Raw genomic sequence first — 56,171 nt, 5'->3', positions numbered from 1 at the left:
GTCGCTGGGTCAAAATCCTGGAACTCCCTCCCTAACAGCACTGTGGGTGTACCTACACCACATGGACTGCAGCGGTTCAAGAAAGCAGCTCACCACCACCTTCTCAAGGGCAATTAGAGATGGGCAATAAATTCTGGCCCAGCCAGCGAAGCCCACATCCCGTGAATGAATAAAAAAAAGTCATACAGACCCAAAACATTAACTCAGTTTCTCTTCCCACAGATGCTGTCAGACATGCTGAGTTTTTCCATCATTTTCTGTTTTTATTTCAAACTTTCAACATCCGCAGTATTTTGCTAGAAAGGGTAATTCAGAATCCTGCCAGCCACAGAGAATGGGTTTGTGATTTTGTTCAGAGCTGTAAAACCCAAATTTGAATGGGGACTTGAAGGAATGCTGGTCATGAATTTGGGAGAAACTGGCATGTTCAAGCGGGGGGGAAAGGACATTAGAATTGGAATGGAGGCTTGAAAGAAGAAGGTGAATTTTTTGAGAGAATGCTGCAAGGAAAAGGGATCATTAAATATGTCCTTTTCTGGGTTTTTGGGAGGGCGGGGGACAACCAGGAAGGCAAGTTGGTGGTCAGGGGTTAGTGAGTTTGGCATAGGTGGAGCAGGAAGTGTGCCACTGATGACCTGAATGTAGAGAGGCATCGGGGGAGGGGGGGGGGGGGGGTGTTGGTGGAGGTGGGTGGGGGAAGAGAAGTTGGAGAAACAGAAGGATGAAGGTTCTGGAATACTGAGCGGGGAGTTTAGGAGAAGTTTGTGTGTTGACCAGGAGGAAAATATAAAGATGGTTTCTGTCTTAATGACAATGGAGTCTGTTGATTACTTGTACTGGTTGGATTTGAAAAGAAAAACTTGCATTTTTTTTAGCACCTTTCATGACGTCAGGACATATTAATAGGCTTTACAGCCCAATCAAGTACTTGTGAAGTGTAGTCCCTGTTATAATGTAGGAAACACAGCAGTCAATTTGCACACAGCAAGTTCCCACCAATAATAATATGATAATGAGCAGGCAACCTGGTGATTTACAGAGACTACAGAGTGATATAGAAATGAAAGTATTTATTTACTTGTAACTAACTGGCACTGTACCTGTCCTGGGAGTGTTTGATGGGACAATGTAGAGGGAGCTTTACTCTGTATCCAACCCCGTGCTGTACCTGTACTGGGAGTGTTTGATGGGGACGGTGTAGAGAGAGATTTACTCTGTATCTAACCCCGTGCTGTACCTGTCCTGGGAGTGTTTGATGGGGACAGTGTAGAGGGAGCTCTACTCTGTATCTAACCCCGTGCTGTACCTGTCCTGGGAGTGTTTGATGGGGACAGTGTAGAGGGAGCTCTACTCTGTATCTAACCCCGTGCTGTACCTGTCCTGGGAGTGTTTGATGGGGACAGTGTAGAGGGAGCTTTACTCTGTATCTAACCCCGTGCTGTACCTGTCCTGGGAGTGTTTGATGGGGACAGTGTAGAGGGAGTTTTACTCTGTATCTAACCCCGTGCTGTTCCTGACCTGGGAGTGTTTGATGGGGACAGTGTCGAGGGAGCTTTACTCTGTATCTAACCCCGTGCTGTACCTGCCCGGGGAAGGTTTGATGGGGACAGGGCAGTTTTACTCTGTTTAAAGTTGACCTGCGGGGAACACAAAACCTTCGAAACCACCTTTGAACAAATTACCTGAGGTTGTAATTTAAAAACCTGGAGTTGGAATGATTCGAGGGGCGGGCTCTAAGACCCTGCCGTCTCCATGCCTGCCTCCTCCTTGGATGTGCTACAGGGCCTGTCTCTGTGAGCTGCCCGGCTACGTGCAGGCAGTCAGTAGTGGGGAGGGGAATGGAGCGGGGCGGGCGATGCGGGGTGACCGGGACTGCGCTCCTCCTGAGCGCTTTGCTGCTGCTGGCAGGAGCCCAGTACGAGAAGTACAGTTTCCGAAGTTTCCCGGAGAGTGAGCTGATACCCCTGGACTCTGCTTACCGCTACTCCGTGGGACAGTACGTGGCTGAGAACTGGAGAGAGAGTATCAGGTACCTGGAGCTCAGCCTCCGTGTCCACCGGCTGCTGAGGGAAAGTCAGCTTCACTGTAACAGTAACTGCAGCCTGACTCAGGCCGAGCGGCAAACTCAACTTCCCGGGAACTTGACGGAGCTCAAAACGTTTTCCCAGATCCTGCATCGCGCCGCCTGTATCAGGAGATGTAAACAGTCCCTTCCCGTGTTCAGACTCGCCTCCCCCCAAAGAGAGACCCTTCAACAGTTCGAAACCCGGATTCCCTACAAATACTTGGAGAATGCTTACTTCCAGGTAGGAATCCTATGGAATAGCCAATGGCAACGTCAGATCAGGAATATCATTCTTAAATTAGTTACGTTAAGATTGTATTAATTGAATAAAATACAAACTAATAATATCATGTTTTATATTTCACACAATTTTCCACTTTGAGCCATTTGTTGCTGGTCTGTGTGTGTTTGGCGTTTGGGGGGGGGTTAGAGTGGGGGGCGGGGGGGGGTAGAGTGGGGGGGCGGGGGGGGGGGTAGAGTGGGGGGCGGGGGGGGTAGAGTGGGGGGGCGGGGGGGTAGAGTGGGGGGCGGGGGGTGTGGGGTAGAGTGGGGGTTCATGTATTCATTGATCGACTTGAAAGTCGGAGTGAAGTTACAATAAGCTTTGAAATCGTCAGATCCTCTTTTTACTTTGACAAAGGCTCCAATCTGATCTTTCATCTTAACTTAAAAACAGGAAATATTCCATTGGAAGTATTACTGTTTCTGTGAAACTTTCATAACCGAGAATGTTCGGATAATTTGAATCCTCGTCCCGAATCTTTGAGAATGACTTGGTACAAATTCCAACCAGTAAAATACGGGCCAGCGAGTGATACTGAATCCCGTTTAATAAGTTAATTCCAGTTTGTTAACTTTCTCCATCCCTCCAGCTCTCCTCCCATTCCCCCCTCCTCCCCTCCACCCCCAACTCTCCTCCCCTCCACCCCCAACTCTCCTCCCCTCCACCCCCAACTCTCCTCCCCTCCACCCCCAACTCTCCTCCCCTCCACCCCCCTCCTTCCCTCCCCTCCACCCCCCTCCTTCCCTCCCCCTCCTTCCCTCCCCTCCACCCCCCTCCTTCCCTCCCCTCCACCCCCCTCCTTCCCTCCCCTCCACCCCCTCCTTCCCTCCCCTCCACCCCCCTCCTTCCCTCCATCCCCAGCTCTCCTCCCGTTCCTCTCTCCTTCCCTCCATTCCCCCAGCTCTCCTCCCGTTCCTCTCTCCCTCCCTCCATTCCTCCAGCTCTCCTCCCGTTCCTCTCTCCCTCCCTCCATTCCCCCAGCTCTCCTCCCGTTCCTCTCTCCTTCCCTCCATCACCCAGCTCTCCTCCCGTTCCTCTCTCCTTCCCTCCATCACCCAGCTCTCCCAATCATTTCCGTTCAGTCTGTCCGTTGAACTCTCTGGTTTGAGATGTTAGTTTCCTTGTGTCGAATTAGTTTCTCCCTGGGAATAACCTGGGGCCAGGGCTGTTCAATTCCCTCTCCCACATATTCTAGTCTGATTTAAGGAGTTGCTTTGGGCTGGGTGGAAAATGCCACGTCTCCACGTCCGCAGCTCGGCTCCTCCCGCCTGTGGCGGTGGGGGGGTGGGGGGTGCTTGTGACTGACAGCTCGCTCCATTCACACAAGACCTGGAGTATTCGGCATTCTCCTCACACCCGGCCAGGCACTTGGATCAGAGAACCCGACAGAGCGGGGAGATTTTTGACTAAAAACAGCCCAACACCCGAGGAGCTTGTGCCTTCAGCGTCTTGAAACGGTCCCTCGAGATTCCCAGGAGCCTGGTCAAACTACACAGAATTACACAGGATATAGGGCAAAGAAACAGGCCATTCGGCCCTACCAGTCCGTGCTGGCATTTACGCTCCACTTGAGCCTCCTCCCATGTTTTCTCATCAAAACTATCAGCATACCCCTCTCTCTATTCCTTTCACCCAGCTTCACCTTGAATGTATCTACACTATTCACCTCAACCCCTCCCTGTGGGAGCGAGTTCTACCTTCTCACCACTCCCTGGGTAAAGGAGGTTCTTCTGATTTGGATCTCTTGGTGACTATTGATGGTCTCTGGCTATGCTCTTCCCCACAAGAGGAAACATTGGCTGGAATTTTACAACACTGCCCGGGCAGGAACGTGACTGTGAAAAGCGGGTGAGCCATTCTAAACTCCATTGACTTCGACAGGACCGTAAAATCCCACCCAATCTCTCCGTATCCACTCTATCAAAACCTTTCGTCATTTTAAAGACATTTATTAAGTCACCACACCCAACAATAGTTGACACTCAGCCGCAAGATGAGATATAAAGGCAGCTGGGAGGCAATGGCCCAGTGATGATATCAGCGGACTAGTAATCCAGAAGTAATCCAGCGGACTAGTAATCCAGAAGTAATCCAGCGGGCTAGTAATCCAGAAGTAATCCAGCGGACCAGTAATCCAGAAGCCCAGGCTAATGATCTTGGGATAGGGGTTCAAATCCCACCCACCCAACAGCGGGTGGAATTTCAGTCTGGGATATAAAACTCTTCTCAGTAATGGGGGACAATATCCAGGCTTGGGCAAACAAGTGGCAAGTAACATTCATGCCACACAAGTGCCAGGCAATGACCATCTCCAACAAGAGAGAATCCAGCCATCGCCCCTTGATGTTCAATGGCATTACCATCACTGAATCCCCCACTATCAACATCCTGGGGGTTACCATTGACCAGAAACTGAACTGGACTAGCCACATAAAAAACTGTGGCTACAGGAGCAGGTCCAAGGCTAGAAATCATGCAACAAGTAACTCACCTCCTGACTCCCCAAAGCTTGTCCACCATCTACAAAGCACAAGTCAGGAGTGTGATGGAATACTCTCCATTTGACTGGATGAGTGCAGTTCCCACAACACTGAAGAAGCTTGACACCGTCCAGGACAAAGCAGCTCACTTGATTGGCACCCCATCCACAAACATTCACTCCCTCCACCACCGACACACAGTAGCAGCAGTATGTACCATCTACAAGATGCATTGTAGGAATTCACCAAGTCTCCTTAGGCAGTATCTTCCAAACCCACAACCACTACCATCTAGAAGGACAAGGGTAGCAGACACATAGGAACATCACCACCTGGAAGTTCCCCTCCAAGTCACTCACCATCCCGACTTGGAAATATATTGTCGTTCCTTCACTGTCACTGGGTCAAAATCCTGGAACTCCCTCCCTAACAGCACTGTGGGTGTACCCACACCACATGGACTGCAGCGGTTCAAGAAGGCAGCTCACCACCACCTTCTCAAGGGCAACTAGGGATGGGCATTAAATGCTGACCCAGCCAGTGAAGCCCACGTCCCGTGAATGAATTTTTAAAAATCGATTGTTATTAAATAACATCTGGTTCACTAAGCGCACAACAATGTGATTGACTCTTAAACAGCCTCTGAATTGGCCTCACATGCCATCGAATTGTATTAAATTGGACGGACCAACCGGCATTGACCTAGGCACCAGAAACAACAACAGCAACAGCAAACCCAGCTCTGTCGACACTGAAAAGTGCTTTTGTTTTAAAATTGGGAGAGCTTTGCCACAGACTAGTAAAACAACAGCCTGATATAGGCATACTCACAGAACCACACAGTGCAGAAGAGGCCCTTTGGCCCATCGAGCCTGCACTGACACATGAGAAACACCTGACCTACCTACCTAATCCCATTTACCAGCACTTGGCCCATAGCCTTGAATGTTATGACGTGCCAAGTGCTCATCCAGGTATTTTTTAAAGGATGTGAGGCAACCTGCCTCCACCACCCTCCCAGGCAGTGCATTCCAGACCATCACCACCCTCTGAGTAAAAGAGTTTTTCCTCACATCCCCCCTAAACCTCCTATCCCTCACTTTGAACTTGTGTCCCCTCGTGACTGACCTTTCAACTAAGGGGAACAGCTGCTCCTTAGCCACCCTGTCCATGCCCCTCATAATCTTGTACACCTCGATCAGTTCGCCCCTCAGTGTTCTCTGCTCCAATGAAAACAACCCAAGTCTATCCAACCTCTCTTCATAACTTAAATGTTTCATCCCAGGCATCATCCTGGTGAATCTCCTCTGCACCCCCTCCAGTGCAATCACATCCTTCCTATAATGTGATGACCAGAACTGCACACAGTACTCCAGCTGTGGCCTCACCAAGGTTCTATACAACTCCAACATGACCTCCCTACTTTTGTAACCTATGCCTCGATTGATAAAGGCAAGCGTTCCATATGCCTTTTTCACCACCCCACTAACATGCCCTTCTGCCTTCAGAGATCTATGGACACACATGTCAAGGTTCCTTTGTTCCTCAGAACTTCCTAGTGTCATGCCATTCATTGAATACTTCCTTGTCAAATTACTCCTTCCAAAGTGTATCACCTCACACTTTTCAGGTTAAATTCCATCTGCCACTTATCTGCCCATTTGACCATCCCGTCTACATCTTCCTGTAGCCCAAGACACTCAACTTCACTGTTAACCACCCGGCCAATCTTTGCGTCATCCGCAAACTTACTAATCCTACCCCCCACATAGTCATCTATGTCGTTTATATAAATGACGAATAATAGGGGACCCAGCACAGATCCCTGTGGTATGCCACTGGACACTGGCTTCCAATCACTAAAGCATCCTTCTGTCATCACCCTCTGCTTCCTACAACTATGCCAATTTTGAATCCACCTCTTCAAATTACCCTGTATCCCATCTGCATTTGCCTTCTTTATAAGTCTCCCATGTGGGACCTTGTCAAAGGCTTTGCTGAAATCCATATAAACTACATCAACTGCACTACCCTCATCTACACACCTGGTCACCTCCTCAAAGCATTCAATCACATTTGTTAGACATGACCTCCCTCTGACAAAACCATGCTGACTATCCCTGATCAAACCTTGCCTCTCCATGTGGAGATAGATTCTCTCCTTCAGAATTTTCTCCAATAGTTTCCCTACAGCTGACGTAAGACTCACTGGCCTGTAGTTCCCTGGCTTCTCTCTACATCCCATCTTAAATAGTAGAACCACATTGGCTGTTCTCCAGTCTTCTGGCACCTCCCCTGTGGCCTGAAAGGAATTAAAAATTTGGGTCAGATCCCCTGCGATCTCCTCCCTTGCCTCCCGCAACAGTCTGAGACACAAATCATCCGGACCTGGAGATTTGTCCACTTTTAAGCCTGCCAACACCTCTAATGCTCACCGAATCATACCTCACAGAAAATGTCCCAGACACAATACCCATCCCTGGGTATGTCCTGTCCCACCAGCAGGATGGACCTATCAGAGATGGTGGCACAGTTGTTTCCATTTGGGAGGGAGTTGCCCTGGGAGTCCCTAACAACACTGTGGGTGTACCTACACCACATGGACTACAGCTCACCACCACCTTCTCGAGGGCAATTAGGGATGGGCAATCAATGCTGGCCCAGCAATGAAGCCCACATCCTGTGAATGAATAAATAAAAAAACAGGGACTTAGGTTTTAAACAGCTATTAAAGGATGAGGGAGAAACATAAACATTTAGGGAGAGAATTCCAGAGTTTAGGGCCCCGGCAGTTGAAGGCATGGTCACCAGTGGTGGAGCGATTAAAATCAGGGATGCTCAAGAGGTCAGAACTAGTGGAGTGCAGAGATCTCAGAGAGTTGTAAGGTCGGAGGAGGTTGCAGAAATAAGGCGGGGGGGTGCAGTGGTGTGGTGAAGCTATGGAGGGATTTGTAAAGAAGAATGAGAATTTTAAAATGGAAATATTTGTAGGCCTGAAGCCAGTCTAGGTCATTGGGATGATGGGTGAACAGGACTTAGTAGGTAGAAGGAAGCCATTCAATTCATCCTGCCTGTGCTAGCTCTCTGAAAGAGCTGTCCCCTTAAACCCACCCACCCCCGGCACCCTTTTAACTGATTAAAAATGTTTTCATTTAGCAGTATTTATCCATTTTCCAATTGAAAAGCTTTTATGGAACTTGCTTCACCACTAATGAGGCTGAACATCCCTGGATCTAATCGTGTTTTTAATGAAAAAGCTCTTCATCTCTTCAGGTCATCAGTAAAAGAACTGAGGAAATTTTTTAACACTCTCTTCCCAAATCCCAAATTCCCCAAGAGCCCAATCTCTGCCATCTGCACCTTCCTAAACTTTGTGAATTTTCTGTGCTTTCTGATACTGCTCCCATTGTCTTGTTTTGTCTCCCATTGGGGTTTCCATAGGGAGATTCTTACAGTGGACATAATCCTGATTGTCAGATCAGCTACTGTGTGAGATGTCATTAGCCTCTAGAGATTCTCAATTATTTCCTGACCTTTTATTCATGGAATAAAGCCATTTTTGTCCTTGCAGATTCTCCAGGAAAGGGTTTAGAACAGCTGTAGCTGGATCAGAAAACATAGAGTAATAGTAGAGTCCATTTGGCCCATCATGTCTGTACCAGCTCTTTGAAAATGGGATCCAATGGAACTATTCCTCTGCTCATTCCTCATAACCCAGACAAATCTTCCCCTTCAACTATTTATCCAATTCTCTTTAAAAGTTATTATTGAATCTGCTTCCACTGCTCTTTCGGGCAGCGTGTTCCCAATCACAGCTCACTGTGTGAAGAAAATAGTTCAACACCAACCTCAACACCTGTGTTCTTTTGTTCTTTTGTCTGTGACATCTTTTGATGATCTGCTCCTATCACTGCTTGCTTGTCCCTACAACCATACCACCCCCCTCCACTTCTCTACCCCCCCACCACACACACACACATACACACACACACACACACACACACCTTAAACCAGCTTATATTTCACCCCTCTCCTTGGATTCACCCAATTCTGTTGAAGGGTCATGAGGACTCGAAACGTCAACTCTTTTCTTCTCCACCGATGCTGCCAGACCTGCTGAGTTTTTCCAGGTAATTCTGTTTTTGTGAAGAAAATAGTTCTTTGGCTACTTCTCATGTGTCCTCTGGTTGCTGATGCATCTGTTAAATGACTCCCATTGAAAAGCTGGTTTCATTTTTCTTTCTGCTGTCCTAAAGGCTCAGGCCCTTCTCCTCAGCCTCCAGGGACAGGCTATGTGCCGTGACTGTACAGATGTCCTGTTTACTGGGTCTTGGTGGATAGCACAGAGACTCTAAAGGTCTATCAGCGGTTGTATAGAAACCGGTTCAACATTTTGAATTGGTCCCTTCTTCAGAACTGGGCTCTCCCTTTCCCTTGTTCAGGCATTGACGGTTGCTGGGGCTTGATTCTGAGGGTGATAATTTTCCCCATGTATCTCAGCCCATGGCTATTCTTCATCTGCTTCACATTGAGGTACAACAACAACTTATACTCATATTACACCTTTAACCTTCTTCTGTTACCCTATGTGTAGTGAAATGTCCCAAGTCACTTCACAGGAGCAGTTATAAAGCAATGTTGACACCAGGTCACATAAAGAGCCATTGGGTCAGACGACCAAAAGCTTGGTCGAAGAAGTAGGTTTTAAGCAGTGTTTGAAATGAGGAAAGTGAGGTAGACAGGCCGAGAGGTTTAGGGAGGGAATTCCAGGAGTTAGGGCCCAAGCAACTGACGGCATGGCTGTCAATGGTGGAGCAATTAAAATTGGGAACGCACAGGGACCAGAATTAGAGGAGTACAGATATATTGGGACTGGAGGAGGTTACAGAGATAGGGAGGAGCAAGGTCATGAAGAGATTTAAAAACAAGGATGACAATTTTAAAATCAAGACATTGTTTGATGGGAAGCCATTGTAGATCAACAAGCACTGTGGATGATAGGCGAACAGGACTTGGTATGAGCTGAGACGTGGGCAGTTGAGCTTTGGATGACTTCAAGTTTATGGGGGATGGAATGTGGGACATCAGCTGGAAGGACATTGGAATAGTTGAGGATAGAGCTAACGAAGGCATGGATGAGGGTTTCATCAGCAAATGAGCTGACACGGGCAAAGTCAGGTGATGTTACAGAGGTGGAAATAGGTGGTCCAAGTGATGGCATGAATTTGAGATCAGAGGCTCACAGCAGGACAAGTACTCTGGCAATGCAGTGTATAATGTAGGAGCAACAGCAATTTAACAGTGTCTTTCACAAAGGTACATCTTCAACCCAGATGCTGCTTTGTCTGGAGCTCTGGGTTCTGTGTCTGTGTCTGAGGCTGGGTCTGGGTCTATAGGCTCCTGTCTGCTCCCATGTCTGGTGCTGATGCTGACTTTGTGTACTCCTGTCTGCTTCTGTGTCTGGGCCTTGGAATTTCTCTGCCTCTCTCTATCACTCATGCTTTTTGATCGCAGGTTAATAACCTGGAGAAATCAATTACTGCCGCTCACACATTCCTGCAAAGGAATCCCAAAGATGCTGCAATGCAGAAGAAGATGGCTTATTATAAAACCATCCCCGACATCGAGACTTACCTTGTTGATGTGGAAGCTCGAGAACATGAGGTAAATTATGGCAAAGTTGGAAATGGCAGCTCAAGGTCTAACCTGGTCGAATAGCAGTGTATGACATATCCAGTCAGAATGAGAAATAAAGAAAACATTATGATGTAGAAAATGTCCACTCGGCCCATGGTGCATGTGCTGGCTGACAGAGTTATCCAGGCTACTTTCCAACTCTTGGTCCATAGCCCTGTAGGTTACGGCACTTCAAGTGCATAGCCAAATGTTTTTCAATACCACAAGGGTTTGTGTCTTTACCACCCTTTGAGGATTCAAAGGAGCAGTGCTGCCCATAAAGATTACCCTGCCTCTGGGCACCTGTATCGGGTGCCAGGTTACAGGCTGGCACCCTTCTGATTCTGGGCTCTCTTCTGTTGATTCCCTCTGCTGCCCCTAACCCTGGATACCCTTCAGCGATGTGGAATCTCAGCATTCCTCTCATGGAACACTGCATCCCAGCATTAACTGGATCATGGAATGCTGTGCCCTAAGGCTCCCACAACCCCAGTCCCTATCCTGCCTTGCTGTGCCCCATTAGGAAGTTTAGGTGCAGGTTCCTTTCACACTATCACGGGCAGAGAGTGATGTGTGAGGATGTGGAGAAGAGGAGGGAAGGGGAATGGAAACGTGATTCCTAACTTGCGTTATGCTTTAACTCCGGATAGACACTGTTCCTGAAGGCTGTGAAGGCTTATAACATTGGGAACTTCCGCAAGAGTATAACTGACATGGAACATGCACTACCTGAATATTACAAAGTGTATCAGGAATGTATCAGCGGCTGTGAAGAATTATGCGATGTGACCGAGTTCAAGGACTTTTACCTAGCAGTGGCAGGTGAGTTGCATCTTGAAGGAGGATCACGATCTGAATCACAGCCTTACCTGACCTGGCTCCACACAAGAAGAATAGAGCCCACTGCTCTTGTAGCCTTAGTGTTTGATTCCGTTTAAACACTTTGAGTGCAAGCATTTCATTCACTGTCCTGTATTCTGTTGTGTGCCAGATTTGCCCTGTTGATTCTATGGGCTACCTTTGGCAAAACTGTGGGGAATCTGTACATTTTCCTCTTGGTCATGTACACATTTTCCATCCTAATTGGGTAGGTCCAATTCTGATTGGACGTATCCCTGGAGTTTTCATTGTATGACCTCTGGTCTCCCAACTGCCCCACCTGGTCAAACAGCTTTTCTTGCCATCTCTAATACTTCCATAACTAAAAGTTTTCAAAGAAAACAAAAGAAATTTGTTTTATTTTAAAGCCCCTGTAATTTCTTTCCTGGTTTTGCACTCAGCAGTGCACTGGAAAGTAATTTTCAATTCCTGGACTCTCCAGGGAAATCCTGCTGGGGCCCCTAAATGGTGGAATCAGTTACATTCGCCAGCCTGGATGGGCAGCCGTGAGTGTCACTGGGCTGCGTAAGGATATAACAGGACGTGAGAAAAACCATGATCAACAAGAGAGGTTATAACAAGTATTTTAAAGAACAAGAGAGAGATAATGAGGTGGAGAGATTCAGGGAGGGAATTCCAGAGCTTAGGGCCCAGGCAGCTAAAGGCACAGCCACCAATAGTGGAGTGACTAATATTGGGGGTGCTGAAGAGACCAGAATTAGAGGATCACAGATTGTAATGACCCACCCATGTGCTGGGAAAGGGTTGTGGCTGGGATTTCTAGTCCTGCCCACGATGATGCCCACCACTGGCAGGGCTGGAAAATCCTGCCCTGTATTTTCTTTTGTGCTATAACCCTTCAAGAACAAAGTGGGTTGCGGAGTATTTTAAAAACGGTTAATTGGTTTCCTGATTATGACAGCATTGGGTTCCAAGAAATGCCCATCTGACCTGGGGTTGCCATGAGAATGAATAGCTAAGAAGCAAAGGGTAGATGAAAAGTGAATTGCAGTTGAGTTGGGTCAGTTTGTTTCTTTCTGTTTAGCAGTTCAGAACACTGAGAATTCGTGCAAAGAGAAAACAAGCAAGGCTCTCTCCAAAGGGAACAGTTTTCTGTTTGGCAGCCTTGAAGCAAGTCTCTGAGAATAGAGCAGAGACTGTGTTACTGTGCATATTATACAGTTGGAAAGATAGAACTGATAACAGGAAGGATGAGGGATTGTGGATTGGACAATATTTATTGCTGATGTTGAAGTGGTGCCAAAGACCACCAGACCGTCTATGGGGTGGTCTGTAGGGTGTGGGGTGCGGGTGGGGGGGGGAAGCGGCGGGCTATGCCCTAGGTGAGCTTGGGGTTGAAATGGGGTTGGTCTTGGTTAGTGATGACTCCCACTAATGTCCTTCATATTGATTACAGCGTAATATAATAACATAGAGTAACATACATAGGGGAGTGTAGCAACAGAGTAACCTGTGGAGTAATGTTATAATGCAGATAACAAGGTAACATAAGGTAATGTGTAACATAATGTAGTAACATGGTAAGATATTGTGAACTGGACATTATTGTTTCATCTCATCTACCAATCCAGTTGTCCCCTTTTTCCTGTAAAGTATCTCTAACAAACACCAGTCCTTTTGGAAATAGAAATGTACTTGGTTCCTTATTACTGGTATATCAGTTCCAGATGCTGACCCCTGTATACTTTACCTTTCCACATGGAGGCATTTCCTACAACCTGTGATTCTGGTGATTCTCTGTTTACAGATCATTACGTGGAAACACTGAAATGCAAAGTGAAATGTGAGCAGCTTCTAACACCCAATGTCGGAGGATTTTTCGTGGAGAAGTTTGTTGCAACCATGTACCATTACTTACAGTTTGCGTATTACAAATGTAAGTATACTTGCTCATATATGCTGACCACCAAGCAGACAGAGCAATATTGCCTAGTACACACACTCATGCACACAGTCACAAAGCAACACATACAACTCTCAATTCTCTCCCACACACATATAGTCTCACAGAGGCACACATACACTGCCTGACCACCTCTTGAAGATGTCGGAACCACCTAGTTCCCTTTATTAGTTTAACTTGTTTCCATCTATCTGCCTATGTCCACCATTCTGTCTCTTGCCTCACTCTCCATCTCTAGTCAGTCATTGTCTGATACCACCCTATCTGAATGTTACTGCTGCTCCATCCTCTTTTTGCCTGACTATAGGTGTATCTTTCTCTCTTTCTGTTCTTGCCTGTGTTCCTCTATATTTCTAACCATTTCTGACCCTGCTATTTTGGGTCTGTTTCTTTTAAGTAAGTTTGTATGAATTTCTTTTTGTGAGTGTCAGTATCCCTCAATCCATCCCCATGCTACGTCAGCCCAAGGCTGAGTCTCTTTGACTGGCCTCTGCTATTGTGTGTTGTGCCCATATGATTCCTATCACTGGCTCCTCCAGTGCTGCAGCCCAATCTGTCCCGGCCTCCACCCCTGGCTCAGTCCATCCCCTTCTACAGTAAAAACACCAGCCAGACATGAGCTCTAGTGTCTCTACCTGTGTTTTTGCATGAACACTTTTACAAGTAATCTAGTACTAGGGGGGTCACTGTTTAAAAATAATGGGGTGCCCATTTAGACAGAGATGAGGAGAAATCTTTTCTCTCAGAAGGTTTGAAACTCACTTCCTCAAAAGGCGGTGGAAGCAGAATCTTTGAATATTTTTAAGGCAGAGTTGGATAAAGTCTTGATAAGGAAGGGGGTGAAAGGTTATCAGGGGTAGGCAGGAACGTGGAGTTGAGATTACAATCAGATCAGCCATGATCTCATTGAATCGCGGAACAGGCTCGAAGGGCAAAGTGGCCTATTCCTGCTCCTGATTTGTTTGTTCATATGTACTGTTTCTCTTCAATCTCCTTCACAGACACTGTTTACTGTGGGTGTGTAGTAAAATGTATTAAGTGATTACTCAAAAGCTCGGACCTGCAGTGGCTTCTTCCAATTAAATATTACGTTGTTGTTCAAAAAGGGGCGCAAGGATAAAGCCATCAACTACAGACCAGTCAGTTTGACCGCTATGGCAGGGAGATTTCTGGAAACAATAGTTCAGAGACCAAATCAATAATCACTTAGACAAGTGCAGGATAATTAAGGAAAGTCAGCATGTGTTCATTAGGAAAAATCATGTTTAACTAACTTGCTGGAGTTTTTTGAGAAGGTAACAGAGAGGGTTGATAAAGAAAACCCTGTAGATGTGTGCATGGATTTTCAAAAGGCATTTGATACAGTGCGACACAACAGATTTGTGAGCAAAATTCTAGGTCATGGAATAAAAGGGAAAGTAGGCACTTGGATAAGAAATTGGCTAAGTGACAGGAAACAGAGTGTAGTGATAAATGGTTGATTGGAGGAAGGTTTGTAGTGGAGTTCACCAGGGGTCATTGTTGGAACCCTTGCTCTTTCTGATATATATTAGTGACCTAGACTGTGGTGTGCAGGGCATGATTTCAAAATTTGCAGATGATACAAAGATTGGAAATGCCAATTGTGATGGGGATAATCTTGAACTTCAAAAGGACATAGGCATGTTGGTGGATTGGGCAGACAAGTGGCAGATGCAGTTCAATGCAGAGAAGTGTGAAGTGATTCATTTTGGCAGGAGAAATATGGTGAGACAGTATAAAATAAAGGGAAAGCCTCTAAAGGAGGTGCAGGAACAAAGGGACCTCGGTGTATATGTACATAGGTCATTGAAGATGGCAGGGCATGTTGAGAGAACAGTTAATAAAGCATATAGTATCTTAGGCATATAGTATCTTAGGATTTATTAATAGGGCATTGAGTACAAGAGTGAGAAGGTCATGTTGAACTTGTATAAGACACTAGTTAGGCCTCATCTGGAGTACTGCATCGAGTTCTGGGCGTCAGACTTGAGGAAGGACGTGAAGGCGTTGGAGAGTGTACAGAGGAGATTCACAAGAATGATTCCCGGGATGAAAACTGTAGCTATGAGGATAGATTGGAGAGGTTGGGACTGTTTTCCTTCGAGTAAAGAATGCTGTGAGGAGACTTGAAAGAGATATTCAAGATCCTGAGGGGTATGGACAGGGTAAATAGTGAGAAACTGTTGCCACTCAAGAGAACATCAAGAACTAGAGGGCACAGATTCTAAATAATTGGCAAAAGGAGTAAATGTGATGTGAGGAAAATTTTTTCACCCAGAGGGTGGCTGGAGTCTGGAACAAACTTCCTGAAAGGGTGGTTGAGGCAGGTTCAATCGAGGTGTTCAAAAGGGAATTGGATTACTACCTGAAAAGAGAGAATGCGCAAGGTTATGGGGAGTGGGACTGGGTGGAATGCTCTTTCAGAGAGCCAGTGCAGACTTGATGGGCAGAATGGCCTCCTTCTGTACTATGAAGATACTGTGAGGGACAGCACCAACTTTTCAAAGCAGAGAACACACTCTGCAGGGCTTAAAGGAGCTGTATTCCAGCAAGAACATGCGGGGCATGATGGTGTGGTCATTTTGTTACTGGATTAGTAATCCACAGACTAGGACTAATAATTCACAGGGAACTGGAATTCAAATTTCACCAGGGCAATTTGAGAATTTGAAAACAGTTTAAAGAAAAGCTGCTCTCGTAAAGTGACCATGAAGCTGCCTGATAGTTCACTGATGTCCTTCAGGATAAGAAACCTGCCCTCTGTATCCGCTCTGCTTGGCCTATTGTGACACGTGTCCCACGCCAATGTGGTTGACTCTTACCCACTCTCTGAAGTGGACCATGCTTCATCAAACCACTGCAAAGAATAAGCAGTTCAAAAGGCACTAACACTAGGAGAATGGAGCTGAGCTACAGATCAGCCATAACCTCACTGAACGATGGAACCAAATTAAGGTGCTGAATGGCCTTCTCCTGTTCTGAATAAAAATAAAGTTACACAGGGCAGAGTTTAATGCCCACACCTTGACAGCAGACCGGGAGGCGCGGTGTGGGGAGGATTGGTGTGTGTGTGTGTGTGTGTGTGTGTGTGTTGGGGAGGGGTGGTTGAAGAGTCCATTGCCTACCCAACTACCTCAATTGAGTCAGGAGTGGAGAAGGTTGAGGTCGGCCTTCCTGCCCCTAGGCCAATTGAAGCCCTTGAGTGAATATTTCCAGCAATTTCTATGTTTCATTCAGATTTCCAGAATCCTCAGTATTTGGTTTTGTTTTAGTGGGAAGTAATTCTTGTCTTTTTGCACAGTGAACGATATTAAGAATGCAGTGTCCTGTGTAGCTACCTACATGCTCTTTGATCCACAAGATGAAATCATGCAGCAGAACCTGGTGTATTATCGATTTTATCGAGAAAAGTGGGGTTTACAGGAAGAAGATTTCCAGCCTCGCACTGTGAGTACGAAGCCTTGCTTCTCTCCCCAAACCTCCCCAAAATATTTCACACTCTCTCAGGGAGGCTCTGCATCAAGGTTATGTGGTCGCTCCCCCCACCCACTATGGAAGCTGTATCCCCTGTGGGACAGACTGATGTACTCATTATACTGCTGCTCAGAGCCATTTTCAACTGTGGTTCAGTGGGTAGCATCCTCACTGCAGAGTAAGAAGGTTGAAGGTTCAAGCCCATTCCAGAGATTTGAGCACAAAATTCAGGCTGACACTGAGTGCAGTACTGGGGCAGTGTTGCATTGTCAGAGGTTCCAGCTTTCAGATGAAATGTTAAACCAAAGCCCTGTCTGCTTAATCCCACAGTTCAGGTTAAGAAAGAAATAATTTGCATTTCAATAGTGCCTTTCATGATCATGGGATGTCTCAAAGTGTTTTATAGCCTGTTCTGGAGGGCAGTGACAGTTGTAATGTAGGAAGCTCAGTGGTCAATCTGTGTACAGCATGTTCCCACAAACAGCAATCAGAAAACCAGATAATCTGTTTATGGTGATCATCGAGGGATAAATTTTGACCAGGACACTGTAGAATGGCAATGAGGTCATTTACATTCACCTGAAAGAGCAGATTTGATTTGACCCATCAGAAAGACACTACCTCCACTAGTTCAGCGCTCTCTCTGTCCTGCACTGGAGTGTCATGGGATTATCTGCTCAAGTCTCTGGAGTGAGACTTGAATCCACAACCATCTGACTCAGATTGGGATGCTAACCAAGCGCCAGAGCTGATAAAAGATATCATTTTGAGTTAATCTGATTATCCTGACCAAACACTGTCAAGCGATTGGTTTTCTCTGTACAAAGTATATAATGCCAGTTTGTGAAGTGTTTTAGGATGTCTCTGAGATGTGATAACATGTTATTATAAATGCAAGGTTATATTTAAAATTGTAGGCAGCCTAAACAGACAGAGGTGTTGTCAGCCTGACATTTTCTGTTAAAACTGGTGAATGGAGTAGAAAATTTCAGACAGACAGTGCCTCATTCTCTCACTGCCTACCCTCCATCCTGTGTTGATCATTCAGTGAGGCACCGCCATAAGGAGCCGGGCTTTTATGAGTGAATTCATGGAGAATTCATTTTAAATGAGGATGTCTAGACGATACCAGGTAAAGCAGTCACATGCCATCCTGTCCATTGTCTAAAACATCAGGGGAAAAAATGATTTTCTGCCCCCCACCCCTCCTGAAGGTGCCACCTCACCAGGCAGCAGGCAATTCATCATTTGTAAGTCTAGTTGATGAGGGTCTGTGGACTATTCCACTACAAAGGCATCACTGTGGAGCACAATCCTGTCACCACCTGGTGACACTGAGTCGCCAGTTGATCAGGTGATGGGGCAGGTTCCATGATTAATTCACTAAATGAAAAGCAAGATAACAGGATTCTGGTTTTCAATGACTAGGTTTAAACTGTGAACCATTTGACATATGTACAGTGAGATGGAGAGGGTGGGAGGAGGTTCATATAGGGCATTAAAACCAGCTTGGCTGAATGGCCTGTTTCAGTGCTGTAAATTCTATTGATGGACAGAGTTTCTGCTTTTCACTAGTCTGGGTACAACTTGTGCTGAAGAAGAGTTTCCTTTGCTCACATTTCTGCTCCAACTCATTTGCGTGGTTACTGAATGTGAAAATCAGCTCAGAGTCAGGACAATTGGGGCTACATTTTGCATTTCATGAAAAAATATTGTTGATGTATTTAAAAGTGGTAACGTAGTTCAGTTTTACTATTAAGCCTGAAAATAGGTTCATCATTAAAAAAAGCATTTTTAATCAATGTTCACTGACTAACTCGATTTTAATTCATTAAAATAACTTTAAAAAATATTCAGAACCCTTTGATAGTTTCACCGGTATACAATAGCCTGTTTCTTAGTAAATGTTTTTGACATTTAAAAACTTGTGAAGACTGTTTATTTTTGTCCTTGTGCCTAAAATTAAAGCTTAATTTTAAGATCTCCTCAAGGTTCGCAAACAGCTGGGCACAAGTAGCAGAAACACATTATGGTGATTAATTCAGACCGGGGCCGTGATCAGTTTTATTTGGGGGGGGGGGTTGGGGTGCAGCTTCTAGAACAGTCTCTTTGAAGGCGGCAATATTTTACACTGGGTTTCAGGCAGATTGTACTGAATAAAAAAAACAACATAACCCAAAACTCCAGGCCCCTGTACACAGAGCATAACAACAGCCCAAACCTGTCCGATTGTAAATGCCTCTGACAGGGGAAACCTGACACTGGAGTATTTTCTGCAGCTTTCCTTCACCTCCCCACCCCAGAAGGAAAAAAAGAGTAAAAACTGTGAAATGAGAATACTGGTCCGAACTGATCTTGTATACCTTAAAACAGAGTACCGGTAAAAACTGGTCCGAACTGTTTTTCCCCCTTCTGGGCCCCTCCCTGTTTAAAACCCGAGGGAGGTGCAAGCAGCCCATTGTTCATTCACATCCCTGGTTATCGTTCTATATCAGAATAATTCACCAGTTTGTTTTCGGCATTTACATTCATGGAAAATCCCTGGGAATTAGCTTAAAAAGAGCTCATTGCTGTAAGAAAGGAGTAAATAGGTTGATTTTAGCAAGTGGCCGAACTGTGTGAAACAGGAAGGTTCGGAATTACACCCCCTAAGGTTTCTTCATTGATCTTACCTGGGGTCACAACTAGAAGGGATTATAATTGTCATTAGTGACGCCCCGTCACAGCCACTGCCCCCCCCTCTCCCCCCCACCCCCCCCGCCACTTCCCCGGTCAGGGAGGGAGGAAATTCAGCCAGGGTCCCTATTCCTGATCAACTGTTAATGACTCCTGCAGCAGAGTTTGTGATTGGGTCTCTGGCTGTGATTCCCTCCAGAGTCAAAGATTCAATTCTGAAGAAGGGTCATATTGGATTTGAAAGGTTAACTCTGTTTCTTTCTTCACAGATGTTGCCAGGCCTGCTGAGTTTTTACAACATTTCTCGTTTTTATTTCAAATATCCCGCTAATGTCCAGGCTTCTGTGTGAAAGTTCTGAGACAGTCATTCACAGTGAGATCATAGTCCCTAGGAGAAAAGCACGGCTTCTAGGAACAGTCTTATCAATCCTCTTCTGAAGTTGATGCAGTTCATTGGATGATACAGCCCACAAGGCGGCCATTCAGCCCATCATGCCTTTTCTGTCTCTTTGGTAGATCCTGCAGTCAGCCCCACTTCACTGTCCTTTCCCCACATCCGTGTAAAATTTCTCGCTTTGAGGTTTTTGTCTAATTCCCTTTTGAGTCTTTTTCTGCCAACCTTTCATTCCCACTATACCAACTCCCCTGTGTAAAAAAAAAAAGAAATTTTCCTCAGCTTCTCTCTCTGGTTCCAATTACCTTAAATTTATGTCCTTTGGTTGCCAAACTTCCTACCAGTGGAAACAATTTCTCCCTATTTACCATTTTCCCTCATTATTTTGAAGATCTCTTAAATTTTCCCTTAACCTTTTCTGCCCTAAGGAAAGCAATCCCAGTTTTCATAACTGAAGTCTCTCATCTCCACTGAACCCTGCCCAAGGTTTGAGGAATATAGGAAATCGGAGCAGGATTGGCATTATGTCCTCTCAAGCATGCCCCACCATTCAATAAGATCATGACAGATTTTCTTAATCAAAAACTTTCCTGCTCTGTCCCCACATTCCTTGATCCCTTTAGTCCCCCAAAATATATTGAATCCTGTCTTGAATGTACTCAACAACTGAGCATTCACAGCTCTTTGGGAGGAGAGAATTCAAAAGATTTGCAATGGTCTGAGTGAAGAAATCTCTCCTTATCTCAGTGCTAAATGGCCCCTCGTTCTTGACTTTTCCAGTGAGAGGAAATAGTCACTCAGCATTTAATCTGCCAATCTCTCTAAGAATTTTATACATTTCAATGAGATCACCTCTCACTCCTTGAAATTTCAGTGGGTATAGGCCCATTCTGCCCAATTTATCCTCACAGGACAACTCTCTCATCCCATGAATCAGTCTAGTACAGCACCTCATCTTCTGACTAGGCACTTTACAGTCTTCCAGACTTAATACTGAGTTCAACAATTTCAAATCATGAACTCGCTCCTCCATCCCCACCCCCTTTCTGATCCCCCTTTTTCCAATAATTTATAATTTTTTTCTACAACTATATATTTTTTCTTTTCCCTCCTATTTTTAAATTTATTTCGATCCATTGTTTCATCTCCATCTTTTAGCCCATTTCGATCCCTTCCCCCCACCCCACCCGCACTAGGACCATCTGCCACTAGCTTGTCCTGCTTGCTTCCCTTAATGTCCCCATTAGCACATCCTTTAGTTAATATCACCACCGTCAACACCCCTTTGTCCTTTTGTCCATGACATCTTTGGCAGTCTCTTCTTGGCCTCCACCTATCACTGGCCCCCGATCGAGCTCTACCTGTCCCACCCCCCTCTACCAGTTTATATTTCATCTTATTTCTATATGTCTTAGTTCTGATGAAGGGTCATATGGACTTGAAATGTTAACTATATCCCTCTCCGCAGATGCTGTCAGACCTGCTGAGTTTTTCCAGCTATTTTTACTTTTGTTCTAGATTTCCAGCATCCGCAGTATTTTGCTTTTATCTTAGAGAATCTTTGTTGCTCTCTCTCAACAGCAAATTTATCCTTCCTTGGGTAAGGAAACACGGCACAATGCTCCAGGTGTGATTTCACCAATTATAAAGTATAAAGACTTTCTGACTCTTAGAATCTTATCCCTTTGCAGTAAAAACCAACATACCATTCACCTTATAAATTGCTTGTTGTACCTTCACGTTTACTTTCTGTTTCATGTATGAGGATGTTCAAATCTCTGCATACCAACATTTATCGGTCTCTCATCTTGTTTTTAAAAAAATCCTTCCAAAAATGAGGTGCTCAGAATTGAACACAATACTCCAGCTGAGGCCAAACCAGCAATTTACAAAGTTTAACACAACTCCATTACTTTGATATTCTACTTTTAGTTATAAAGCCCAGGGTCACACTTCATTCACAGCATATTGGGGGTCAGCTATTGATCCTTTTCAGAAGTTGCTGATGTTTGGAGGTAGTTATTGATCATTTCTGTAACGGCTCTCTTTTTTTCCCTCTTGTTTCCAGGATGCTCACCTGTACTATGACCAGACCCAGCTACAGATTCAGTTACTGGAATTTGCAGACAACTTTTTGCAGTCAGATGACGAAGTGAGTTTTGCGGATCAGTGATGGAAACATTCCTAATTGGGAGACATTTAAAAGGCTTTGCTGAGCTTTCTAGGACCATAGGAGAGGGAGGAGGCCAATCAGCCCTTTGACTCTGTTCCGCCATTCAATTGGATCTGTAGCTCAACCCCATCTACTCCATATCCATTGATATTGTTTCTCACCAAAAATCTATAAATCTCTGTCTTGATCCCCAGAATCCTCAGCCTTTTGGGAGAGCGATTTCTATTACTTTTTCTGAAGAAATGGTCCCAGATTTCACCCAAATGTCTTAACTCTAAGTTTAAGATTATGCTCCTTTAGTTTTGATTCTCCCATCAAAGGATATAGTTTTTCTGTATCTTCCGCTACCAAATCCTTTTAGCTTTTTAAACATCTCAACCAGATCTTCCAAACTTGGGGAAAATACAAGACAATCATTGAAATCAATTAAAATTCTTTAACCACTTAGTGCTAACAGAAAAACAAAAAATACTATTGGAGGATCAATACTGAGGCAGTACCGCATAGCTGGAGGTGCCATCTCTTGGATGAGACATTAAGTCAAGACCCTGCCTGCTTTCTCAGGTAATTGTAAAAGATCCCATGGTAGCATTTCGAAGGAGAGGAGGGGAGGTCGCTCTGGTGTCCTGGTCAACATTTATCCCTCAATAAACATCACTGCAAACAGATTATCTGGTCATTATCACACTGATGCGTGTGTGAGATTTCTGTGCACGAACAGGCTGTTGGATTTCCTACATCACAATACTGACAATACTTCACAAAGTTATTTACTCGCTATGATGTTGTGAAAGATGCTATAGAAATCCAGTCTTTCTAATCTCACACCTGTTTTCCCTGGAACTGTATGGAATATTTTCTCTAGCCAGGCATTAATTGCTCTTAACATAGAGGTAAATGGAGGGGTGGGGAAAGTGAGGTCTTTCTGTCATTTCTGTGGCAATGAGTATGACAGTTGCAGATGAAAGGCAGTCTCTCTTTAACTCTCACTTTCCAATGTTGTTGACAGATGGAAGTGTTGGATGAGGCACCTTCCCACAGTGAGGCGGAAATAACTGATGAAGAATTCGAGGGGGAAGGGGATTATGAGGAAAGTATTCTTGCGGATTGGTGGCAGGAACCAAGTAAAAAAGGAGATTTGGACGACGCACCTAATTAGACTTAGACTGGACCATGTGCCTGATACCGGAGTCACAGTGTGTGTGCGTGTGGCTACCAAGTTCAGTGTGATGACCAAAGATTATGAGTTCAGAGAGAAACTTGTGTGTTTTAACATGTCTGCAATTTTTTACACTGGGCAGGGAGGGATAGGATATGTATATGTGAGAGGTTGCACAAGTACTGGAGGTGCTTGAAGTTGAAAGAAAATGTTTTGAGATGTTACTGGTATTGTTGTTCCTTGAAAAGCCTTAATCATTACTTCCCCCCCTGATCAGGAAACAAGCTTCATAAGAAGAACAGATAAGTGATCCCAAGATGCAACTATCATTTATCCCAAATTACATTTCCTAAATTTTGGAACCATCATGACTCACCTTATATTCATCCACAATTGACCTCACTTTCCAAAGTTCTTTACAGTTTTTAAAACTATATTTAATTCCTTTCTGTGGAGGTCACATCATGTCACACACAGTTTGCTGTGACAGATCTTAGCTTGTTGGATCTCTGCTCTATCCCACTGTCTACACTGAGGCCAGTGACTGAGTGTGGATGGGATAGGTTTGCATAGCTGAGCGTGCACTCGGTTAGATGCAGATTGTTGTGTGAGCCTCTGCCTACTCTGAGACAAACTCTAACAGGTCAGAAAATTATGGCAGCTCTTAAATCTGAGCTTTGGATGTTAGGGGTATCTGGTCTTCCATAGTCTCTCAAGGGGTATGGTGGTGTTGTAGTTACGTTCCTGGAGCTGGAGGACTCGACTAATAATCCAGAGAATCTGTGTTCCAATTCCAGCATTGCAGTTTCAGAATTTGAATTCAGCCTTAAAAATCATTAACTAAAAAGCTGGAACCAATAACCGTGACCATAAAGCTGTGGATTGAATTCCAACTGGTTCATTAATAGCCTTTTGAGGGAGGAAATCTCCCACCCTAACTCAATCTGGGCCTGCAGATGGCTCCAATCCCATGCTGATGTTGATGACTCATAACTGCCCTATGAAATGTCCCAGCAAAGCTCTTTTGCATCACTAACTAGGGATGGATAGTAAATGCTGGCCAGGCCAGCAATGCCGCATCCTGAGATTTTAATTAAAAGGTCTCCAAGTGAGTCAGGATGCAGGGACTGATCCAAATTCAAACTGGCTTCAAGGAGCTGAGTATTAATCAACCTCATTGTCCACCCAGTTATTGTTTTAATGTATAGGGAATTCAAGGAATAGAATAAAATAAAAACAGAAAGTGCTGGAAATACTCAGCAAGCCCGGCTGCACCTGTGGAGAGAGAAAGGCAGGCTTGGGTTTTCACTCCTGGGTCGGACTCACAGAGTTGGGATGTTTCCCGGGTCCGTGAACCTGACCTGGGAAAAAGATGCCCAGAAGGTGGGATTTCCATTCCAGGGAGGCGGGTTGGATTAGAAGTTGGGCCTGCTACCTGTAAAATGAGTTTGGAGGCTGGCTGGGCAGAAGGCCTGCCTTGGTGCCTTGGCACTTTGTTTTATTCATCTTTTAAAATAACCTCAACAGAAAACAGCCCTCACCCCTCACTCCCACAACACTTCTCATACTCTATCCATGCCACCCTATACTCCTCTAACCACCCCCCATGGCACCATCATATCCCTTATGCCATCATCTACTCCTCACTCATCCCCATAGCCCTTTATAGTCCCTATGCCAGCTTAGTGCTAACTCATGTCCCCCACCCACCACCCTTTTGCCCTTATACCCCCTCCATGACAACTCACCTAGTATCCACCATGGGAATCCTCAGGAACCATGCTGATATAAGATAAAGTTATGTGTCTAGTGATGATCTCTCTATTTTAAAAAACACTCATTGATTAAAAAACATTCAATATATTGAAATTCCTTTAACTAATCTCTTATGAAAACAAATATTTCTATTCTGTAACCACTTGGAGCTATCAATCAAACTGCTTACTTAGCAGGCACCCCTAATGTTAGGTTGTAAAATCAGTCATGCAGCACAGATCCTATAATGATAACCCACAGGCTTAACCCAACAAACAGAGTGAAATAGTTCCACATTTAAAAAAAAATAAAGCCCAACAGAGTTAAATCCCTTGACAGCTTTGGCAGTTCCATTAAGTTTTGGCAGTTCCAATGAGCTTTGACAGTTTTTTCAGTTCTTTAACAGCGTGACAGTTCTTTGACAACTTTGACTGTTCCAATGAATTTATGCACTTTTTACACACGGACATGTCTACTTTTAACAATCCCAAAGGGCACATGGCCTCTCCCAATGGGTGCCTTATCTCTGCCAAAGGTGTCTTAGGACCATATCCAAAGGGATACCTTACCTCTCCAAAAGGGTACCCTGGCTGTCTAAACAAATCCACAAGGTTCAGAACTGTTCCTAGGTGATCTAATCTGCACACTTTTGGGTTTCAGACACCTACCTCACCAAAATCACACCTGAGTGGAGGCAGCTGCTGATTTATATTGGCAGCTGCCTCCATGAACCACGGATGTGCAATTTGGAACCCACCCCTATCCACCATCAGCAGAGGCCTGGTTCAGGTATGGGACTTCTCAATTCATGTCTCTGCTGGCATTTTCACAGAGAGCCTTTCCGTCTGTGTGAAAATTCAGGCCACGGTTAATGTCGAATATGACTTCTCTTCAGTTCAAGGAGCTCGAAATGTTAACTCTGTTCTTCTCTCTCCACAGATGCTGCCAGACCTGCTGAGTATTTCCAGCACTTTCTGTTTTTATTTCAGGTTTCCAGCATCTGCAATATTTTATTTAAGGGATAAATTAACACTTGTACAGAATTCTTTCTGATGCAGCTTTGTACCCAGACTGTTGCTGTAATAAACTATGTAAATCTTGCACCCACAGAATTCTGTAACAAAGAACGTGGCCATTTGGCCCATTGTGCCTTTATCACTCTTTGAGATGGCTATTCATTTAATCCTATGCCCTTGCTCCTGCCCCATAGCACTGCACGTGTTTTCTTATTCAAACATTTATCCAATTCCCTTTTGTATTTGTGTCTTCAGAGAGAGGTGCAAGCTGAGGACCTTGACCAGTGTCAACAGGAGTAGGGGTGTGGGTGGGGGTCCGAGCTGATGTACAACAAAATGACCTTTCACAAGATAACAAACGTGTTGAGTTTGCAATTATTGGTGTTTGGTGAGTTTGGAAAAAGTTCCTTTGAACTACCCAGACCTGAATGGATTTCCTAGACTCTATTTCTCTGACATGTGAGTGAGGGATCCCTACACATGTCTTATGGGAAACAAACAAGATTGGATAGTTTCTGACTGAGAATAAAACGTTTTCCTCAATGCTAATGTTTTTATATTTAATGAATGAAAAATCTTGAAAGGAAATAGGGGGGGGAATACTTTTCTCAATGGCCCAATGATTTTCCTCCTGGGTTTTTGTTTGCAGCAGTGACCGAGGGAAAAATCTTCATTTGTGGAGATTTGGCAGCTCCGACTAGGGTAGAGTCAGACTGAAAGGAGCCGTTAGTGATGTGAGATTAAGTTGTGTGGAATGACAGATTCTCTCACACCTTGTCAGTCTTTTTATGCCGTTTGCTGCAGAGTGTATATTAATTTAATTAAAGTCAGATTTTGTATTTTAAAATTAAGAGTTTGTTCCAACTTCTTTTCTCTGATTCAAAACTGGGAACTTCTGACATTGGCTGATTCTGTGCAGGTGAGATCACCCGATGCAAGTTTCTTTATCTCACTAAGGTTACAGATCCCACAAACCCTCAAACCTCACCTGACACCTAAAAATTCCAGCAAGTCTCACTGGGTAGAACATGGAGTGGGAATGCTGAACAAAATGTCCCCACATTCGGCCTGATGTTCCTCCCCTCCCAATGATGATTCGCACTGTAGTCCCCCCACACCAGCAGATTCTACTAACTCTGCATAGACTGGAAGTGAATCTCTGACCCTCAGGGGAATAGTGTAAGTTTAACAAGTTACTGATCAACAACAATAGACCTGAGAGTCACATTGTCATTGTTCCCATTTCAGTCCTTTACAGTCACAAACCCATAACACCATGTGTCCCATGATATGGCATGATGTTGATGATTTTAAAGTTGGTGTTTTATCGTCAACCTGCCTGGCCTTTCACCTTGCACATTCCACAAATTTGAGCTCATCCAAAACTCTCTTGCCCGTCCCAACTCTCCCCATGTCCCATTTACCCATCACCCCTGTACTCACTGACCTACACCGGTTCCCAGTTGGGCAGTACCTCATTTTAAAATTCTCTTCCTGGTTTTCTAATCCCTCCTTGGCCTTGCCCCTCTCTGTAATCTCTTCCAGCCCCACAATCCTCCAAGATCTCTTTGCTCCTCCAAATCTGGCTTCTTGCGCATCTTCTGAAATTAATTGCTGCACTATTGGTGGCTGTGCCTTCAGCTGCCTCTACCCTAAACTCAGGAATTCCCTCCCTTAACCTCTCCGCCCCTCTCTCCCCTCCATTAAGGGGTTCCTTAAAACATAACTCTCTGACCAAGCTTTTGGTCAAAATGTCAAATTTTGTCTGATAATGCACCTGTGAAATGCCTTAAACATTTACTATGTTAAAGCCACAAGATACTATTGATTAAATTTGACTTTTTTAACCTTCCCGAATGTGAGGGGAATTGAGACCAATTTAACTATCACGATCTGAGATTGTCTAACACATCCTAAATTCTGATACTAGTTTGTGAGATTCAGCACATAATCTGGATGGGACATGCTGTTTCTTATTCCAGGGCTTTGGTTTATTCTGGAGGGAATTTCTGATGTTGAGCAGCAATTGTATCATAGTTCCCTGCAGCCACTAGGAGGTGACATGTACCAGGTTTCTCTGTGCTGCACTCTTGGCTCTATAAACTCAACATGTACTTCTTGTCTTCCAGTCTTCTTTCTGGGGTGTCTGCAAAAGATAGAAATCGTACCGTTTCTAGCATCAGGTTGAAAGTAGGGCTGTGGGTATTTGTGTGAGATTGTGCCAACTGTGGCTCAGTGGGTAGCACACTCACTTCAAATCAGAATGTTGTCAGTTCAAGTCTCGCTCCAGAGATTTCAGCACCTATTCCAGGCTGACTGTCCCAGTGCAGTACTGAGGGAGCGCTACACTGTCAAAGGGTCAGTACTGAGGGAGTGCTTCACTGTTAGAGGGTTAGTACTGAGCGAGTGCTGCACTGTTAGAGGGTCAGTACTGAGGGAGTGCTGCACTGTTAGGTGGTCAGTACTGTGGGAGTGCTGCACTGTCGGAGGGTCAGTTCTGAGGGAGTGCTGCACTGTCAGAGGATCAGTACTGAGGGAGTGCTGCACTGTTGGAAGGTCAGTACTGAGGGAATGCTGCACTGTTGGAAGGTCAGTACTGAGGGAGTGCTGCACTGTTAGATAGTGAGTACTGAGGGAATGCTGCACTGTTGGAAGGTCAGTACTGAGGGAGTGCTGCACTGTCAGAGGGTCAGTAGCGAGGGTCAGTAGCGAGCAAGTGCTGCACTGTCGGAGGGTCAGCACCAAGCAAGTGCTGCACTGTCAGAGGGTCAGCACCGAGGGAGTGCTGCACTGTCAGAGGGTCAGCACTGAGGGAGTGCTGCACTGTCAGAGGGGCAGCACCGAGGGAGTGCTGCACTGTCAAAGGGGCAGCACTGAGGAAGTCCTACACTGTCAAAAGTAATGTCCTTCAGATGAGAGGTTAAATCAAAACTCCATATGCCCTATAACGTGTATTTAAAAAATTTCATAGCCATTGGTAGATGAAGGGCAAGGGAGTTCTCCCCTGCACACTAGGCAGTATTTATCCTTCAAGTAACATCATAAAAGCATTGCTGTTTGTGGGAGATTGCTGTGTACAAATTAACTGCTGCTTTTCCTATGTTACTTAAGTGACTACGTTTCAAAAAGTTCTGTATTTTACTAGTTGTGAAGTGTTTTGGGATGTCCTGAGGTCATGAAAGTTGCTATAGAAATGCAAACCATCTTCAGTTTTACTCTGCCTGAAGTGAAGGGGAGGTGATGGTATAGTGGTTTTGTTGCTGGGCTGGTAATCCAGGGTAATGCTGTAGGGACCCGGATTTGAACCCTGCCATGGCAGGTAGTGGAATTTGAATTCAATAAATAAAAAACTGGAATTAAAAGCCTAATGATGACCATGAACACGTGGCTGTAAAAACCCACCCTGTTCACTTTAGGGAAGGAAATCTGCTGTCTTTACCTGGCCTACACGTGACTCCAGACCCATAGCAATCTGGTTGAATCTTAAATGCCTCCTGAACAAGGGCAATTAGGGATGGGTAAATGCTGGCCTAGCCAGTGACACCCAAATCCCATGAATGAATTAAAAAAGTGATTTCCTTTTCTCAAACTGCCTATTCCCAAAAAAACAACCGGAGGAGGAAGTGGTTCACTGGAGGGAACGATACATCAAAAACTCACTGATCACAACAAAAGCAGTTTTAGTGAGACAGGGCAATTGGTTTTTTGACACTATCGTTTCAATGGTCTTTATCTCATATATCTCCTCGGTCCCTTGTTCTGTGTGATAATTAGATTTCAGTGGCTGGATTTAAGGAGACTTTATGATTCTTCCTTTGCATTTCAAAAATTAACACCCCCATCCAGCCACCTGGTTCTCTTGAGTTTCTCCAGGTTGTGCTCTTGCTCAGATACTTCCAGGCATCCTCAGGTATCAGTGTGTTCAGGCCTGGAATGTTCTGCTATTCTTCCAGGGATGGCTCTGCTTCTGTATTCCCCACAAGGGGCAGCAATGACCTATTTAACTCTCAACAAGGAAGAGCTTCACACAGACCAGTCTGTATCTCATTAGGCTCAAACTGAAAGGGCAAGTGACCTGGATGGTGAATCTTGTGTCTGTTCTCTTGTATTCTTATCTGAATTATTTCTGTGCTATTGTCCCAGGTGGATAGAGAGAGCGAGAGAACAAGAGAAATAATTTTTACAGATATTTTTGATCCTTCTCTGCCCCTCCCTAAACTAATGGTTTTTTTCTGGAATTGTTACCAGCTGGAGCAGGGAATATAGACTTGGGCTGCTGGTTATTTTGGCTACAATTGAGCTGAGAGAAAATGTACCATCCTGAAATATTCCAGCTCTTTAATATGGTGGAGCATCTATTTACTAACATTCCTTCCCAATTAATGTTCCCCCGCCAAAGGTGCTGACTCTTGCCGTAGATCAGTTCCAAGTGCTGTTCTGGTACCTCACACGGTGGGATATCTAACCCAGAGGGCATCACCATTGAGCCCAGGCCTGCCTGACCAAAGACACACACACACTAACTTTCCAACTGGGTCAATAGATTGTGTTAAGGAGCCGAAACACAGATCAGCAGCGACCGGAGTGCAAATCTGTATGAAGGAAACGCTCCTTAGAAAACAAGAGTGTGGATTGGCAGAAGAATCCATAGGTACAGATACACTAATCACCTAAAGTAATGACAAAGGTTAATAAGATTATAAAAAAATATAAAGCATAGGTACTCATTTCTAAAGGAATAGAATTCAAAAGCAGAGCAGTTATGTTACACAAGTACCCACAGTGTAGTAACATTCAACTCAACATATCCATGAACAGAACCACTACAGTAAAGAAGGGAAAAAACAGATAGACCGGGTTCAATAAAATATGGAATGTGCTGGTGGGAATGGACAGAAACAAGTACCTGGTGCCCTCTGGCATTGACAAAACACCAGGCAGCCACAAACTACTAAAAATTTGTTTCCAAGACAGTGTAGCAGCAATCTTTCTTCCCAAGGGCAATCCCAGAATGGGACAATCCCCCAGTGGAACATTCCCAGAATGGGATAATCCCGCAATGGGACATCCCACAATGGGACATCCCCACAATGAGACATCCCTGCATTGAGACATCCCACAATGGGACAATCCCACATTGGGACAATCCCGCAATGGGACAATCCCACATTGGGACAATCCCGCAATGAGACATCCCCGCAATGGGACATTCTGCAATGGGACAATCGCGCAATGAGACAATCCCTCAATGAGACATCCCCGCAATGGGACATCCCTGTAATGGGACAATCCCGCAATGGGACATTCTGCAATTGGACAATCCCACATTGGGACAATTCCGCAATGGGACATTCCCGCAACGAGGCAATTCCGCATCAGGACAATCCCGCAATGGGACGTTCCACAATGGGACATTCTGCAATTGGACAATCCCATATTGAGACATTCCCGCAATGGGACATTCCTGCAATGGGACAATCCCGCAATGGGACATTCCCGCAATGGGACATTCCCGCAATGAGGCAATTCCGCATTCGGACAATCCCGCATTGGGACAATCCCGCATTGGGACAATCTCGCAATGGGACTTTCCTGCAATGGGACGTTCCGCAATGAGGCAATTCTGCAGTGGGACATTCCCGCAATTGGACAATCTCACAATGGGACATTCCGCAATGGGACATTCCCGCATTGGGACAATTCCGCAAGGGACATTCCCGCAATGGGACATTCTGCAATGGGACAAGCTGTCAAAAGGAATAGTCACAGCCCCATCACTGGAAATTTTCAAGACCCATCTTTAGATTATTTCCATTTAAAGGTTTTCATTATCAGGATTACATCTCAACAGGTCATGCCTGGTTTGACTAGTGCTACCCAGATGAATGTTGGTGGAATATGGATATGTGATGCTGACACAATTAACACAGAAGGATGCTGATGCCTTGATCAGATTTGCAGCAATGTGAACTGTTCAGGTGAACTGTTGGGGTCTCTGTTTTATTCAAAGGATATCAATGCCCTGGGGACGCTGCAAAAATGTTTTTCAGAGGTAAAACCAGAACTGAGAGGTTATAAATATCAAGAAAATTTGCTGGGGCCAGCACCCTTTTCTCTAGAACAGAGAAGGCCAAGGGGTGGCCTGACAGAGGACTTTGACATGGCAAAGAGGTTTCAAAAGATAGCTATAGTGAAAGTGGTCAGGCAAGACCAGAACTAGGGTGTCATCAATTTAAGATAGTCGCTATTGAATCAAATAGGGAATTGAAGAGAAATGTTATGCAGACTGGTGAGAATGTGGAACTCGTTACCACAGGACGTGGTTGAGGTGAATAATATAAATGCATTTAAGGGGAAGCTGGATGAACATATGGGTTAGAAAGGACTAGAAGGATATGATGATTGGGTGAATTGGTGAGGGAGGGGAGGAGATGTGTGGGTATAGGAAAAAGAGGAGAGGGAGGTTTGATTTAGTGAGGGAATAGGGTGGGGGAGGGGGAAAGTGCCCATCCAATAAATTGCAGTAACGGGCAGACTATGTGCATAGAGATCAGGTGATGTTGTTATTTGATCCCTGCAGTGAGGAAATGCTAATTGAATAGCGCACAGGTTCACATTGATCTGTTGCTGTAGACAGTGCAGTTTTGAGTGCAGCAGTTCACCAATTGAAACGGATCCATTCCGGACTGTTAATGGTTCCCAGAGATCCAGGCCATCACTTCAATCTGGCCCGGATGATGTGACAGGGAGAGGCAGCGTCTGGATTTACAGGTACAAAAATGCCCAATCTGGTATTGGGTCACACAGCCCAATGAGACAGTTCTCAACCAGGGAGAGCTAGAATTGGCCTCAATGTCTGACCTGGAAAGATGGACTGGGAGTCAGCCCAGCAGGCGGAGTTGTTTTCATTACCATCAAGTCACCCCTGTGGGAAGTGGCTGTGTGTTTGCGAGGACATGAACCTACAGCAATGCTTTCCGTGGTCAAAGAGCCTGGCGATGCCAACATTCTGAGCTCACACCTTAGGAGGTACCGTGTCTAGCAGGCACTCTGGTACAGGTGGATGGAGCTGGGGATGGGGAGGTATCTGCATGTACTCTGCTGATTGTGGAGAGTAATTCTTGCGAAAATAAACTTTCCTAGCCAATTCTTCTTTAAGTTTGAGGATTTAAAAAATTCTTTCATGGGATGTGGGCTTCGTTGGCAAGGCCAGCATTTATTGCCCATCCCTAATTTACCTACTGACTCTACCTGCTTGAAACTGAACTAGGTTTGTTACTTGGGGAGAAATCAATATTCCTTAGGCCACCCCCTCTTATTAACACTCAACTCTCGGTGAGAAGTAGGAATGTATCTTAATTCTCTCTTTCATTTTTCTTTCTCTCGCTCGCCCTTTCCCCAGTATTCACTCCATAATCAATCTGCCTCTCCCCTTCAGCCTATCTCAGAAATATTTGACAAAAGTGTTCAAAATCATGAACAGTTTGAGATAGTAGAAATGGAGTTTCCAATGGCAGGAAGGTTGATAACTGGAGGACACAGATTTAAGGTGATTGGCAAAAAGTCCAGAGTCAACATGAGTAAAGGTTTTTTTTTTAAACACAGCGAGCTGTTGTGATCTAAAATGAGCTGCCTGAAAGAAAAAAAGATTCACTAGTAACTGTTGAAAGGAAATTGGACAAATACTTGAAAGGAAAATATGTTTGCAGGTCTCCAGGGAAAGAGTAGGGGAGTGGAACTAATTGGATAGCTCATTCAAAGAGCTGGCACAGGCACGATGGGCTGAATGGCCTTCTTCTATGAACATCACCGCCTGGAAGTTCCCCTCCAAGCCACTCACCATCCTTCACTGTCGCTGGGTTAAAATCCTGGAACTCCCTCCCTAACAGCACTGTGGGTGTACCTACACCACATGGACTGCAGCGGTTCAAGAAGGCAGCTCACCTCCACCTTCTCAAGGGCAATTAGGGATGGGCAATAAATGCTGACCCAGCCAGCGAAGCCCACATCCCATGAATGAATAAGAAAAATACAATGCTGTTTGTGGGAGATTGCTGTGTGCAAACTGGCTGTCAATTTTCCTGCATTGTAACAAAGAGTAAACTTAAAAAAAATACATCATTGGCTGTAAGGCACTTTTGGATATCTGGAGGTGTTGAAAGTTGCTGTATATTTGAGGGGTCTTTCTTTTAGTCAAAGAATGTTAAGTAATGAATGAGTTAATGAACATTCGATCTTTATTTCCTTGTCATTTATGTCACTGGGTGTGGAGCTGATTTAAATACACAGACTAGGCAAAAACGTTTTACCCTCCACGCCCTCTGGCCCTGCCCTCGCCTTCAGTCATGGGTGAAACCAGCCCAGCCTTCAAACTGTCTTAATCGGCAAAGAACATACAGTAAAACAAAACAGGCCATTCAGTCCAAAGGGTCTATGAAACTATCTTCTCAAGTGGGTGTAAAAAATCCCATGGCACTGTTTCAGAGAAGAGCAGGGGAGTTCACTGGGTGTCCTGACCAATATTTGTCTCTCAACCAACATAACAAAAAACATTATCTGGTCATTATCCCGTTGCTGTTTGTGGGAGCTGTGTGTGTACAAATTGGCTCTCCTTACTGGTTGTCCCTTAAAACTTATCTGTTCTAATATCTCTTCCTTTGTTCAATGTCAATTCTTTTGCCTTATTATGCACCTGTGGAATGCCTTGAAACATTTTACCAAGTTATAGGCGCTATATAAATGTAAGTGAATGTTAACTCTCCTATTGCTGAGGTAAAAATCTGGAGCCGAATGGTGGAGAGTGGAGTTGGGGCAGAAGATCACCCATGTTCTGGTGGAAGGTCACAGACCTAAAACATTAACCCTGTTTTATCTTTCCACAGAAGCTGCCTGACCCCTTGAGTAATTCCAGCATTTTCTGTTTTTATTTCAGATTTCCAACATCTGCAATATTTTGCTTTAGTAATATCATTCCCCAGGAGGTGCTCTCATCCCACTTTCCCAGGTCTCTCCACATTCTTATCTTATTTAGTGCAACAAGAACAGGGCAGTTCACGGAAACACTGAAGAAGCAAGAATTGTTCTCCTTAGAGCAGAAAAGATTTAGAGGAGAATTAATTAGAGGTGTTCAAAATGATGAGGCATTTTAATAGAGTAAATAAGGAGAAACCAGAGGACACCAATTTAAATTAATTAGGAAAATAACCAGAGGAGGAAGATGAGAATTTTGTTTTTACTCAGCAAGTTATTGTGATCTGGAATGCACTGCCTGATAGGGCAGTGGAAGAAGATTCAAACATAACTTTCAGAAGGAAATTGGATGAATACTTGAAGAGAAAAATTTGTAGAGCTCTGGAGAGTGGGGCTAATTGGATACCCCCTTCAAAGGGCCAGCACAGACATGATTGGCTGAATGGCCTCCTTCTGTTCTGTGGGATTCAATGATTCCATAACTGCACCTAACCCAGGAATAATCAGATGGATGGAAAATTCACCTCCCCCCTCTTCTCAATAGTTAGTTCTGTCATTTGCTGACAGTGCACCTCTGGGCCTTTTTACAGAGATCTGAAAATAACACATTCCAACACAAAGCCTGCTTGAGCATCCCGACCTCCGCTCCCTAGCAACAAACTCTCACCTTGGGGCAATGATGAGAGAGTTTATAGAGTGAGAGGCCGAATATTCTGGATATTTTAATAACGTTATAATACAAGAAAAAGATACTTGTTAAATTTCTTCACACTGGAGATAGAGATGTGGATTTTCATCCAGATCCCTGAGCAGAGGTGTTGTCCTGTGCATTTTATATCCCCTTTACTGATAAAAGATAATTATTACCAGAACACCAAATGAAAAGGAAGAACCATCTATTGATTTATTGTGATGGGAGCAGCTGGAAAGAGATTTTAATGTGTGCTGATTATAGCTGAAGGGAGGGTTAATGCTTGAGGCACTTTAGATTCGTGTCTGGTTTTGTTCCTTTACAGGGATTTTAACATCTTCCCTCCTCTCCTGAGGCAGCTGATTTTATGCTCGGGTAAAGGACCCATGGCTCTCACCACCAAGCACATCACCCAAAATGATTCTTCTTCATGTCTGGCCTGGGCAATGAGTGTCAGATGAGAAGTTAAACTGAGGCCCTGTCTGTCCACTTGGGTGGACATTTAAAAAAAAAATCACTATTCTGAGGAAGAGTAGGGGCGTTCTCCCCTGCTTCCCGGGCCAATATATTTATTCCTTAACTAACAGCGCTGAAAAAAGATTCATCTTCTTCAGGCGCCAAGTTTAACAATGTTGGTGTTCATGGCTCTACAGCTTCACTGTCCTTGACAGCAGCAACACCTCGATGGTGTTCTCAAATCTTGTACCTTTTTGCTTCATAAATGGATGATGTATTTCCTCTTTTATCTACCTCTTCCGCTGCTGCTCTCAATTTTACCAGTCACTGCCAGATGTTCTAGTTTCTCTCTCCTAAGTACATGCCCAAAGACATGTAGCTGTCTCTTGGTGATCATCTGCAAAAGTCCGTCTCATGTGCCTGCTTTCCTCAATTCTTCCTCATTAGTCGTGTGTGTTGTCCAACAAATCCTCATCTTACATCTCAGAAACTACGTCCCTGTTACCTTTTAATTTATCTTCCATTGTCTTGCTTATCTTCCAACGTTCACACCTATATAGTAACATTGACCAGATGTGACATTTTAGTCATCTCATTCTGCTCGTCATAGAGATGTCCTTATTTCTATGGAAGTCGGACATATTTTGTCTTAATGCAGAAAGCCAGGTGATGAAGATAGACCTGGAGCCAATTTTTACACGTACCAACCTGACTTGGAAATATGTCATATTCCTTCATTGTCATTGGATCAAAATTCTGGACATATCACCCTAACAACACTGTGGATGTACCTATATACATAGAGTGCAATTGTTCAGGAAAGTGGCTCACCACCACCTTCTCAAGGACAATTAGGAATGGGCAATAAATACTGACCTTTCCAGCGATGCTCATGTCCCAAGAACAAATATGAAAAAATAAGAACATCAGAAAAAGGCCAATCGGCCCCTCAAGCCTACCCGACCATTCAATAAGATCATGGCTGATCTGCCCCAGGCCTCATCTCTTTTGTGCCAGCTCCTCACAGCCCGCAACTCCCCGATATTTCAAAAATCTATCTACCTCCTCTTTAAATACTTTCAATGATCTAGCCTCCACAACTCTCTGGAGTAGAGAATTCCAGACATTCACTACCCTCAGAGAAGAAATTCCTTTGCATCTTAGTTTTAAATGAGTGTCCCCTTATTCTGTAACTATGTCCCCTAGTTCAAGATTCCCCCCACTAGTAGAAACATCTTCTCAATGTCTACCCTGTCAAGCTCCCTCAGAATCTTGCACATTTCAGTAAGGTCACCCCTCATTCTTCTAAACTCTAATGAATAAAGGCTTAACCTGTTTAGCTGTTCTTGATAAGTCAACCGCTTCATCCTAGGAATCAGCCTAGTGAATCTCATTTGAACTGCCTCCACTGCTAGTATATCCTTTCTTAAATATGGGGACCAAAACTGTACACAGTACTCCAGGTGTGGCCTCATCAACACCCTGTACAGTTGTACCAAGCCTTTCCCTATTTTTAAACTCCAACCCCCCAGCAATACAGGCAAAATTCCATTTGCCTTCTTAATTACTTGCTGCACCTGCATGCTAACTTTTTGTGTTTCATGCACAAGAACACCCAGATCCCTCTGTGCTGCACTTTTTTGGAGTCTCGCCGTTTAAATAATAGTCTGCCTTTTGATTCTTCCCACCAAAGTGCATGACCTCAGACTTTCCTACGTTAAACTCCATCTTCCAAGTTTTTGCCCACTCACTCAACCCCTATCTATACCCCCTTGTAGATTCCTTATGTCCTCATCACAACATGCCCTCCCACCTATTTTTGTATCATCGGCAAATTTGGATACTTTACACTCTGCCCCTCCTCCAAGTCATTAATATAGATAGTAAATAATTGAGGCCCTAGGACTAATTACGTCTTTCCAGCCTGAAAAAGACCCATTAATCCCAACTCTCTGTTTTCTGTGTGTTAACCACTCCTCAATCTATGCTAATACGTTACCCCTCAATACTGTGAGCTCCTATCTTGTGCAATGACTTTTTGTGTGGCATCTTATCGAATGCCTTGTGGAAATCCAAATACACTAAGTCTACTGGTTCCTCTTTATCAACTCTGCTTGTTATACCTTCAAGAACCCTAGCAAGTTTGTCAAACATGATTTCTCTTTCACAAAACCATGTTGACTCTGATTGTGTTAAGCTTTTTCTAAATGTCCTGCTATTTCTTCCTTAATAATGGACTCTAGCATTTTCACAAGGACAGATGTTAGGCTGACTGGCCTATAGTTTCCCGCTTTTTGCCTCCCTCCCTTATCGAAAGGGGGTGTCACATTAGTGGTTTTCCAACCCACTGGGACCCTCCTGGAATCCAGTGATTTCTGGAATATTTTGACCAATGCCTCCACTATCTCTGCAGCCACTTCCTTTAAAACCCTTGGATGCAGGCCATCAAGCCCAGACGACTTGTCTGCCTTTAGTCCCATTAGTCTGTCAAATACTTTGTCCCTAGTGATTGAGGCTGTTACAAGATCTTTCCTCCCATTAGTTCCTTGCTTATCTCATATCTTTGGAATGTATAGTGTCCTCTATCGTGAAGAACGATGCAAAATATTGGTTTAAATTATCTGCCATTTCCTTGTTTCCTGTTATCAATTCTCCAGTTGCATCCTCCAAGGGTCCCATGCTCACTTTAGCTACGCTTTCTTTTTATATAGAAGCTCTTGCTGTTTGTTTTTATATTTCTTGCCAATTTACCTTTATAATCAATTTTCTCCCTCTTTATTAGCTATTTAGTCATTCGCAGCTGGTTCCTAAAAAATTCCCAATCCTCTGGCCTACCACCAGTTTTCACCGCTTTATGCGTCTTAGTTTTTGATTGCATACTCTCCTTGACCACCTTTGTTAACTCATCGAGTCCTTCTTTTTGTCCAGGATAAATTTTTGCTGAGCATTATGAAATATCTGCTTAGACGTCTGCCACTGCTCTTCCACTGCCCTTCCTCTTAGTCTATTTTCCCAGCCCGCTTTAGACAACTCATTTATTTACAGGGATATATATTACAAGTGTTATGATCCCAGGTGATGTTACCATTGGACAAGTCTCCTAGGGTGGAACCTGGCTTGATAGATCCTAACTTTCATTTCTTGTTTGGAAACATGGAGGGCGGCTACTGAACATGATCATGGGAGTCAGTTGATGAACTTTTAACAAAAGAATAAAACACTTAAACAAGAAAAGATTAAGTATATTACAATACTCCTTCACCCACAACTATACCTTTACAGATATATACAGATTTGTAGGATAACACCACTTACAAAAGCTACCTTATACTCTAACATTCACTGTAAGTACACAGTCCATATAAACCAATAGGCGACCTGTGGTCAGACACATGACACTCTGAAACCAAGTGACAGATGCCACCCCCACACAGATGCTATCGATCCCTCATCAACTCTCCCCAGATGCCAGCAGTCTTACTGTACTCCGCCTTTTACACAAGGGTTTCCAATCTCCACTCTCAAAGAACCCGCTTTGGAATCTTCTCCCAAATGACACTTTTTCTTGGACGCCTCCCACAAGAGTCCATCTCCAGGGTTTCAAACACTTCTTCTGATGTTTCCCTCCCCTGGATCACCATGTGCATTCAAGCTTTGCCTTCCCTGCATTCTCTCTCATATACTCAGCTATGCCAACAAAACACCATTGCTTCACATTGTAAGGAGTCACCAACCTGGACTGTCTTCTCAGATCTCCTGACTTTTTGCAAGCCTACCTTGCATTGAGTCTCCCTCCTGAGCTTTCTCTTTCTTAACTTGGAGCCTTCCTCTCTGCTCCTTGCTTTCAGTTCCATTGAGCAGGATCTTGTTCCAGATTCCTGTCCTTATCCTTTGTCTTAACTTAAAAATGTCTTCTTGGGTCTTCCTCTTTTCCTTTAGGACCTGCTCCCTGGAGTTCCCTCTCCCTGTAGACTGCTGCCAACTTGATATCTCCCTTGAGATCCAGAAGTCACTCGACATTCACTGTTACTTTAAAGCAACTCGGCTAAGATTCTTTGACTTATTTTTCTCAGTGATCTGCTAGTATGTCTAGCTGGAGAGACTCTTAAACTTCTTCCCTCACCTTAGAGCATAATGACAACTTGAACTCAAACTGCTTTTCTGTTTCTATTGGTCTCTCTGTGTGGGCCTCCAGTTGCTAGGCAACAGTCTAGTTTTCTACTTCAAGAGTCATAAAACCTCATTAAAAATGCAGGTTATACCAACAAACCCACAGACTTGCAGGTAACATTCTTTAAAGTGAAACTAGAGCCAAGTTTCATCCTTTGAATCCACAAATAAAACAATAATTTACTTAAACTCAAAGCTAAAACTTTAAATTATAACTTATTCCTAACATTCACAAATACAAATATAACTTACTTAAACTATCTCTAGAACCAACACAAGCATGCACCTCCTCATCCAACAACCACAATTTGTCTGTTCCTACTTAGATGCTCTTTTATTAAAACCAAAAGAAAAAGGGGACAAATCAACAAATTAACAAAAAAATCAAATAAAAGGGGCAGCCACTTAAAGGGAAACTGCAACAAAAGACAAAACATAAAAGAAACTTATAAAGATCAAACCAAAATGTAATTGTGGGGGGGTCAATAATGTTTCCCAATCCCCTGATGCCCACTGGTCATGGAAGGCCTCAGGACACTGTACGCTCTCTCTGGAAGGACACCCAGCTGCGAATGTAGCTGTAGAAGAGGGGCAGACAGTCGGGCTGGACGATCCCTTGCCTGTCCGCAGCCTGGACGTGTAAATGGCCACTTTGGCCAGTGTTCCTATTTATAGCAGCACAAGTGAATCCCCAGTTAATATCCACAATCTGAATTAAATTAAATACAATTAACAATCTGGTCATTATCACATCACTGTCTGTGGGAGCTTGTGCACAAATTGGCTGTCACATTCTCTCATTACATAGAAACTGGGAGCAGGAGAAGGCCATTTGGCCCTTCGAGTCTGCTCCACCATTCAACATGAACATGGCTGATCCTCTATCTCAACGCCTTATTCCCGCTTTCCCTCCATACCCTTTGATGCCCTTAATATCCAAAAAATTATCAATTTCTTTCTTGAATATACTCAGTGACCTGGCCTCCACAACCTCTGTGGTAGAGAATTCCACATGTTGACCACACTCTGAGTGAAGAAACTTTTCCTCATCTCAGTCCTAAATGGCCCACCCCATATCCTGAGACTGTGGCCCCTGGTTCTGGACTCCCCAATGAGGGGAAACATCCTCCCTGCATCCAGTCTGTCTAGCACGGTTAGAATTTTATACATTTCAATCAGATCCTCTCTCATTCTTCTAAACTCTAGTCACTACAGCCCCAGTCAAATCAATCACTCCTCATACAACAGTCCTGCCATCTCCAGTATCAGTCTGGTGAACCTTCACTGCACTCCCTCTGTGGCAAGTATATCCTTTCTTAGGTAAGGAGACCAAAGCTGCACACAATACTCCAGGTGTGGTCTCACCAAGGCCCTGTATAACTGCAGTAAGACATCCCTACTTCTGAACTCAAATCCTCTTACAATGAAGGCCAACATACATTTGCCTTCCTAATTGCTTGTTGCACCTGCCTGTTTACTTTCATTGACTGGTGTACAAGGACACCCAGATCCCCTTGTACATCCACATTTCCCAATATATCACCATTTAAATAATACTCTGCCTTTCTGTTTCTCACACCAAAGCGTATAACTTCACATTTATCCAAGTTATACTGCACCTGCCATGTATTTGCCCACACACACAACTTGTCTAAATTGCCCTGAAGCCTCCTTGCATCCTCTTTACAACCCCGCCCAGTTTTGTATTGTCAACAAATTTGGGAATATTTCATTTGGTTTCCTCATCCAAGTCATTTACATATATCGCTAATAGCTGGAGCCCAAACACTGATCCCTGTGGTACACCACTAGTCACCATCTGCCACCCGGAATAAGATCCATTTATTCCCACTCTGTTTCCCGTCTGTCAACCAATTTTCAATCCATGCCATTACAGCAGTGACTATGCTTCAGAAAGTACCTCATTGGCTGTAAAGCACTTTAAGACAATCTAAGGTTATTGCAACTTTCCAATAATCACTGGTGTACTGACTCCTGCACTCACTGGTACATTATCATTATATACACACCTAGTAATTTAGGATTTGCAATCTCCTCCAGGGAGATCACAGATAGTTGGTGTTAGAACATTTCCTTCCTCAGCGGAGGGATTCTTGTCAGTGTGGGATGTTTGTGGGGGAGCATTAATGGAACTTGATTATACCCCATCCTTCCCGTGCTATATTGTGACCCTGTGCCCCAAACATAAAACACCATTTTTCATGTTCCACTCTGACATCAGCCAGGAAATGAATCTCGGCTCAGTGCCCTTGGGGTAGGGAGGGGGAATCAGTCAGGTTTCACTCTGCTGATCATTGATTCCTATGATCTCACTGTAAAGTGGGTGCAGGTTATATAGAGGACAGGATGGGATGAGTGAAGGGCAGGGTGGAGTGAGGGAGAGTCAGGTGAGGGTGGGGTAGAGAAGGCGGAATGAGGGGAGGGTGGAGTGAGGGGAGGTCGGAGAGAGGGGAGGTCGGGATGACGGAGGATTGGGTCTATGGAGATTGAGGGGAAGGTGAGAGTGGAGTGAGGGAGGGCGCAGTAATTGAGGTGGAAGTTGGCACTGCACAGAAATCAATACAAATGGTTAAAAACAAATTTTGCAAAAAGTTCTTCTGATGAACCGTGTTCTCACATTGAGATAGTTTCTCAGTTTCTGATACAGAATCTACATTCAGCTGTCTCTCTCTGTCTCTGTCTCTGTCTCTCTCTCTCTCTCTGTATCTCCCTCTCTCTCTGTTTCTCTCTCTATGTCTCTCGCTCTCTCGCTCTACAATTGCTCCCTGTCTCTGTTTCTCTTTCGGCCCCTGTTGCTCTCTGTCTCTCTCTAATTGTCTATCTTTACCCATCTATCTGACCTTCTCTCTGTATCTGTTCAACAGGCATTTCATAAAATAACTTATCAAACATTTTACTGTAGTCAAGGTCATCCAAACCGGTCTGACCGCTCGTTGTATCACATAGTGAAATTCATCGCACTAGAGTGTGTACTTATCCTGGTAGCTTCGTTGCTTAAATAGGACAGTCTGCGGTATTGAGGTCCCTCAACTCCTCAAAATAACTAGCTGAGGGCAGATTGAATTTGCGGCCAAATTTTCTGATGGCAAAAATATAAAAATTCAAAGAAACAGTAAAATAGGGAAAGAGACAGATTCAGGTCACTCATTCAGCTGGTGACCTATTTTAATTGTATTAACTTCTCTGACAGTATTGGTGAGGAAATAATACTGATCTAAAATTAATGAGCTAAACATAACAAGTTAACAATAAATACAATTTATATTTATATAGCATTTTTAATGTAGGAAAAATGTTCTAAGGTGCCTCTCAGAAGTGTAATCAGACAAAAAAATTGACATCAAGCCACATAAACATTAAGAGAAGTGAATATATGCTTGATCAAAGAGGTGGGTTTTAAGGAATGTCTTAAAAGGAGGGGGAGAGAGGTGGAGAAGGTTCCAGAGCTTGGGACCTAGGCATCTGAAGGCAGGGTGCCGATGGTGGAGCAAATTTAGAGATGTTCAAGAGACCAGAATTAGAGAAGCGCAGGGATCTCTGAGGATTATGGGGCTAGAGGAGATTTCAGAGATAGGGAGGGTCGAGGCCATGGAGGAATTTGAAAAGAAGGATGAGATTTTTAAAATTTAGGCCATTCCTGGACCAGGAACCAAAGTAAGTCAATGGGCACAGCGGTGGGTGAATGGGACCTAGTGCGAGTTAGGATATAGAGAGCAAAGCTCTGGGATAGGTTCAAATTGATGGAGGGTGGGAGGTAGGAGCTGGCCTAAACAGCACTGAAATGATTGAGTTTAAAGGTACTAAAAGCATGAATGAGGATTTCAGCAGCTGATGCACTGAGGCAGGGGTAGAGACAGCAATAAGGTGGAGGGAAAGTAGGTGGTCTTTATGGTGGAACAGATATAAAAGCTGAAGCTCCACTCAGGGTCAAATATGATACCAATGTTGCAAAGAGCCTGGTTTAGCCTCAGACAGTGTCCAGTGTCACAATCCTCTTGTTTCATTATTTATATTAATATTTTAGAGGTAACTTTTAGTTTGGGGAGTAGAATGTTTAAATGTAGATAAATGGAAACAGCTGGTGGAGGAATTAATAAACAAATCAAAAGTAAGTGCAAATCAAACAGACCTGGGGTAATCACCATTCTAAGGGGGCAAACCTTATTCTGTTGCTGGGATGGTGGTGAGAGATATTCACACCTAGGATTATAGTGGCTTGTATTAATTTAATAAGGGCAGAGTTAGAAGTGGGAAAACTTGAAAAAATGGGTGACCCATCTCTGAGATCTTGGTAGAGATAGAATGTCTACAGTAATCCCAACAAAAATATAAATGATTCAATTCCTTCACCCGACTCCACCCCCACTAGGGCTATCTGTACCTTGCTTGTCCTGCTTTCCACCCTTAATTAGCACATTCCTTAGATAAATCACCACCTTCAACACCTCTTTGTCCTTTTGTCTGTGACATCTTTTGATTATCTCCACCTATCACCAGCCCTCTATCCAGCTCTACTTGTCCCCCGCCCCCCGCCCACCCCCCCCCACCCCCAAACCAGCTTATATTTCACCTCTCTTCTATTTTTCCTTAGTTCTGTTGAAGAGTCATACGGACTTGAAACGTTAACTGTATTCCTCTCCGCAGATGCTGCCTGACTTGCTGAGTTTTTCCAGGTATTTTTGTTTTTGTTTTATAAATTATTCATCTAGGCCTCAGAGTCAAATGCTTTTGTTGAAGGTAAAAGATAATTAGTTTACATTTCTGTTTGGAACATCCCAAGTATACCACATTGCTATGGAAATAGGCTACGCAGGGAGGTAATCTTTTGCTTTGGGTTTTATTTCCCTGATTTCACAGAGGGAACATTTAGTTGGAATTCTGGAAGCAGTCAGCTTGGAGGAGGCAAAAATAGAATCTGCCAGAAGCTGTAAGGCAGCTGTGAACTATAGCAGAGGGCTATTAGGAACCAGAGATGTTTCTGTTTTAAAAGTCACTAGGCAAGAATGTGAGTGAAGCCCACACTTGAACTGGGGAATCCACAATGGTGAGGGTTTGGTTGGTCACTTAGCTGAATACTAGTGGAAGAACTCCAAAAGACTTCGTACCTCAGAGTATAGCTGGAACACAGAGGCAAGATCAAAGTGCATTCCAGAGAGCTGTGGCATATCTTCGTTTGGTCCCAGGAGAAGTAAATGAGCTCTCAAGATCTTGTAAAGTAGAGGGAACTCTTGGGTGGAAGTAAAAATAGGATGGGTTCAAGCATAAGTAATTACAAAATATAGTATTAATTTAGTAGTGCTTGTTCTATTTAATTATCAGTAACGTTTTTTCTGTTTAGAACATGAAATCATGTGACGTAATTCTTTCAGTTAATAACTGGGAGCTTGAATTTCTCTTTACATGTTAACAGTTTCTATTGGGATTGTGCTGGGGACTGAATCAGTGATTTCATTTTCACTGTGTTTAATTAGAGGAAATTTTGGCTCATCCAGCACCGGTTGTCGGACAAGTAGTCAGACAGCACAGAGGCAGTGGAGGGGTTGATGGAGATGGTGGAGGGGTAGAGTTGGTTGTTGCCCGCATGGAACCTGACTCCATGTCTTCAGATGATGTTACAGAATGTAAATGAGTAAGTGAAAGGATCAAATTCCAGAGGAAATACTGACGGGATGGGAAGAGATGTCATTGCTGGAGGCTCTCTGGCCAGAAATTTCCGGTCCCACCGGAAATTCCCTTTGAGTGTCAATGGACTGGTCTGCCAAATTTTCCGTCCCACCCACAACAGGTCCTGCCATGGGCTGGACCGGCAAATCCCAACCTCTATCTATGATCAGATAGATAAGAGGAAGCAAAAGGACTGAATAAACAAAGGGTGTTGGAAATAGGATGTTACGGGCAGAATATTGTTTAAATCCTTTCCTGTAAATAATTTGCATTCTCACGGTGACAAGGGGATGAAATATTTATTAGATATTGAGTGTCTGTTCTGAATTGTGTTACACTTGCCATGTTACTGTTAAAAATGTGAACTGACAGGAAGGAGGAAGGAATCATTAATGGATTCAGGAAGCACTGTTATCTTTCCAGGCAAAGTATGTGCAGTGGGATAATTTTATACGGATTTTCTGGAGGTATGGAAGCTTTGGTCATAATGAACGCAGGTCAGTAGGTCAGGGCATTGGTGTTGGAGCTGTAATGTATGGAGGTGTTATTCGTGAATAGTGATACGTGCTCCCACTTCTCTGTTAGAAGGTCGTGGATTCAAACCCCACTCCAGAGACTTTAGGATAAAATCCAAGCTGCCACATCCAGCGCAGTACCTGAAGGAGGTGCTGCCTTTCAGATCACATGTTAAACTGAGGCCTTATCTACCCTTTCAGGTGTATGTAGAAGATCCCTTAACCACTGTTTTAAAGAACAGGGGAGTTTCTACCCGTTCCTGGACTATATTTATCCTGTATCACTTAAAACAGATTATCTGGTCATTATCACATTAATATACATGGGAGCTTGCTGCCTATGAATTGACCATGTTTCCCATAATCTACAGTGACGACACTTCAAAAGTACTTTGTTGTTTGTGAAGCACTTTGGGGTTGGGGGTTGGTGGCGGGGGGGGGGGGGGGTGGAATTCCTTACATCATTGCTATATAGATGCAAGCCTTTCACTCCTTCTCTACTATTGAACTTTCCATTGTTGAACTCTTTGCTATTAAGACTGAACATCAGGAATGCAGCCTTTCATAATCCTTGTGCCTCTCTGTGTGTAGCTTTCCTGTAATTTATTTAATCAGTGCAACTGTCTGCACTATTTGAACAGTCTGTTAAATGACAGAACAGGATCCTGGCTAAAGATTGTATCCAGCAAGTGTCAGACACAGAGACACCAGAGATAAATGCCTGCTCTGCAGACTGCAGAAGTAGGGCAGGATATTTTACTTCCACCTGAGAGGGCAGGTGTCTCATTTGAAAGATGGCTTCTCCGACTGTGTAGCACTCCGTCAGTACTTTCCCACCGATGGTGCAGCACTCCCTCAGTACTGACCATCTAACAGTGCAGCATTCCCTCAGTACTAACCATCTAACAGTGCAGCACTCCCTCAGTACTGACCCTTTGACAGTGCAGCACTCGCTCAGAACTGACCCTCTGACAGTGCTGCACTCCCTCAGTACTGACCCTCTGACAGTGCAGCACTCCCTCAGAACTGACCCTCTGACATGCAGCACTCCCTCAGAACTGACCCTCTGACAGTGCAGCACTCCCTTAGTACTGACCCTTTGACAGTGCAGCACTTGCTCAGAACTGACCCTCTGACAGTGCTGCACTCCCTCAGAACTGACCCTCTGACATGCAGCACTCCCTCAGTACTGACGCTCTGACAGTGCAGCACTCCCTCAGAACTGACCCTCTGACAGTGCAGCACTCCCTCAGTACTGCCCTGGTGTATCAGTCTTGATTTTAGTGCTGAAGCCCCAGAGTAAGATGGAACCCAGAATCTTTTGACTTCCTGTGGTGTGGTTGACACTAACCCTGCCTGGTTTGTGCCAAAATGGCAGGATCCAGGCAGCAGATGCAGAGAGGATTAAGGAATGTATGTATTCAGATTATCCCAATTAACACTTCCACACAAGGGAATAAACTCATTACACACACAAAGTGAAAGCCTACGTGTGGCAGCCGCTGATTGCTGATTTTGAAACCCTTCCATTCTGGAGTTTAAGTGCAATGGTGGGTATGGAAGTGGGGGCAATTCCTGCTGAGGGGGGTGGAGAGTGGCAGGATGGCTGACTGCATATTATCTTGCGCTGTTCAGCTCATTACCCACGTATTCGTGTGGAGCTCAGTGAACCATGTGGCAGGAAGATGAGGAAGTCGCCATGTCTGCTGTTACCTTATGGGGTCAAAGGTCCTGGTGCCATATTTAAAGGGCACTGGGACAGCCATTCACCCATTGCAGGCCAGGAGCTTCAGCCTGGCTGCCATTGAACACTAAAGGGAAATGTTACAGAGAAGAAAACAATGTGCAGCCCCACGGTCCAGCAATGCGTCCCTGGAGACTCTCCTACAGGCCGTCCAGGAAAGGCTGGAAGTGCTGTCTCCCTGTGATGGCAGCCGGACACCCTCCCAGCTGACCAAGGCGGCCTGGACAGAGATCACAATGGAGGTTAGTGCCCCTGGGGCCTAGCAGTGCAGAAAGCAGATGAATGGCTTGCTGTGCTCCGCCAGGGTAGTGCACCATCTACTCTCACTGCAAACTGACAGTCAAACAGGCATCATGCAAGTGCACAGGGATGTCACACAAGAGTTTGGGTTGTGGTACACACCAGCACATGGGACCTCTACACTGAATGTGTGTCAGCCACTTCATGCTCTCAATCTTCCAGCAGTTGCAGGGCATCTGCTTCTTAATCATTAACTTGGGAGGGCTCAGCAGCTGCCATAGGCATGCTCCGAAACTGCTCATGCACCCATTGGGATGACACTCAATCCTTCTGTCCCTCTGCAGGGAAAGAGCATCCGCAGCCAGTGCGGGTGTTCCTAGACCAGATACAGAATTCCAGACATTCGGGTCCTCACCCCATATGAGGAGCAAGCTGCAGAGATAGCCGGGAAGGAGCAGACTGTGCCTTGGTGAAGGCAAGGTAGGGCTCCCCCAGGAAGCCAGTGAGGATACCTCCCGACTTCAGTTGTCAGCTGCGCCCACTGAGTGAGATGCTGATTTAATGAAGGAGGCTGCTTATTCACTCACTAGTACTTTCTTTTCTCTATTCCAGGTGCCAGCAAGAAAGGGGGGAGGTGAACAAGGGAGACCAGCCACAGCCCCATGTCCAACCCCACCTCTGAGGAGGATGCCTTTGAACAGTGTTCACCTGCATCCTCCACCAGCGCAGCCCTCAGTGGGTCCACATTCTAGAGTAGGTTCGGGATCACAATCTGGTGAGTACATCACCGACATGGGTCCACAGCTGGTGGAGGAAATGACAGCCGATGCCTCTGACACTCAGGAGACCAGGCCCCTGCTCAGTCCCAAGCAGATGATGAGCTTCTGGACTTGGCCATAAGAGACATGTTGGAGATGCAGAGACAGACTGGGGAACATCAGACAGAAATGCCAGAGGCCGTGCACAGCCTGGATCGAAGGCTGGAGCAGTCCTTCCACGTTCTTCCGGCCGTTGGGGCTCTAGCGAGCACTTGGCTGCCTCCATGGAAGGGGTGGCAGCTGCCTTGGAGTCCCAGGTCCAGCAGAGCCCAGAGTGGCTGCCAGATGTGCACTCAAACCTGCACTCTGTCACTCTAACCATTGGTGCAGTGCAGCAGCAGCCAGGCGAGAGGGGGATGCAGTACTTCAACCCCCCTCCAGGTGCCCCATCTCCTCAAGGAGCCAGGGTGACACCATTGGGCACAACAGGGAGGAGGAGCACCAGCCAGGCACCCCAAGGGCTTCATCCCAGGACACTCCAAGGGTGCCCTGTTGCTCCACCTCCCCTCTGCCAGTGACCCCATTGCCTCCAGCAGGTCAGGCCGAGGGGGGTTCACCTGTACCAGAGCAGGGGACCCTTAGCAGGCCGGGGCCCTCTTGGCCTTGGGCCACTAGAGGACACCCACCAAAGTCAACACAGTTAACAGGGCAGAGTAGTCAGCAGGGCTACCTCCACCTCAGCTGTGGATGTCGGTGCTGCACCTAGGCGTAGTGGTAAGCAACAAAGGATTAAGAAGTATTGAAAGCACACAAGTGGCATGGGTATACAACCATTGTAAACGCATTTGACACTTGTAAATATGTGTTCACTTGCACAGTTTGGAAGTTTCCTGGATTCCATCTTGCTGCTCATTGCTTCAATGGTCACTGGCAGAGTCTGATAATGAACCATTCTCTCACATTATCAACATAGTGATTACTCAATGATCCCACATGTGCAGGATTAAGCACTGGCCACCATTTGTGAGCGTGCAGCCTGGACATGCATCGTGCAAGCCATTACATGTTCTGATCTCTGAAAATGTGTTCATCGGGTGATTATATCTCCTGCTGCTGTTGCCCTGATGTCAGACGTGGGTGGATGGCAGGAGTACTTGAGGGGAGTTGAACCTGCTATGTGGGTGGCAAGGAACACTGCAGATGCAGTTCCAGGGTTGAAAGAGTAAGGTCTACACTGTCTTCTTAACAGTAGAAAACCAGAGGCTGCCCTACATGTTTGGAGGAAGCTGTGATGGTTTTCTTTGGAGATTTGTCATTTTGAGCTAATATGCAGGTGAAGGCAACAAGTAAGGAGGCAATGAGTATGTTAGCCTTGACTGTAAGAGGGATTTGAGTGTAGAATTTATGAGGTGGGTGTACAGTTGACTGAAGTCTTTGTCAGACCACACGTGGATATTTGTTTGGCCTGCTCATCTCCGCATTGAAGGTGCCAGTGCACCTCATGTAAAGGGTTTGCAATCAAATTGCATCGGACATCATTGAAGGACAGGGTGAAGGAGGGTAGAATGGGTCTATGTGCTGGACCGTGATGAGGACTGTGAGGCTATCCATGTGAAGCATCAACAGCTCTAACAGGGAATCACAGAATCTTAACGGCACTGAAGAAGGCCATTCGGCCCATCCTGTCTGCACCGGCTCTCCAAATGAGCATTATGGCCTAGTGCCATTGCCCTGCCTTTTCCCTGTACCCCTGCACATTGTTTCTAGTCACACAGCCATCTAATGCCCTCTTGAATGTCTCGATTGAACCTGCCTCCACCACACTTCCAGGCAGTGCATTCCAGACCCATTTACCACTCGTTGTGTGAAAAAGTTTTTTCCACGTGTATAGAGTCATAAAAGTGAACGTTCTAATTTCTGATTGCTGGGGAACGTAATTTGGAGGGGAAACTTAATTCCAACAGGGTGGCCTTTTAATGGACATGCATGACATGCTAATGCATGCAAAACATCTCCTTGACATTGTACTTCGGGAAGCTCGAGCTGCCTTTAACCTGAGAACAGAATTCCAAACCTTCATTTTGAGGTCAGGAAACTGATTTTTTAGCCTCATGCCAAGTTAAGTCTCCCGCCTGTCACACTTGCCGTTGGTGGCAGGACTGGAAGTTTCTGCCCCTATAGTTAGTGCTCTTTCTGCCCAGTCTCTCGTTCTGTGGCTAGTCACATGTAGCTGTGATGGACTGACTCGTGTCAGGCTGAATTTAATGGTCCGCACCATCCTTACTGTTCAAAACCTGGATGTTGTGCCTGACCTCTTCCTGGTCTCTCTTCTTGTTCCTGTTCCAGCTCCTGTTCACTGCCTCCTGTGACCTCAACCCCTTCCCCAGGGAAGGTGGGGGCAACAGGTGAAGGCAGCATTTGATTTGTCTGTGATGTCATAGAATCACCTGGCACTGAAGGAGGCCATTCAACCCATTGTGCTTGTGGCAGCTCTTTGAAAGAGCGATTCAATTATCCCATTCCCTGTTCCGCTTCCACAGCTCACTGCTCTTTCCCCGTAGCTCTGCAATTGTTCCCACTTCCTAGGACAGATCCAATTCCCTTTGTCTCATATGCTGTATGGTTTATAGCCACCCAATGCTCATTGTCTGGGTCCATACATGGAGTGATAGGGTGGCCTGTGTCTTAATCAGAGGCTGTAGGAAATTAAAAAGAAAACACAGGTTAATCAGTCCCTGTGATACTAAAAATGGATCTCTGCATCTGTTTGCAACAGACCACTCCTGAAAGAGTTAAACTGTGGGGGAAGGGCGGGAGGTCCAGGACGATTTCCCCTGGTGATAAATTCAGACATTCTCTCCAGTCTTGTTGCCCAGTAATTAGTGGCAGAGACTCCCAGAGGAGGAAGTATCACTGAACAGACCCTTCCGATAGGCTGCTCTTTGGCTGTTGTCTGGTTTATCTGAGCCACAACTCACCCTCCCCCTCTCCCTCCTGCTCTGTTCCCCCTCCCCCTCTCTCACACCATCCGCTCTCCCATCACAGAGTGAAATCCTAAGGTGCTAGCAGAGACAGACCTCTGCCTGGAGTTCAGGCACATGGGCACTGAAAACTCACTCGCCATCCGCAGCCAAATCCATTGTTGGAGCTGAGCATCAAATGAAAGGTCAGCTCTGCACTTTCCCACTAACCTTAGCTAATAAAAAGCAGACATGAATTGAAAGTGACAGGCCTAATTCTCTTTGGTTACTGCACACAAATGTGGTTTCCACAGAAATGGTTAGATTGACAGCTGCAATTTTTAAAAAAAGTATTATATCCTACAGTCAAATTCTGGGAGACATCGCCTGTACAGAATGTTTGAGGAGCAGGAAGCAGGTGTCTTCTCCTGCAGGTGCTGACGTGGCTGCCATTAGCGTGAGGACATTTGTCCTGCTCCATTGTAACTAACTAGCTGAGATGGTGGGGGGGGGGGGGGGGGGGGGGGGGGGGGTGTGGGGTGGGGGGGGGGGCGGGGGGGGTGGTTTCTGATGGGGTCCTGAAACCTTGGTTCTCCTGGATTAATGTTGATGATAGTCTTGTTCTGTCTTGAGGATTATGCGAATATCCAATGCACCAGAGTCAACTGTTGTGGCTACAGTAGCATTACGGCTATGTTAATGAATTAATAACCCAGGACTAATAATCCAAAGACAAGAGTTCAGATCCCATCATGGCAGCGGGAGAACTTAAATTCAGTTTATTAAATAGCTCTGAAAAACAAAAGTTAGCATCAATAATGGTGACCATGAAACTAAAGGATTGTTGTAAAAATCCATCTGGTGCATTAGTGTCCTTTAGGGAAGGAAATCGGTTTTCCTTATCCAGTCTGGCCCAGATATGACTCCAGAATCACAGCAATGTGGTTAACTTGTAAGTACCCTCTGAGAGGGCCCAGCAACTCAAGCTGTTGAGGGGGAAATAAATGCTGAACTTGCCAGCGATGTTCACATCCTGTGAATGAATTTGAATAAATTAAAAAGAATACTTATAGATTGGTTGTACAATAATTTGTTTGTTCCCTTAACATAATTGGAAGCAGTTTCTTACAGTGGAAAAATGAGAATGCAAAAACTTAAGAAATATGAACAAGATCAAGTGCCCCTCAAACCTGCTCCACCTTTCTTTTTCTCATTACTCTTTCATGGGATGTGGGTGTCACTGGCAAGGCCAGTATTTGTTGCTCATCTCTAATTGCCCTTGAACTGAATGGCTTGCTAGGCAATTAAGAATCAAACACATTGCTGTGGGTCTGGAGTCACATGTAGGTTAGACTGGGTAAGGGTGGCAGATTTCCTTCCCTAAAGGGTCTTTGGTGAACCAGATGGGTTTTTAAACAACATTTGATGATAGTTTCCCTGATCATGATTACTGAGACTAGCTTTCTATTCCAAATTTATTAACTGAACTCAAATTTAATCAGCTGTTGTGGTGGGATTTGAACCCTCGTCCCCAAAGCATTCTGGGCTTCTGGTTTACCAGTCCGGTGATTTTACCACTACACCGCAGTCTCCTCCCCCTCAGCACAACCATGGCTTATCTCCGGCCTCAATTCCACTTTACTGCCCGCTCCAGTCAGCCATGGGCCAGCGACTGGTGATTGGATACTGTTAAAGTCAGGTCACTCACACCTGCATGCTGCCAGCGTGATAGACAAAAGTAACTGTGCGCCTTGGTTTAAGAGGCTCTCGCCCATCTTTAATTATTAACTAATTCTTACCCATTCTGTAAGCCCTCAGGACTCCAGGCCGGCTGACAATTGCCCAACCACTCAAAGCACCAGAGGAACCTGATAGACCAATCACTAACGACTGGGAGTCTTCAGAACCTGCTCTGCAGAACACTATCAGTTACTGAAGATTGGTTGGGAGGGATTTTCATTAATGATAGACAAATACATTAACACCAAGAACGGGGTAGTACAGGGTTGGGTGGTTGTGCAAAATGAATGGCCTGGCTCTAACTTTAGGCTTATACTTTGTTGATCTGGACTCCCTCCACCAAATGAAATAGATCACAAAAACAAAAATACCTGGAAAAACTCAGCAGGTCTGGCAGCATCTGTGGAGAGGAACATTGTTAATGTTTCGAGTCCGCATGACTCTTCAACAGAACTAAGGAAAAATAGAAAAGGGGTGAAATATAAGCTGGTTTAAGGTGGGGGGGGGGATTGGAAAATGAAATACATCTCCCTCATCAAATCTATAATCATTTAAACACCTCAATTGCTGAAGCCTCTATAATCAAGGGGACATGATTCTAGTCTATGCTACCTTTCCTCCTAACTTAAACCCTTTAATCTCAGTATCATTCTGGTGAATCTGTGCTGCACCCACTTCAAAGCCAATATATCCTTCCCCAGATGTGTACCCAGGACTGAATGCAAGACTCCAGGTAAAGTCTGACCAAGGGTCTATACAACTGAAGCAAATAACTGCCTCACTTTTGTAACATTGTCCCCTTGAGTAACAAACAATAATCCACTAACCTTTTTGTTTGATTTTTATACCTGCCTGCATTTTGAGCAGCAGTAATCACTTCCTTTTGGGCAAGTGATAGCAGGTTTTATAAATCTGCCACTCCCTTGTCCCTAACTACCTTGGCCCTCACTTAAAGAGTTTTCAGTTGTCACTGAGATGCTTCCCCTTTAGATCTCAGGATTCTTTATCGTCTGGGAGATCTTTGCCCAGCCTTCACACTTCAATGAGCTCCCAACGTCAGCACCAGTGGAAATGAGACCAATTAGTAGCAGCTGGAACCAAAGCATGTGATTGTTGGCTAACAACTTGTACTTCTGTTTGGTTTGATGATTTGCTGTGATGATTTTGTTGTCGTCATGAAGAGTAATGCTGAATAGTTCAACAGCGAATTGATTGTGTTGCTATAGATTCTGGCACAACCCTGGGATATTCAGGCTGAACATATTTGTGAAGTTTTTGGCATCAAGTCAAATTCTGCCTGAGTAATTTCAATGAAAACATTGATCAATACAACTGTTTCATGGTCTTCTCCAGCTAAGGTCATCGGAACATGTTAACTTCACGTTCCTCCCTTTTTCTCGTGCATTGTGCCAAAGTCTCTTTAGAGCTGTATAAAGACATCAGATTATTCCAAGCCGCTGCATGATCCTGTTTGTTCTCAATCACATTCTCTCTTCGAATATTTGACTCAGCTGGGCGTAAACTCTTCTGTCACAACGCTCCTATTTAAAGCCCTTATCTGTGGGAACATTTCATTAAACCTCGATGGCAGGTTCTGACACAACTTTGGTTGGTTGATATTTGCTGGAAAAAGTTTGTTTTTCATCCTTTCATTTCTCTCCCTATTCCTCCTAATGGTCAACTCTTTGCTAACATTCCGAGTCCTGGATTTTGGGATCTTGATCTCCACATATGCCGTATTGCTGCAGTTTATATGAATGAGGCTCAGACTGCTGTTCACTCTTTAGAATACACAGGAGCTTTGCTACTGATTTTGTTCTAAAATTTCCTGTCCTCTGCCCTCCTTCAGAATAATGCTCTGGGAACTTTTATATTCAGCTGAGAGGACAGACAGAGGCTTGTTTAACACCTCATCCAAAATCTGGCAACTCGAACATTGCAGCAATCCATCAGTGCTACGTTTCTGAATATGCAGTGCCCCATCAGTACTGACCCTCCAATGCTGCAGCACTCGTTCAGAACTGACCCTCTGACAGTGCGGCACTCCCTCAGTACTGACCCTCTGACAGTGCAGCACTCCCTCAGAACTGACCCTCTGTCAGTGCAGCACTCCCTCAGGACTGACCCTCTGACAGTGCAGCGCTCCCTCAGTACTGACCCTCTGACAGTGCAGCACTCCCTCAGTATTGACCCTTCAATGGTGCAGCACTCATTTAGTACTGACCCACTGACAGTGCAGTGCTCCCTCTGTACGTCACTAGAGTTTC

General features: G+C 44.8%; 1 protein-coding gene across 1 annotated transcript; it reads left to right on the top strand.

Annotated features, from left to right (window-relative positions):
- Positions 1 to 1,838: 1,838 nt before the first annotated feature.
- On the top strand, positions 1,839 to 26,822 carry LOC121269201 (endoplasmic reticulum protein SC65-like). Its single transcript, XM_041173735.1, has 7 exons — positions 1,839 to 2,306; positions 10,343 to 10,492; positions 11,155 to 11,326; positions 13,152 to 13,280; positions 16,630 to 16,775; positions 21,941 to 22,024; positions 23,055 to 26,822. Exons 1-7 carry the CDS (start codon positions 1,839 to 1,841, stop codon positions 23,202 to 23,204), a joined length of 1,299 nt encoding a protein of 432 aa, XP_041029669.1. The 3' UTR covers positions 23,205 to 26,822.
- Positions 26,823 to 56,171: the final 29,349 nt, after the last annotated feature.

This window comes from Carcharodon carcharias, chromosome 23 (genome assembly GCF_017639515.1).
Source record: "Carcharodon carcharias isolate sCarCar2 chromosome 23, sCarCar2.pri, whole genome shotgun sequence".
NCBI classification, from domain to species: domain Eukaryota; kingdom Metazoa; phylum Chordata; class Chondrichthyes; order Lamniformes; family Lamnidae; genus Carcharodon; species Carcharodon carcharias.
The sequence above is the reverse complement of the archived record's forward strand: the minus strand, read 5'-3'. Positions and strand labels throughout refer to the sequence as shown.

Coding starts and splice junctions, on each gene's coding strand:
- LOC121269201 (XM_041173735.1), top strand. CDS start 1,839: ATGGAGCGGGGCGGGCGATGCGGGGTGACCGGGACTGCGCTCCTCCTG. Junction 2,307..10,342: donor TGGAGAATGCTTACTTCCAG/GTAGGAATCCTA, acceptor TTTTGATCGCAG/GTTAATAACCTGGAGAAATC. Junction 10,493..11,154: donor TGGAAGCTCGAGAACATGAG/GTAAATTATGGC, acceptor AACTCCGGATAG/ACACTGTTCCTGAAGGCTGT.